At 44.4% G+C, this 72089-nt stretch overlaps 2 protein-coding genes across 2 annotated transcripts; both read left to right on the top strand.

Annotated features, from left to right (window-relative positions):
- The first annotated feature begins 38363 nt into the window (after positions 1-38363).
- LOC129337319 (prostatic acid phosphatase-like) lies at positions 38364-44747 on the top strand. Its single transcript, XM_054990925.1, has 6 exons — positions 38364-38456; positions 38682-38777; positions 40703-40789; positions 41756-41908; positions 44419-44514; positions 44688-44747. The coding sequence occupies exons 1-6, from the start codon at positions 38364-38366 to the stop codon at positions 44745-44747; spliced, it is 585 nt and encodes a 194-aa protein (XP_054846900.1).
- Positions 44748-44936: 189 nt separating this feature from the next.
- Positions 44937-58873, top strand: LOC129337318 (prostatic acid phosphatase-like). The gene is made up of 7 exons (XM_054990923.1): positions 44937-44972; positions 45390-45494; positions 50758-50890; positions 51250-51332; positions 53706-53812; positions 54996-55168; positions 58784-58873. The coding sequence occupies exons 1-6, from the start codon at positions 44937-44939 to the stop codon at positions 55150-55152; spliced, it is 621 nt and encodes a 206-aa protein (XP_054846898.1). The 3' UTR covers positions 55153-55168; positions 58784-58873.
- The last annotated feature ends 13216 nt before the right edge of the window (positions 58874-72089 follow it).

The raw sequence follows: 72089 nt of genomic DNA, 5'->3' as shown, positions 1-72089 counted from the left end.
GTAGAGGCCTGCCTCCGAGTGTGTAAGCGGGGTGCCATTTCTGCTTCGTGCGGTGGGTGGGCCGTCGGGTGTGGACCTGTTGCAGGCGGGGGGCCCCATGGGCAGAGCGCTGGACGAGCAGCCTTCTGGCCATGGGGACTCGTTCGACCCCGGGGGGATGCGCCTCTTTCTGGGGAAGGGGGGGCGTTTGGGCCGGTGGAAGGAAGGTTGGTCAGAGCCGTTTTGTGGGGCGGGGGAGGATTTTCCCCTCAACCATTCCAACAGAGCCGGTCTCGTTCGGGGGATCCAATGGGCGCGCGGCAGGACGAAGGGCTTTGAGTCCATTAACATCCCCGTTCGATCCTTGGCGGCCCCACGAGGCCTTGTTTCCTTTTGTCTCCTCTCAGGGCCCAAAGTTGGTGTGCAGGCAGTTTGATTTGCACATGTTTGCGCGACAGGCATGTACTCGCCGCGCCCCGCGGCACTCTTTTGTCCTTCAGATCTTCCCTTTGTGTGATGCAAGGGTGAAGTCACTTGATGGTAAAATGCGCTCTGCCTCTCCCTCCCTGAATTCCCTCCCTTATTGCAACATGGAGGGGATGGGCCAATTCACGGTGGCCCAAGAGTCCCCCAGGCCCCCGTCCGGCTGTGCGCCCCCGACTGTGTGTGGAAGAATGATTTCTCTTGTAGGATAGATTTGCCTTGTGCCAAGTTTGGTGGAGGCTTTCTGTGCTTCTCTTTCGTGGGGAACATCATGGTTAGTGGCGAGGGCTCTATGGCCCATTGGGCGCGCTGCGGAAGGAAAGGCCTCCACGAGCCTTACCCACAGACCGCGGCTAGCGAAATAGGTGCGGCCAGCCACAGTTCAGGGTGCACCCGAATGTCAGACACTCAAGGAACCAAGGGACCCCTGGGACAAGTATGCACATTCCCGCATCACGTGTGGCCGGATGTTGCTCGATGTGAGAGAGTACAGTCGCAGCCGGAATATGCATGCTATCAGAGGAAGCTTCCGCACAGGAGTCCCGCAGAGCAACAAGCAGGAAGGCTAGCTTAGTGCCCTGGGACTCCTTGTTCGAGCCCCGCATAGCGCCCCCACCCGCCTCACTATTTTTGTTGGCTACGACCAACTGGTGGAAGCTGCGCTGGCGGCCGCTTGTGCCCCCATGAAATTTTTACTGCCGCAAGGGGAGGGGTCCCCAGAGGAGAAAGGAGGCTGCCTTTGAGGGAGGGGATCTCCCTGCAAGTGGCTTCCTGATTTCTCACATGGCATGCAAGTGGTGTGTCCTGTCCCCCGAAATGCAAGCGGTGTGTTCCCGCGCCCAGTCAGGAGCACCCTCCAGTCCGCCCCAGGACCAACTCTGGAAGGCCTGGCTGCATGGAGACACGGCTGGGCCTTGCAGGGCTCTGCCCAGCCAGGCCCTTGAGGAGAAAGGAGCAGCCCTGCCACCTCAGCCTCCCTTCCCCCCAAATCCAAGTTGTGTGTTCCAGCCCCCCGGCAAGAGCACCCTCCAGGCTTCCCCAGCACCTTCTGTTTAAAGATTATCCCAGAAAATGGGTTTCTGTGTTCTCCCCGAACATGGAAGCTGTGCGTGCCATCCCCCCAAAACCAAGTCAGGAGCACCCTCCAGGCCGCCCCAGGACCTCCTCTGGAGGGCCTGGCAGCGTGGAGACACGGCTGGGCCTTGCAGGGCTCCGCCCAGCCAGGCCCCAGAGGAGAAAGGAGCAGCCCTGCCACCTCAGCCTCCCTTCCTCCCAAATCCAAGTTGTGTGTGTGTTCCAGCCCCCCGGCAAGAGCACCCTCCAGGCTTCCCCAGCACCTTCTGTTTAAAGATTATCCCAGAAAATGGGTTCCTGTGTTCTCCCCGAACATGGAAGCTGTGCGTGCCATCCCCCCAAAACCAAGCTCTGTGTTCCTTCCCCCCCCCTCAAAGGCAGCCTCCCATCTTCCCCTGCCCCTGTCTGTGCAAGGATCTCCCTGCAAGCGGCTTCCTGATTTCTCACATGGCATGCAAGTGTTCTCCCCGAACATGGAAGCTGTGCGTGCCATCCCCCCAAAACCAAGTCAGGAGCACCCTCCAGGCCGCCCCAGGACCTCCTCTGGAGGGCCTGGCAGCGTGGAGACACGGCTGGGCCTTGCAGGGCTCCGCCCAGCCAGGCCCCAGAGGAGAAAGGAGCAGCCCTGCCACCTCAGCCTCCCTTCCCCCCAAATCCAAGTTGTGTGTTCCAGCCCCCCGGCAAGAGCACCCTCCAGGCTTCCCCAGCACCTTCTGTTTAAAGATTATCCCAGAAAATGGGTTCCCGTGTTCTCCCCGAACATGGAAGCCGTGCGTGCGATCCCCCCAAAACCAAGCTGTGTGCTCCTGCCGCCAGGCAACAGCACCCTCCGTGGAAGCCCCAGGATCTCCTGTGGAAAAAATAGAACCGACCGCCGGTAAAGCGGACGCCAAGCAGGGCCCTGCACGGCTGTCCCCAGCAAAACATGCAAACATGCTCAAAGCGCAACCCGTTTCCGGATCCAGGGACATGTGTATACAGTGTGCAGAGCCTGTAAAGTTTAAACAAAGCTTTATTTTGCCGACAGACAGGGCTCACCATGGCAGGCGGGAACACCAGGCCAAAAACTTGCTCCTCTTCCTGCTCAACTGTCCATCGAGCCAGACGCCCCCCCCCCTTCGACGGCCAAGCACCTGGGCAAAGCTCGGGACACGCGAGAATGCCCTCACTCTTTTTGGCGAGGGTGGACGCGGGGTCGAAGTCCCAGGCTCTTCGGGGAGTTGCTCAGGTGCGTGCGGTCTTCCACGCTGAGTTGCCTCAAGAAAGGCGGCAGGAGACATCCCACCATCCAGCAGGTCAATCTCCTCCTCCTCCTCCTCTTCCTTCCCCGCAGTGGGGCCTGCTGGAGGGAAACCAATTGGAAAGCAGTAAGCATTCTTTGCCCCGACCAACCATACCACTGAGCATTGTGGAAACACCAACCAAAGCCCCCATCTAGGCGCCCTCTGTCGACCCAACAGTGACCTCGCAGCGCCCACAGGGCCGCCAAGGATGGGGTGGCACAAGAGGACTGGACGGGGCGGTGTCCGGGGGGCCGCGATGCCTCTGGCGAAACACCCATTAGCCACTTACTCCAAAACTGGTCCCGGCGTGCCTGGATTCTCTCATGGGCCAACCCCACAGCCTCCATCCGTCGCTCGGTGTCACTGGCTGAAAGAAAGGCGGTGTAACGATTAAGGAATTTCCATCGTTTGGGGATTCTGTTCCATCCCCAAACCTGCAAGCTGTGTGTCCCTTCTCCCTGGCAATCGCCACCCCCAGCCTTCCCCAGCACCTCTTCTGTCATATTGGGGGATGACCGGGGCCGCTTCTCTACTGACCGTAAAATTGTCCGGACATGCTTCTCGCCCGACCTATGCCGAGTGCAAAAGTGGAACTTGCCCGGGCACGCTGCCGGCTCAGCCCACGCTCCGCTTTAGCCAGCTAGGCCTAGAGAGGAGAAAGGAGCAAGCCTGCAAGCTGTGTGGACCCTCCCCAAACATGAGTGCTATGTGTGTCCCATCTCCCTGCCAGTACCCAGCTCCAGGCTGCACCAGGACACACAGCGTGCATGTCCGCTGGACTCTTGTTTGTCATATTGGGACATGTCCGTGCATGCAGCCGGCCCAGCCCACGCTTCCCTTTAGCCAGCTAGGCCTCAAAGGAGAAGGGAGCAAGCCCACAAGCTGTGTGGCCCCTCCCCAAACAAACAGGTCAAGAGCCAGCACCTTTTGTTTGTCACATTGGGACATGTCCGGGCACGCTTCTCGCCTGACCTATCCCCAGCACCCAGAGTGTAAAAGTGGAACTCGCCCGGGCACGCTGCGAGGCCGCAGGCCAATGTCCCCCTTTGGCCAGCTAGGCCTCAGTGGAGAAAAGAGCAAGCCTGCAAGCTGTGCGTCCCATCCTCAAACATGAGCGCTGTGTGTCCCAGCTCCCTGGCAGCTCGGCCTCCGCCTGGCGCCACACAATCGGCTGTACAGTCGGTTTGTTGATGTAACATTGCCTCTGACAAGCAGAGCTGCAACCTTTTGTTTATGTTCACTTCTGTATTACTATCAATTGCTGACCATAATCATTATAACCATAAGATATCATTATAATATTTCACAGTTTATTCTATCCTGTTAAGAGCAAGCACAAAAAAATCAGCTCTTTAAAAGTTCTCCTTTTGGAGGTTGGGTTTATAAAAAAATTCTAAAACCTGCATTGGTACTGCTGCATAGTCCTTTACCTAACCTCTTTCCCAACTGCAGAATCTTGTGATCTCAATCACATTCTTCAGATGGCAGATGCTAAAATAGCATGCCACACTCCAGAACTTCCTATATAGTAAAATGCACACAGAAGTTTTAACACTGGAAGCTCTCTATCTTGGTACAGGAAGTAGAACCATGCAGGCAATGTACTGTGCACTGAGACCAGCTTCTACTGAAATGAATAGAAATGCTTTTCTAGGTTGTGGGACACTTGGGTGCAGACAGGAGTTCTAGAACTCAGAGGAGAACCTAACTTTGGAGTGCTGCCCAGCCAAATACCAGCTGGTAGAGCTGTGACTGACCCAAGGCCATGCAGCTGGCTTCAAGTGGAGGAGTGGGGATTCAAACCTGGTTCTCCAGATTAGAATCCCGTGGCTCTTAACCACGCTGTGAGGCCGCAGGCCAATGTCCCCCTTTGGCCAGCTAGGCGTCAGAGGAGAACAGAGCCGGCTTGCAAGCCGCTAGGCTAGGCCTCAGAGGAGAATAGAGCAATAGAGCTTGGGCCGCCCAACAGAGAATAGAGCTTGGGCTGCCCAAGCACCTGGAGTTCAAAGGTGGAACATTCCTGGGTCCGCTGTGACGCTGCAGAACACCGCACCCATCGAGGGACAGCTGCCGGGGGCCACCGACGGGTTTCTTGACCAGACTTACTTCATGGTCGCTCGCCCAGAAACTCCTTTTCCACCATGTCGACCTCGATGTCCTCCACAACAGCGGTCAAGTTCCTGCGGACCGTGTGGGCGAGATCGACACGGTCAGGGAACAGCGATTCCAGGCGGAACGGCACCATGGTCTCCTCCGCCGCCTCCCGCTCGTGCTCCGTCAGCCCCTTTTCCTCCATGGCCGCGGCCGCCTGCTCCGCCCACTCCTCACGCCAGTTGCTCGGCACCCACTCCGCCATGCTTTGCGACGATGGCGGAGGCACGTCTGGTCGGCAGGGGAAGCCTCACGAGTTTGCGTGGGTTTGCGCGGGCAAACCAACTGCACAGCCAATTGCGTGGCACCACGCGGAGGCAGAAAGCCGGTTGGTCGTAGCCGAAAAAGCGGGAATCGGAGACACCGACCGGGTCAATGCGGCAGGTCAAGAGCTGATCAAGCCGCCCCTATTTCCTGGGGCCTCTGAACGGAAAACCAGACGCAGCCGTGATGGGGTCCACCTGGAGGCACCAGGGGCAGTGCGCCCCTGGATTTTGGACAAGAAAATTTTTCTGACAGACATGTCTTAGACCTCGCCTGTGCACTCCCCCCAAGCCCTGGGCGGGCACTGGGATTTCGGACAGTCCCATGTGTGTTTTTCACAAACATGTTCCCCCCTCCCCAAGTGAAGACATGTCTTAGACCTCCCCCGTGTACTCCCCCCAAGCCCTGTGCGAGCCCCTGGGATTTCGGACAATCCTATGTGTGTTTGTCAAAGGCATGCCCCCCCCCAGTGGACAAGCACCAACCAACGGACAGGGCCCCCCCGCCCCGCTTCGAAGTCCTCAGGCAGCTGGGCAAGATCCCGGAGCGCGGGGGGAACCTGGGGGGGGCATCTCTGACATGAAGCCAAACAGTCAGCCAATCTTTGGAGGCCCACGTTGGAGGCCCGCGGACCAGTCCATTGCGCGTCACCTGCTCGCTCGCAAGCTGCAGGCAATAGCACCATCTAGCAGTCATCGAGAGGTCCACAGCCCCTGGGATGGTAAAAATAGCCGCTCTGTGCTGGGAACTCGCTGGTCGTCAGGAGGGGCACATGCAGATGCGGACACACAATCACAGATCTGGTGCGGGCAGGACACACGCTGAAATTCTGAAACGGCCACGGGCGGGCCAAAACAGACGGGAGCGCGGACACGTGCGCAACCACGTGTAGTTCTTAACGTGTGTTTTGGCTCTGTGTTAACAACTTAGTTAAATTTTAAGAGGGCTATGCTAATGAAAACCTCTTCCTGTACCTGCGGCATTCCTATGTTCATGACAGTACAGTGGACCTGCCACTATTAGATGTCTCATGCTATCTGATTGCTTTGTTTTACACCATGTAATCCACCTTGAGTCTCAGTGAGAAAGGCTAGCTACAAACAAACAAACAAACAAACAAACAAACAAACAAACAAACAAACAAACAAACAAACAAACAAACAAACAAACAAACAAACAAACAAACAAACAAACAAACAAACAAACAAACAAACAAACAAACAAACAAACAAACAAACAGAGACCTGGTCTGCATATGCAACAGTATGAGGCAGAGGGATTAGCAGCCGCAAGAAATATGTCCCTTCAGATTGCAGGTGGAAAGAGCTACATTTTAATAATATGGGACCCTAGTACTCAGTAGGGTTCCCTGGTACCCGCCAGTGGTGGGCAAACTCCCAGGGGTTTGCCTCCTTGCCCGCCAAACCACCCGTGATCAGTGGGAGTTGGCAAGCTCCCAGAGGTTGCCCACCACTGGCAGGCACCCCAGGAACGTGCGCTGCGCTCGCGCTCCCAGCAGGTGCAATGACATCGCAATGTAAACCTGATCAAAATTGCCCTGGGTTTGCCTTCCATGTTGGTTGTGATGGCTGACTTAACGTGAGATTTGTGATTTTAAGCTATTAAATCCAGTGTGTAGATACAGCTGTTGATTTTTATTGATGGTTTCTGTTATGCATGAACCCTGAATCCATGCCTTGTATAAAGAAAGGCAATTTTGAAATAATAAAAATAAATTTAGCAGATGAAACTTTTATCTCCATTCCAGAAAAAGCTTCGACCTCTAAAGTTACGGTTAGACTGCATTTATTTACTATCTATTCATTGGAAAGGTAGGCTGCTGAAACTGACTCATGTGATGCAACTTTAAATATTCAGCAGCCTTTGGGAAATATTCAAAAGCTTTCTACCTCCTATTCACGTCACCATTTTTTAAAAAAAGTTTTATATTTTGTCCAAGGGAACACAGAGGAACATAAAGACTTGCTACAGTATATAACTGCTAGGCAGTTCTCAACAATTACACAAGAATTCAGAATTCATTTTGGGATATAATCCAAGGATCCTTGTGTGGCCAGGAACACTGGTAGCATCAAACTGCTTTAATACTGCACTTTTAAAAGTATTTTATTTTTCAACAGCTATCCCAAGAATATGCACCTTGGTGAAGGAACAGCATAGGGCACCTCTACGGCATGGAAAAATGCTGTCTCAAAGCAATGCTTTGAGTAGTTTCTTGTAGTTGCAAAATTCATAGACTTTCTCTAAATTTGCTTCTGTTACTGTAAGACATTAGACGTTTCCAGGAGTTGAACATCTTCGCTGAAATGCACTCCCCTTTTCTGTCTCTCTTCTCTCAGTGTTATTGGTTCAATTACTGTTAAAATATTATATCTGCCTCAGGTAGATTGTCACAGGTAAATACTGTTCAGCTCAGTCACTTGCATTAGGAAACCATTGTTGACAGGATAAGAAAATATCAGGGCACGGAAACAGTGGTAACACAGAATGCCCTAGAAAGACTAAATTGCTGCACTACAAGTACAGTTTATTGTAGGAAAATTGATATAATCAGTGAAAATAAACCAGATGGCCTAAAAGCCCCAAGACAGTGCCTCATCATGTTCCTCCTATACCACAGAGAGATGTTTCTTTCCGAGCTCAGCAGGTGATCCTCCTTATACTTTGAAGTATAAACAACTAGCTCACCACTAAAAAAAAATGGACAGAAAACTTACTGCTACATGTGAGAAAGATTCAAGTCACCAAAGTGTTTTAAACAAAGAATGACTGAGGGATTTACTGGGAAAATAGCATATTAAAAAAATGACATTAACTTTGTGATGAAATGGCACTTCACCCAAATAAGTGTGTAAAAAATGTGCAAGTTTGCAAAAAAAAAAGGTTGGATTTGCATTCTGCAAACGCTCAGAGGTTAATCTAAAACTACCTTCCTAATTAAACAAAGGGTTGTAGATCAAGATTTTCTATCTTGCTTTCAAGTTGTCAGACTAGTAGGATGACAGTTCACATGTTGATGTAAGGTCACCCAAGAGATCAAAGGGCCTGAAGAGGATATGGTTATGTTTTCCAGATTGAACATAACTGGACAGCAGCCAGTTATACTATAACAATCCATTTTCAAGTTTCTAAGTTGCCTTTTCACTTAAAAGTAAGAGGTGACAATACTGGAGACACTTCTCAGTCCTCTTACTAAAAAAAGTTGTATATGAACCTATGTTGAATGACAAAGTGATCTGATGAAGTGAGCTTTGACTCGCAAAAGCTTACACCCTAGAAAATTATGTTGGTCTTTAAGGTCCTATGGGACTCAAATTTAGTTCTACTACTACAGATTAACATGGCTACCTACCTGAAACCATATTGAATAAGGATTTTAGGTAGATGCCCAAATCACCACAATAGTTTTAATATTAATTTGTTATTTTTTCTTTTTGTATTTTCAGGTTGTATCCATTTGGTTTGATACATTTTCACTGCTGGTGTTCCACATTCATTTGGGCTGGGGGTACTTCTGTGCTGCTTACACAGTATTCACATGCAATAGGTACAAAAGGTATAAATTTAACAGCAGGGGGAGGGGCACACAAGGAAATAGGAAATTGCACAAAATACTCACAGGTTGGATTTACTCCAAAGGTAAAGCAAAAACAAAATGGGGATTTTGAGTCAAAATATTGAGGGCCAAGAAATTCAGTAGCATCTCTATTTTGATACAGTTGTGTATTCTTCGTATAGTGCATTAGTCGGGGAAGTAATTGATAAGCAGAGTGGCCTAGTCTAAAACTTCATGCTGAGGAACAAATATCTACATGGAGACTGGAGAGTTTCCATCCTCTCAGGAAGAGTTTAAATATCTGTAGCCCTCTGTCTCTCTGTTTCTGTGTGTGTGTTCATTGGAGACCAGATGTAAGGAAGATAGGAAGACAGCTTTCTTCTATTCTCTAACTCTCTAGTGAGATGCTCGACCAATCAAGGAACAGTTTGGATGCTGAAGTAATATCAGTGACTCAAGTTAATTTAATTAGAATGATTGTTTTTCTTTTCTTCATATTAGCTGCTTAAACCTTCATGTTATGATATCTCCTTCCTTGCATATTCTGTGCTCTGCAGTATAAACTGTGAGTCTTTTGCACCAGTTCTGGCTCCATTTGGGGCTTTTGCATGCCATGCAGCTTTAATGTATCCTCCAAGTTCTGCACGCACGGTTTAGGACAATAGAGATATTTCTTTGATTAAGACTCATTTACGTCAAAGATCCCTCCCCATGTGCGTAGCCACTTGTTCATTGCTGGCACTCTGTGCACTCTCAGAGGCTCACCAATTTCCAAACTGCTGGTGAAAGGCAAAGCCCGATAAGTTGGGAGATGGCAACTGAAGTAGGTATAGCTGAGGGAGAGGGAAGTGAGGGTTTGTTCACCCAGATGCAGCAAACACCCCAATATTCTTCCCCTGGCCATAACAAGGTGACAATGTCCTTCACTTCCAACAGCAATTTTATAAAGTAGTCCTGTTAAATACCAGTTGCAAAATACTGGAGTAAGTAACTGCTGAATTCCTGCTGAAAGCCATGAAGTGTATCATTGTGAGAAGATTCCCTGTGCAGTCATTTTATGTCAAGCAACTGAAAACTAGATAATGTTTGTTTGTTTGTTTGTTTGTTTGTTTGTTTGTTTGTTTGTTTGTTTGTTTGTTTGTTTGTTTGTTTGTTTGTTTGTTTGTTTGTTTGTTTGTTTGTTTGCCTTAATTGATCCCGAGGGGCACCAGGATGATACTCTCATCCCTTTAAATATAGAAATATAATGTATGAACCTCATTAAAGCTGATCTGATTAATAATTCGCGTGGCTTACACGAATTTACTCCGGTTATTTACTCCATTATTTCTCAGCTGGTTCTTAACAGGACTACTTTATAAAATTGCTGTTGGAAGTGAAGGACATTGTCACCTTGTTATGGCCAGGGGAAGAATGTGGGGGTGTTTGCTGCGTCTGGTGTGAACAAACCCTCACTCCCCTCTCCCTCAGCTATACGTACTTCAGTTGCCATCTCCCAACTTATCTGGCTTTGCCTCTCACCAGCAGTTTGGAAATTGGTGAGCCTCTGAGAATAAATAACTACTGAATTCCTGCTGAAAGCCATGCAGTGTATTATTGTGAGAAGATTTCCTGAGCAGTCATTTTTATTCCCTAGTGGTCACCTTGCCTTTCAAGTAGACCCTCATGTTCTTTCTTAGTGAGAGTTTCCTGATGAGGGGCCACAGATACGACGCCTTGACACACACGGTAACCTTGTCAGCTCGAGTTCCCCTTTGGTGTTGACTGGCTGGATCTCAAAACAAAGATCCAGCCAGTCAACACCAAGCGGCAGAAAATGACAGTGATGTAACACTTCATTTTGATATTGCCTGTTTTCCTTTGTGATGTCTTCCAGTTGGCTTTTGTTTGCTTTACAAACTGTTTTTAAGAGGATCCCTCATGAGACTTTAAAACAAACAGCTAAATCTAACTGGAGAGAAGAAAAAGAACTATATAATGTATTCGTCATATCTTACAGAGCTGTTGGAGCCTACAAATAAAGGTAGGAGTGGAATTAGCCCACTTCGATCAGCTCTTCTTAAAAAATGCACAAAAGGGACCTTAGGCATGATATTGGCAATGCACGAGAAGAAATAAAACATACTGAGTGCAGTTCTGCTTGTGCAAGCAGTAGCACAGAGGTACTTAAAATACCATTTTTAATAAAAGAATGTGCCTATGGAGAAATGGAATGCACAGCAGATTAAATTAAATCATGTGAGCAGTTTAGTTTTGGAACTGTATCAGAAGAAATACCTTGTGCTCTGTCTTTTTCATGTGTAAAGGGTAGCAGAGATATGATTAGAGATGGGCACAAACAGCAATACGAACTTAAAAAGCCACGAACAGCCCAATCTGCTGTTCACGAACAAGCTGTTCGTGAGGCCCCATTCTAAATGAACAGGTGGTCATTGCAAGCCTTGTTCATTGCTGTTCATCAAGCCAGACAGTCTGGCACCTGTAACCAGAGGCAGGGACTGCCTGAACTCTGTCTGAATGCCTGCTGTTGCCCTGGAAACCCCAATCTAAGCCCAATTTAGCTTGATAGGCAGGTCTTCCTTCAAGTGTGGAGCTCCAAATTTGTTACAAGGAAGCAAAGAGCAGGGGGGAGGGGGGCTCCCAGCTCCGGTTTTGCAGACAGTGAGGGAGAGAGAGTTGCTGTTGGCATTTTGAGAAAGAGACAGGGAGAGTGCATTGGAGCTTGAATTTTCTTTGTGTGTGGTGGGATAGGGATCTACCTCTTCAAGTTCCAGGGCTGCTGTCAGGCTCTGAGCCAAGCTATTATTTATTACTGGTACCTTTCCTGCTGCCTGTTCAGGTAGGGTTTCTGGGAGTGATGTGGTAGGAATCTTGATGGCTGGAGGAGAGCCTGCTGGCCCCCATGAACGACAAACAATGAACATATTCATGAACAGGTCATGTTCATCAATGTTCATTGTTTGTTGTTCATGGATGGCAACGAATAACGAACATCATCATTACAGAACTTCAGATGAAGCTGAGTCATTCAGGTCTTTCGAAAATCAATGTCTGCCCCAAAACACAAATCTATATTGCACATCAGTGAGGACAATTTCCCCTCAACAGCAGCAAAAACCTCCAAGGACCAAACAGGAAAAATATCAACATATGTATTGCTATATAGAATTATTATGACATATGTACTTCCAATCCTACACAACCCAGTGAACAAAGACACAGCTGTTAATTATCACTCATGAGTTAACCTCTGCTGATGAGACTCTAGTTTGTGAACATATTTCAGAGCTTACAAAATCATTCATGGAGATTTCATCACAAAACAATTCCAAACAGCGTATAAATTACTGTTGAAGGCTGTTGAGTGCTGTTCATTTTAAAAATCTATGTGAACAAAAAAGAAAAAGAGGTATTGTTACCTCAGCACTAGACATGGGCACGATCTGAATTACAATGTCAAAAAAAACCCGATTTTGGTGTTTGCGCCATCGTGACTCAGCTAATCGGTTCCATCCATGGCAACCAATCCAGCAGTCGGGGGTTTGCTTGTTCGGGACTTGATCGGATATATCAGTTTCTGTTCGGAATTGCAGACACTCTGGTGCCAGTAATTTATTCCCGGGGCAACGGAGCCAGGGGAATGAGCTGTGTTTGCCCTCCTTCTGTCGCCCTCGAAACACGAATGGAAGCCCAGCTTTCCTTGATTAGCAGGCTTCCTTCCAACCATGGAACAGCAACCCAGGAGAGGAAGGGGGAAGGGGAAGGGGGTGTTCTGAAGCCATGGGCACAAAGGAAAGGCAAAAGGCAGCGCAGGAGGCTGGGAGGCTGCCCGCGCCGTTCGTCTTTCCCCAGGACAAGGGGCGTGTGGGCAAGCCAGCCGGCTCTTGTCCTGGGGAAAGGCAAAAGGCAGCACGGGAGGCTGGGAGGCCACCGGCGCCGTTTGCCTTTCCCCAGGACAAGGGGCACATGGGCAAGCCAGCTGCCCCTTGTCTTGCGGGGCAGGTCAATGGCGCGGGCCGCCGCCGAGCCACTCACGCTGCCGCCAGCTCCGCAGCGCACTGGGACAGCCGGCTTACTGTGTGGGCGGGGGGGGGGGACCCAGGAGCACGCGCGTGCAAGAGCCTGACTACAGTTGCCCTGGGCGCTGGCAACCGTAGATCAGGCCCTGGGAATGTCCCCTCCCTGAGGGGAGGCAGCTCGTTGCCGGGTTAAAAACTTCCCCCCCTCTACTCTAAGTGTGTGTGTGTGTGTGTGTGTGAATGTCCCCTCCCTCCCTGAAGGGAGGCGGTTCATCGTCATCTCCCCCTGCCCGCCGGGCCTGGTGGCTGCTGCCACCAACCATCGTTCCTATATCGCTGGAAACAGCGGGGCACCCTCCCACTTTGGCCTTCCCGATTCCGGATCGGAAATGGGACTTGATCGGTTAGAATTGGTGGCCTGGGTTCAGCAGCGGCCTGGATCCATGAACGGCTTAATTGGGTTTTTTTTTTGGATCCTGCCCATCTCTACTCAGCACTTGCTTCTACTGAATCCAATTCTCGACACCATACAAGGACCAATAATTCACACTTGAATATAGATATAAGCTGCTGAATGAAATAAACTCTGGAACTTAATTAGATCATTTTCCAGAATATAAACTTCATTACCTACTTAATATAACATCATGCCGTTAACTCAGATCCAATGGATCTAATTTTAACATATATGAAAAACAACGTACCAGACCTACATCATGCTGTATGATGCTGTAATTCTACTCTTAACTAGGCCCAAACCAACTACAATCTGAATAGCTATTCAGATTGTTGTTGGTTTGGGCCTAGTTGAGCTATTCAGACCTTGAATGAATAAAGTACCATCAAGTTGCATCCAACTCATGGCAGCACCATACAGGGGATGTTCCAAGCAAGAGACATGCGGAGATGGGGCTGCCAGGTCTCCCTCCCAAATCAAAACTGGGGGGAGCAAGGGTGCCAGGTATGGACCCATGCCCTCATCTACTGGCAATTATGTCATTTCTGATGTGACCCTGAAGCAACGGGTTGCTTGCACCAGGGGCTGATTCCTTAAAAATCAGCCCAGACCATAATTGTCAGCCCTAAGCAGAGATAAGTCTTTGCCTTTCTCTGCATAGCAACCTCAGGGTCTACCTAAAGGATACTTCATACATGAATTTCAACTCACGTTCCAAGTCATGAGGTGAAACTCACTTCTTTCCTTGTGTACGCTCATCCCTGGGTTTTGCACTTCCCTCCTCTGTCCATGTGTTCTCCCTTGCATGTGGCAGTGTTTCAGTCAGAGTACCACAGAGTCTTTTCCCCTCAAGAGTCAATATAACCCAACTTCTGCCTTCTTATTTCTCTTATTCTCTTGTTTTTCTTTGCCAATTCTCCAGATGCCATTATGTTTTTTTAAAAAAAACAAATCATCCTTCTGTTTTGGGGGAGGGGGTGCTGTAGAATTGGTGATTTGACAGCTAAACACGGCCTCAATTGTTACTTGTACTCAGGGCTTTTTTTCTGGGAAAAGAGGTGGTGGAACTCAGTGGGTTGCCCTCAGAGAAAATGGTCACATGGCTGGTGGCCCCGCCCCCTGATCTCCAGACAGAGGGAAGTTTAGATTGCCCTCCAATCTGAACTCCCCTCAGTCTGGAGATCAGGGGGCGGGGCCACCAGCCATGTGACCATTTTCAAGAGGTTCCGGAACTCCGTTCCCCCGCATTCCCCCTGAAAAAAAGCCCTGCTTGTACTTAGATTTAGTGATGCTTTGCTACCCAACTTGATGGTGTGGCATGCTCTCTGTCAGCGTTCCTGCTGGAATAATGTCTGCGTTTGCCTTAAGTTCCTCTTTGAGAGCTACCGATTAACAAATAATGAGTATTACACTATTTACTATTATAGAATACAACATGCACAGTTTCATCTGTGAACCTCGGTGATTTTCTTCTGAATTATATTTGAAAAAGAACCAATATTCATGATGTCATTCCATGGAAAGAGAATAATTATTGCTTGTTTTATTGATTTGTTAACTAACTGATGTTCATCAATTAACAGCGATGTCACCATGCAGGTGTGTTTTCTTTAAAAAGCTTATGCCAGCCCCTGAGGCTTGGAAAGCGAGAGGGGGAAAAGATGCTTTTAAGTTGCAAGAATCCACAGAGCGACCTTTGTCTCCCATCCAAAAAGTAAACTTCATTTACCATGCTAAGCTTTCCAGATGTGACAGGATCTGGCCAGCCTTGGCCAGTATTTTTAAGTGTGGAAAGAAGAGAACCTCCTCTCCATACCACAATGCTGATACACTGTTACTCATAAAATTAGTCAGCCTCCACAATCACAACAGAAAATCACTCTCTTAATTTAAAAAAAGGGGGGGAAATCACACTGTGCCCCTGGGCTGTGTGAGTAGACAACATTGGTATGGTTTTCCAGCAACTTATTTGGAGGAACAGGTATCCCTCCTAAGCAATTTGGATATGGACTTCACCAGAAAAGGGCTGCTTTGAGTTCTGGGATGCAATGTTTGAGTTTGGAGAGGCAAAAGTGGGGGCAGGCAGCCCATGCTCCAACTGCACAGCGATCTTGCAAGTAGCAAGCCATGCATGCCCCCTGGTGTCTATGAAGGAGAAAAGACACATACACACCCCGCAAAAAAAGTAAAGGATATCCAGACATCAGGTGAAACCTGGGATGCATCTCCTGACCTCTGGGGAACAGCCACTCAACTCATGGAGGACAAAACACACAAATCGGGAGGTGTGTGGTACGGTAAGCCAGTGGCGAGAAACAGAAGGACAGGCACATGTAAGCACAGACCTAGGTTTGAACTCATGAACTGAGTACTGTTTAGAGAGGCCCTCAGTCTTCCTTGGTGATCTCTCATCCAGTACTGACTGTGGCCACTCCTGCTGATCTCCCAACTTCCCAAGTTCTGAAAAGCTCAGGCTAAGCTGGGCTAATTTGGTTGCCAGAGCAAGCCCTAACTAGGCCATATGTATATTATTAAGATGCCACAAAGCAGTCTTCCAATACACCATAAGATTTAAAGTGGCAGGATACTTAAAAACACATACATAGTGCACTATATGTGAATGTAAGGCAGTCTATATCTATAGAAGCTCATCAGTATGTGCTAACAATAAGCTAAAAAATACTTAAAATAATTGTTTTATTTGCCAAACCCATGGATTTTCATGTGAGTAAACAGCATACAATATTTCCAGTCTATCATAATACATAAAGAAGCATGCCAGAATCCTAAACTCATGAACATCATACAATGTATCCAATATACCAAACAATATATACACTTGTATATAAACAATATATACACTTATGAAGCGCCATAATCTCTAACTTGCAGAAAAACTAGATAGATCCATTTTATTATTAAGCCCCCTTATGCAAGTATCACTTCCCACTGTGCACATATTAATAAATATTAACCTTTATAATGCAAAAAATCTTGCCTCTTTTGGTATAAACGAAGTTAATTAAAAAGGCGTTTGTGATTTAAACAATGTTCAGTGAGTGGGACTTCTAATACACCAGTGCAATTTTTACTCTTATGTTCTAAACTTTTAATTCTAAAAGCTCTGGTTCTGTATATAATCAATTACAAAATTCATTGATTGATTGATGGACGGATGGATGGATGGATTCATTCATTCATTCATTCAAAATTCATTTTTCTCCTTATCCTGCTGACTGGACATCATAAATGTGAACACTGCACATGTTGTCATCTCTTGACAAATTCAAGAACTTTGTAATCCATTTGATCATGAAATTTACAACTTGAATCAATTTATGAATTATAATTCTGCATGTTATTTATATCATCACATTTCCTTGTGTGCTTCCAAATGTTTCCATAATTGAATGTATTCTATGTTAATAGCTTGTAGAGCACTCTATAGGAGGACCAGTGGGAGGGACTAACATTGAGGAGAGTCAGGAGATAGGACTTGTGGCTTTCATTTAAGGGCCCCCTACCTTTCACCCCTATAACTTGTCCACTGTTACAACTTGAGTCCCTTCAGGTATCTGTAATGCCAATCATGAGCTTGCATATCCTAGAATAAACCCTAGCTTTATTTTCTTTACCTGAAATTATAACACACAACACCCCAGAACTTTCTAGGTTATAAATGCCATTGCTCTAATACACAATACTACAATGGCCAAGTTAAATCTATATTTTCAGTAGTGCCTTAATAAAAGTTCTGAGGCAGATCAAACAAAGCTAAGCCTGCAAGCACGTCATGAAATATTGCTTTCAGGAAATTAAAATTCTATACTACCATCTGTGCCTCCTTGTGTGCAGATACTGTATTCTTCTTCAGGTGATAAGGAAAAGAAAAGGTATTGAAACTAATTACTTTAGGGCTGTTCTTAGTTGAATGATGAAAACAGTACAATGAAACCTGTCTGAAACAGCTGTTCAGGAGACAGGAAAGTTCTTTGCTTAAAGATTACTCAAAGTGACAACTTACAGATCCCATTGTCAGAAGACAATTGGAAAAGAAACCACCAGAAAAATATCTATTATTGTTTCTATATAATTATTGTTTCAATATATAAAAATATATATTATTGTTTCTATATAACCCAGCACATTTACCTCAGGCAGTTTCCACAGCTGCACTATATTCAAAAATTGTTCCTTAGCTCAGAACATAAAATATTTTTAATTTAGATCCATAATTTAATCAAACCTTCCTTTATATACACAACAGTTTTGTATATAGATATATATATATCTCAGTAACATATTTGATGGAAACTGTTAATAAATGTAAAGAATTGACACTTGTGGATACTTTTCTGTGGTAGCTTTTAGGAGTCAGGTTGTACATTTCTGTTTAAAAATACATCCAATCTGGATCAGAAGATGATATTTTGAGGGTGGGGGAGGTATATTTAGCTGTGCTGAAATACTGTATTCCACCTCTAGGTGTCACTATAGTAATGCCTGTGTTGCTAAAATGAATACCACAGTTAGCACACACAGCAACAGAAGGCAAACAGTAGAAAGGAGAGGAACTCAGCTAAGGCTATGTTTCTGTTGCTCCTCCAACCTCATGGAAAGGTTTTAACTACTGCAACAAGAGGCAAGCAAGGATCCCCAGAACCCCAGAGAGCACCAGTACTGTTTCTTTTTGACATTTTAAAAAGGAAAACAGTAACTTATAGAACTAACAGAGACATGTCAGAAGATTCATTCATTTCCTTGGTAAGGGAGATTTTTTTTTCAAAAAATCCTCCTCTCCAGATCTCTGGGACTTCATGAGACTTTTCTTACCCCAAAGAACCAAGGAATCAGGTGGGTGGGGGTGGAACAGACAATCGACTATTTCAAAATGTGACCCAAATCATCTTCAACCAATGTCTTTAAATAGAATACTACCTAGAAGAATCTGACTTATTTATTTATACCCTGCCTGTTCAAAGAACACCCAAGGCGGATAACAAACATAAACATATTAAAATACAAACAATTAATCCACCATTAATACACGAAACAGTACTAGTGTTTATTATACAAGGGGCATCTAGGATTAGAAATGCTCCACCCACCTCCCCAGGCAAAGGCAGCAGCTGGTTGCAGGTCTTTGCAAGGCTTGAGCAGGTACGAGAGACAAGTTCTCTCCAGGTGAGAGGCAGTAGAGGGCTGCTACAGTTAGAGACAAGAAGTCGGACTCCAGGGGCCTTTAGCCTGATCCAACAGGGCCTTTCTTATGTTCTTTATACAAACAACGGCCATATGGAATACAGAGAAGGGGACTTTAACCCAAAGGTCAGAGCCATTTCAACTGTCCAGCAAGGCATTTGGGCATTTTCAAATATGTGCATTTACTCTTATGCATTTCCAGTATTATAACTGAGGTAGCGCACAGTTAGACTAGTGGAAATGCATAAGGTGTAGAAACTTGTTTGAAAATACCCTCTTAAAAAAAATCTCACTGTGGCTTTTTTAAAATGGGATGATGGCAAGGCCAAGCACTCAACCGTGGGACATAGATCCAGAGGAGTTAGCCGTGTTAGTCTGTAGTAGCAAAATCAAAAAGAGTCCAGTAGCACCTTTAAGACTAACCAATTTTATTGTAGCATAAGCTTTCAAGAACACTTAGCACTCTCACAGCATCTTGTTGAAACTGGGTAAAGTAGCTATGTATGTTTGCATGGAAAGCAGCCCAGTGTAAGCAAGACGCAGTGTGATGCATAAAGTCCCACAGGTAAGTTCTTTTGCTTTGCCAGCACCGTGCTTAAATCAAGCCTCCATGCAGGAAGAAAATACATTAGAGAAGAGATTATTCTTAAAATGAGATTCACTTTCAGAAGGCTTGGAGCACTTAAAGGCAAACTCTAGCACAGTTTGTCTGAAATGTGCTGATTCCAAGAAAGTGTTTAATAAATGAATGGCTAATGTTTTCTTTAACGTCATCTCACTGGTATTTCTTTTTCTGAGGAAAGAAAGCGTCAGTTTTTGTTTTTTACACTCTTAGTAGAACACTGCAAAGCAGAAACTTTGGAAAGCTTCAAGAAACACCGCAAAGCAATACTATTTACATGGGATTTTGAAGAAAGTTGACATTTTTAACTTCTTGTTATCTTTGAGAATCTGACCATTATGGGCTGTTTGGTCACTGTTTTATTTTTGTTGTCTTTATTGATCTTGTTCTGTGCCAGTTTAGGCAATGCAATTTTGTTAGCCACTTTGAGCCTCCGTGAAAGGAAGGAACAGGTGAGATATAAATATTTAATTACATTAAAACGATGTCAGTATGATCACCAAGGAACAATCTTTCTGCATAAAGGCTTTATTTCACTACAAAGAGGCAGTGAGGAAAGAAGCCACATTTACTCAATGGCTAGAAATAATTTTGATCTAACAAAAATTAGCATTCAATATTTGCTTTTAATTATTTTATGAACACTTCGGAGGCTGCAGTATGGAGCCCTTGTGATTTTGTCAGAAATAACGTAAAATAAGGCCTACAGGCAAATTTTGCATTAGTTTTCACTATATATACATTTTCCAATGATTGCATTATATACACACACTTCCTATATATCTAAAAAAGGAAACCATACAAGCTCAAAGAGATGAAATGGCAATCGTCTAAATGATCTATTGAATGTATTAATGCGACAAGACCTACTGAGATCAAACGAAGATAAGGCGAGACATCAAAAAGAGTCTATAATAAATTAATCAGATCAGCAGAGCCTCAGGTAGTGTTGGAACTGAGCTGAATACTTTTGAATAATATAGAAAGAGCCCTGCTGGATCAGAACCAAGGTCCATCTTGTCCAGAACCCCCATTTTTGCCAACACATGAAAGAATGAGAAAAATCTTTTTTTTTAAAAAAAAAGAAATGGATTTCCACAGATTAATGATGGGCCAAAAGGCCTTCTATGCTATGCAACCTCCTATAAGGCAGGGCCATCTCAGCCCATTAGCTTCATGCATGTGGATCACCTATGCAATGTGCAGGCCAAAGGATGTGAAAAGAGGGGTGTAAAGTAGAGATGGGCACGAATCGAATTATGACCCCAAAAAACGCATGAACCAGACTAGTTTGTGGTTCGTGAACCAGTGGTTCATGGACGCTCGTTTCCATGAACTTCCACAAACTAGTATACTGCTTCAATTGGATCATAAAGGGGCAGTTTAAATGGCCATTTCCCCAGGGAAATGTCCATATAAACTTTTCCTGTGACTTGCAAGCGGCAAGTTCCTTTAAACTATCAGCTGGCAGGCGGCAGGGGGGGATCCCCCCTTGCTGCCTGCCAGCTGATACTTTAAAGAGACCTGCCACTTGCAAGCTGCAGGGCTCTTTAAACTGCCCAAACCCCAGCCCCCACCTCCACCCCTACCCCCCAGCCCCAGCCCCACACTTACCTTGCCCTGCGGGCCCATGACATCCTCCCCCTCCTCCCACAGGGGACGGGAAAGCCGTTTTTGGCCTCTTCCGCCACTGCACGGGGCTGCAGGGTGGCAGAGGAGGCCAAAAACAGCCTTCCCACCCCTCAAATGGCCATAGCGGCTGCCATTTGAGGGGTGGGAAGGCTGCTTTTGTTCTCTGCTGCCCTGCGTGCCCATGCAGGGGCGGAAGAAGCCAAAAACGGCCTTCCTGCCTCTCATGGGAGGAGGGCGAGGATGCCGTGAGCCCACAAGGCAAGGTAAGTGTGGGGCTGGGGCTGGGGGTTGAGGGTTGGGTAGTTTAAAGGGCCCTGCTGCTTGCAAGTGGCAGGTCCCTTTAAACTGTCAGCTGGCAGGTGGCGAGGGGGGATTCCCCCCCTGCCAGCTGATAGTTTAAAGGGACCTGCCACTTGCAAGGCAGGAAAGGGCCCTTTAAACTGTCAAATGCTCCTTTCCCTGCTGCTGCTAAGCAGCCGGAAAGGAGCATTTAAACCCCACGAACCATGAACTAGTTTGTAAACTTGCCCCAGTTTCTGCCAGTTCATGGTGTGAAAAACCACGAACCACAAACCTCATGGTTCATTTTTTTTGTGCTTCATGCCCATCTCTAGTGTAAAGTCCTCTTCCCGTAAGCCCCAGACAAATTAGCCAGTGGGGTTTGGGGAGGGGTTTGGGGAGGGAAAGGACCTTGGCATGGCATAATTCCATAGAGTCCACCCCTAAAAGTAGCCATTTTCTTCAGGTGAACTGATCTCTGTGGCCTGGAGACCAGTTGTAATTCCGGGAGATCTCCAGCCACTACCTGGAGGCTGGCAACCCTATTTGTATTGCAACTTTTATTTCTAACTACCAAAACAGATTTTGCAGAACAAAATCATAAAATAGAAAATTGCTCATTTTGGCATGTTTGTCAGAGAAGGGTCATTTGCTATGGAAATTACAGTGCAATCCTAAATAGAGTTACATTCATTTTAAGTCCATTCAAGTCAATGGTCATATGTGGGGAGACAGTGCTCTGTGGGCCTAAGGGCATGAGCTGAGGCTCTTCTATTGCTTTGCCACTTAGCAAAAGGGTAGCACCATGTTTGCATCTCCTTCTCCTTTTGCACCTGCTGCCGAAGGGATCAATACACTTAGTTGAGCAGTCCAGGGGAGTAAACTTCATTGCAGTCCCTCCCATTTCTGCTTCTGGTATGCATGGACTGAACAGGGGCTTAACAAAAGTCATAGAGATTAGACTACCCATATAACACCTTCTTCTGTGTGATTTATTATTTGCAGTTCATCCCACCCATTACATAACATCTTCTTCTGTCCTACAGCTGCTGTCTGCAAAACCAAGTATGCTTTGCTCCCATCACATTACACCAGGACCCATTTGTTCATCTGGTTATTTCAACCATCTCTAAATCTTTAACATCCTTTTTTATGCAGCCTGGCAACCTGCAGGAGGGTTGGAGTGGGGTGCATGTGACTGCAGGACAGTTGGAGTGGGGTGGGGATATGGGGTGCATGTGACTTGGACCAGTTGGACCACACAACCCAAAGAGTTTCTCCCTTCTCAGCCTCATCTTTGCTCTCTTTCCCCCAGTATTGCAGAAAAAAACCTGAAGGCTGCAGTTATAGTAACTACAGAGGTGCTTCATCTAATAACTCATTATTTTTGCAGGTCTGTAGGACTTGTGAGTGACCCAGCAAGCCAAACAAAAAATCCGCCATGTAACAGAATAATGTATCTCAACCTAATTAAATTTTTAACTGCCCAGTCAGCAAAATTTATTTCCCTAAATGGACAGCATCAAAGAGCTTCAAAATAGGTCTGATATAACAAGGATCTCTTTAGACAACCTGCTTCTCAGTACAAAATATTTATGTGGGTCTTTGTTCAACTTTTTCCAGCAACATACACAAAAATGTTGATTAGGGTCTTTACTCTCTATTGAAATAAACTCTGATCCTTTTATTCAAGCAAGATATTAAAATATAATTCATGTTAAGCTTAATCCAATTAGTAATAAACATAGGCATGCAATGAAAATTAAGTCCTCCTGGTGTAGCCCCCCCCCCTAAGCCCCATCCCCTGATTTCAAAGCCCATGGGACCTGGCAACCCTAACTTTCCTCCTGAAGAAAAGAGAAGATGCTTTGGAGATACATGAATGCATTTCCTAAAAGAATATTAACTGCTTTGAACAGATATGATGACTGAGAGCCATTTTATATACTAATAGCCAAGCGGCCTTGACCTGAGGATACTTAAATCCAGAGATTGGAGCCATGAACAAACAAAACAGATCTTTCTACACACTCAAAAAATGCTCCAGGTTTGCAGAAAAATCTGAAATCTAAAAAATATACATTGGAGGGGTTTTTTTAACCCAAAATGATGAAAGGAGAGCCTGTAGCTTTAACCAGATGCTTCAGTGCCTGTTGCTAGGCAATCATAGGTGCTTAGCCAGAATTTCAGGCTTGCTTTCTTTCAGGGAAAGGCAGAGGGAGGGTCTTTTCCAGTAATGTTTTGACCTTTGAGGGAGGACTCATTGAGACCAGGCCAGAAGCAACCGATGGGCAACTTGATACTTGTTGCTGTTCAACAGCAGCCCCCGCCCCATGTAGCTTAGTGATTAGAGTTTCAGTGATTTGAACCTGTGGGAGACCCAGGTTCAAATCACTGAAACTCTAACCCTAAGAGGTAAGTGAGACTGCGAATGTGTGACTGGATCAAAGTCACCCTGTGAGTTTTCACAGCAGAATGGTGATTTGAACCTGGGTCTCCCACAGGTTCAAATCACCATTCTGCTGTGAAAACTCACAGGGTGACTTTGATCCAGTCACACATTCGCAGTCTAACTTACCTCTTAGGGTTGTGAGGATAATGAGGAGGCAAGGAGAATTGTGCAAGCTGTAATTTGGCCCATTTGTGGACCCAAATTAGCCTGGCATGATTTGGGAGCACTCCTGGAGCCCACATGATGACATCACTCCCAGAAGTGAAGTCATTATGCCATGCTAGGAGCATGTGTGTATTTTGTGCACTCACGAAAACATCCAGGAGGCAAGCGCTGGGTCTGTTCCGCCACCCCGCGCTGGGAGGGTAAGGGGAACTGGCAACCCTAAGGGGAGGGGAAAGTAGGAAAGGTGAAGACTGAGATGCAGATAAAGATGGATGAGAATGAGAGAAGAAAGCAGGAAAATGGGGAGAGGCTAAGGGGGCAGGGCAAAGAAAGAGGGTATGGTGGGTGAGGGGGAAATGAGATGCCCCCCACAAGTCCTTGGGGGCCCCCACTTGTTTAAACTTATTGTACAAGTAAACAATATACAGCAGAGAAACACAAGACATACTTGTCTCTGGAATGCAATTCATTTTGAGAATGTGCCAGTCTCCCATCAGATAATATCTACCTTTTGTGCTGAATTGCAATTCTGAGTCCTTTTGAGTAAGCAGCAGACATTTTTTAGCCATTTTGCCACAGCAGTCCTTCAATCTAATTGTAAAGTCAAACGTGATCTATGAAGTCAAAATTCTTTGCTTCGTGCATAATAGAGCTTCATGGAAATCCTGAATCACAGTACCAATTAGATAGAGTAGACTTATTCATTAAAAGTTTCACATCTTAACTGTAGACATTTGTTACAATGTGCACAATGGTATCCTCCTACACGCACAGGACATCTCTAGTGCAATAGAAATGTAAATGAAAAAATGACAATATATCCATAATGTGACTAGGGTCTGATGTAACTGCAAAATATGTTCAATGTTCAGTGCAAGTGAAGCAATTTCACCAAGTGACACATCACATAGAATACACAAACAAATGGCACACCAGAGTCCATAACCCACAGAAATGGTGATTTAGAGAGATTCAGCAAATATGCCTCTGGGAATCATTGAAATAAATGGATGTCTTAAAAGATTATATCATTGAACTAAGTCTGCATACCATTTTATAGATTTTCTGACATGGAGACTGGACTCCAACAGAGTTAATCCCAAGGAAGACACTGGCCACAGGGATATGGACAACTTACCAAGGTTTGTGAAAACACAAGCACTGGGCAAATAAAATTGATGGAAGTATCTGATGAATGGCTGTCTCATGTCAATAGATGTAATGTATAAATCTAATTATTAGGAAATTATCTTTGGCTTGTTGAAATCAGCAGTGATTCCTTCTATTTTATTGATATGAAGGATCAAGCCCTTGCTGTGCAAGCTATCACTGGCTTTTTTTTACCTGTTAAAACCATTACATTTTGTTGTATTGAAGGGCAGCTAAATAAGTCTAAGCTTGCTAAACAGTCCATGTTGTCAGCTCTTGTGGCCTTGCTGATTCTTTTTTCCCTATTCTTTTGTTTTATTTACATTTGGAAATGTTTAGAAAGTGCGTTTCTTGATCTATACAATCTTATCATGGGGCTAGGGCTGGCCTGGATCGGGGCCCCTGTGGAGCGCAGGAGCATTCCTGCGCTCCGCAGGGGCCCACAACTGGCTCCCATGCTCCACAGGGGCCCACAGCGCAGGGGCTCCCACGCTCCACAGAGGTCCAAAATGGGCCCAATCCGCATCAAAACAGACCCGATCCATGCCAAAACGGGCGTGGATTGGGCCCGTTTTGGCGTGGATTGGGCCCGTTGTGGGCCCCTGTGGGGCATGGGAGCGTCCTGCGCTCTGCAGGGACCCACAACGGGCCTGATCAGCGCCCAAACGGGGGCTGCATGATGATGTCACTCCCAGAAGTGACATCATCACGCTTGCAGGAGCGCGAGCACGCGCACTTTGTGTGCACGCGCAGGAGCTCCTCCAAGGTAAGAGCCAGGCCCCAGTCTCCCACTGGGAGACCAAGGGGGTCTGGCAACCCTACATGGGGCTCCAGATGGCTGCTTCTCCTTGTCTTCTGTCAGGGGAGAGAACACCTGCAGGTCCTCTGGCTGAGGCCTAGAGAGACAACTCTGGCCATATGACAACTCTTGTGGGACCTGTGCAGGCCATTGGTGACAATTCCTGGAGAGATTCCCCTGCCACAGAGGTGTCCTTTAAGAACCCACCAGGTGGAAATTATATTGCTGGGGGGAGGGGGGCGCTCAGGAGGGAGATCATTTAGAAAGGCTTAAGGAGCATATGTGGAGGTGAGAGCACAATAAGGAGGGAGCTGATATAGTTGGTGAGATGCCCGGCACAACAGAATGGAAGTAACAAGGGCAGAGAACTTCCTGGCCCCATAGTGATAAAACTCATGGGATCTTCAAGTGCATGTTTGTAACAGACTAAACCTCTTCTTGTTTGTTTGGACTTGGAGCCCCAGAAGTATGTTGTACCCCTACCCCCAGGAGATCAAAAGGACAAATGGTCCTTTAAAGTCCCTTGAAAGGATGCGATTAGGACTCCAAAGCCCACTTCCAGTTCATTCTTATCAATGTTATTACCAACATAGCTTGGAATACAGCAGCAGTATGAGCTTGGACGATACCTGCGGGAGAGATCTGCAGACTTCCTGAACATCGAATCCAAAAGAGAGGAGGCAAGGATTTGAACCTAGATCAACCTATCTCCCAGATTCTAGTCTGATACTCTAACCATTACACCCAGGGGTCATTTCGTAGAAAAAGAACTGGAGGAACTCATTAGCATAACTCATTAGCATAACTCATTAGCATATGCCATGCCTCTTGCCATCACCGGAAGTGTGTCATTAGTATTTGCATATGCCACACCCCCTGACATCACCTATTCTGGCTGTTTTGGACCCAATCCTGGCCATTCAGGGCCGAAATTGGGCCCAAAATGTTAAAAAGGGGCTGAAAATGGCTGAAAAGGGGCACAAAATGGTCAGGATCGGGCTGCTGATGAGTGGAAGAGTGATCCACCACCTGTCAGAGGCCCGATCCAGGCCGTTTCGGCCCCAATCCAGGCCGAAATGGGCCCAAAATGGCTGAGAGTCAGGTAGGCGGAGCCACCTGACATGTGACCTCTTTGGGGAACTGCCAGAACTGCATTCCTGTGCGTTCTCCCTCAAAATGGGCCCTGATTACACCACATTGGCTCTCCTCTTACTCTACCCCTTCACTGTAGTCACCCCTCTCTCCAACACCTTCACGCAACACCTCCCCTTTCCCCTAGAAACATCCTTTGAATGAGTGCTGGCCTCTAGGTGGCAGGACAGCACTCATGGGAACTAGTGACCTTGGCATATTACTACAGGCATGACCGTACAGACACTTACATGCACAACACTAGTGGTAAAGTGTCAGGCAAGATACATTGCTTAGAGTGTGCCTTCATCCTGCAATACGGATACAACCCACATTGCCTTGATAGTTCCCATCAGTGCTGTCCAGTCATGCAGAGTAAGCAAATGGCATACCTGTATCTCAGCCCAACTGATAAAGGCCGTGGCAGGTCTATTTAAGCAACATGGGCTGAATTATTCCCAGTTAACAGACACTCTTCTAGACAATCAATCTTATCTTTTTAAGGCATCCTGGTGAGTGGCACTCAGCTGTCAAATCTACCTCTTGCCATGAGTTAGAAGGGGGTTTGTACCTGGAGGAGGGAGGCTATTATATGTAGGGTTGCCATCTTCAGCTTGGGAAATTCCAGGAGATTTGGGGGCAGAGCCTGGAGAGAACAGAATTTGGGGACAGCAGGGATGTGATGCCACAGAGCCCTCTCTCTGAAGCTGCCATTTTCTCTTGTATGCCTATGGTCAAGGTAGGACAAGGGCAGAGGCAATGAGAACACCAACAGAAGCCAGCACTCTTCCACAAATGACAGAAGTGGAAGATCTGCCTCATACACACAAAAAAGTTTTTCTTTGTACATAAAAACATTTGAACATTCAAATGGGATTAGTCAAGCCCAGAGACAAAAGCACATCCAGACTTCAGGCAACGAGTATCACAGGGTTGGTAATGCAAACAACCTGCTACTCTAATCAGCAAAACTGCAAACAATTTGATCCCCTACTGGCACCCATAGGCTTATATAGGAAATTTCCCTACAGGTGATGCCGGGTCCAGCTTTAAGCTCAGTTTAAAAGCTGAGCCAGTTCTTCTACTCATGAGGAGTAACATGGACCAGGTCCTGCACTGATTCATTGATCTCTCCTGGTGTTTCCTGAGTGGAGGGGAGTCTTCGGGGCTGTGAAGCATGCACTCCTGCACCTGGTCCAGACCTAAGCCCTCAGGCTTCACCTGCTCTCTTTCTGGGGACCCAGGAGATAATGTGGTGGGATGGGGAGTGGGTAGGTCCATGCTGGGCATCTGGCTAGAGGGCTGTGCTGGCTCAGGAGGCAGCATCATTGCCAGACAGGCACAAAGGAATCTGCCTTGCAGGGAGCATCTGTGAAGGTGGGGTGCAAGGGCAAGTTCCCCCCACCTGAGATCACCCCATGGAAATCCAGGGTGGTCCATGACATTTAGTTTCAATGAACTAATGAAGGGTGTAACTCAGTTTGGGGGTTTATTGTGACACTTACTGAGTTTGTACAATGAGGTACTATCAATATTTTTACTAGTGTGGTTCAAGTTGGTTTAGAGGACAAAGTCAAAGGCATTGCAATAATATGGAATATATGCTAGTATGCACTGATGTTGCATCAGGTGATAATTAAATTTTTCTTTTCACTCTTTTCTTTCAGAATTTTTGAAACACCGTAGCAAGGAATACACATTATGATGTAGCTGCTTTGAAAAACCTAACCAACTGGATAACATGGAGTATACATGATAACTTAATGATTGAGGTATTATAAACACTGTAACACTTCCTAATATGATCACAAGCAACAGTCCCCACCTGAAACAACTGCACCAATGTATCTGCCCTGTTAATTGAGGTCCTTATCACCCCCACAACTGCAATCGAGTATGTCCATAGAGAATGCACACTTGCAGAAACATTATTATTATTATTATTATTATTTATTACATTTCTAACCTGCCCTTCCCACAAGTGGGCTCAGGGCGAAGTACAACAGTTATAAAATACAATACAAATATTAAACAACAGTTCATAAAAACAACAGTTCATATCATAAAATCCACAGATAATAACTGTCCCAAGATGGGGTCAATTCCAGGTTCCTGCCCATCAACATACAGGGGGAGGGAAGCGGACAGATAGCATACTGCAACTCATACATGGGTCAGCTAACGAAGGGCACTACACGGCCCCATGCTGTACCCATACATTGGGCAGTGGGCCAGTGGACACTGTATAAGCCCACACTTGGTGGGAGACCGGTGGGAGGCTCAGTAAGGATCTCATGCTGGCCTCAGCCATATACCTGGTGGAACATCTCTGTCTTACAGACCCGCAAAAATGATACAAGATCCTGACGGGCCTGGGTGTTCTCAGACAGAGAGTTCCACCAAGTTGGGGCCAGGACCGAAAAGGCCCTGGCCCTGGTCGAGGTCAACCGAGTCTCCCTGGAGCCAGGGACCACCAGCAGATGTTTTCCAGCTGATTGGAGCATTCTCCGGAAAACGTACAGGGAGAGATATCTGGGATGCCCTGTCCTGAATACTCATCCACTGGCAGTACTAGATTGGGCCACATAGAACTGTGTGGTTTGTGTTCTGAATTCACTTTCTTTTGACTACCTGGTTTAATCACAAGCAAAATTTACCTTCCATCAACACAAGTCAGGCCCAGCACAGTTCCATAAGGGGTGGAGGAGCAAATGACCGAGAGATTTGGGCAGTAGAGATATCTGGTGTCATACTTGACAAGCACATGAGATTCCTCACAATCTATTTAGACAAATCGCATCAGCCTAAACTGGCCCTTTGCACAAATACACAGATAATGACCCTGTCCCCACCAATGCTAGAAAGATAACACAAGATGCCCTGGGATATGCTGCAGCCCCGCCACACATCTATGGTATTTTGACTCATAAAGACATTGTGCAGGAATCTTCTATTGCATTTATTTATTTAGACATTTATACTCTGCTTTTTTTCCTCTCTGGGAAGTCAAAGCAATTTGCATTGTTCTGCCCTCCTCCTTTTACCCTCACAAGAACTCTGTGAAGTGGATTAGGCTGAGTGACAGTGACAAGGTCTCCCGGTGGGCTTGCATGGCAGAGTGGGGGGACCGAAACCGGGAGCTCCCACAGCCTAGCCCAGCACTGGAACCACCTCACCACAGGGGCATCCCATTAGCAAAAAAAGAAGCCCAGGGTGCTAAAATAGATGGAAAACACTACATTTTAACATAAAATAAATATTTTAACAGGAAAGGATGTGTTAAACTACACTTATAAAATATTTCTATACTGGCATATGCTGGTCTGCACTTCCCCAAGCAGAGATGGGAAACAGACGACAATCTGGTAGTTGATGGCTTGATCATTGTTTTATTTTACTTTATAAATAAAGAGGAACAGAGTCAAGTAATCAGTTAACTTGAAGTCTAGAGAGGAAAATCCCTAACTGGAAAAAAGAACACCACAGGACAACAAGCAAGTCTAACTTATGTTTTCATTTTTACCACAGATTACGCATCATTATCCCATACCAAGCTGGGCCACACCAGATGAACTGGCCAAGACAGAAAAGCTGTCAGACTTAACTATAATGTCACTATTTAGGATTTACAAGAAAAAAGAGAAATCTCTGCTACAAGGAGGCAAGTTCCACAACACCCAGCTTTCTCTGCCAATTCCCAATGTCCTTTACCTAAACCAGGTCTCCACTAAATTGGCACAACAAGTTGTTTTTCACACTAATATATGAAGCAAAACCACAGTTCACTTTGCAAGTAAATGTCATTGCAGAATCTGACTTTTCGACTGGGCATTGTGACTGTTAAGGACAAATACGTTGTTTTTTAAATTATGTGTTAATTTTTGTATCAATCCAGTCTGCAGGTGAATGTGGGACAGGAATCCTTCAGTAATACAAAAAGCGACCACATGCTGTGAAACATTCCTTCCTTTTTGAAACTATTTTCAAGCATCGATATTAAGTGGCATGCCTTTTAAATATTTTCATGCAGGTCTTATTGTGAAAGCTGTCCTGAAAGACATCACAGAAGCTACTAAACATGAAAAGAAGAGAAAGTTAACCATCTATTCTGCAGTGAGTGCTTTGCTTTTTTTGAACATTTTTCTGATGTGGTAAGAATATAACAGATCTACGTTAGAGGCCTCAGTAGTGACATGTTAGGTGCAGGCCACACCTCAAAAGCTAGCAATGCCAAATTAATAGGAACCTCTCTTCAAACCCCACCCTACCAATCATTTGTCAGCACCGAGCTTCGAAATAAAATCCCTAAGGGGAGACAAAACACTATGTAGCTTCAACTAGAAAGTATATGTGGCTGCATATCCTAGGAAATTTCAAGGCAGTTTTAAGTGAAAATGGAAACGCTGAAATAGCAAGATTGAAAAAAAAATCAATCAAAGTAAAAACAAACTTGCAGCAGTCTCTAATATAGCGTCCTAAACCGATGAAAGATTTTGACAGAGGACGTTTTATCCCCCCAGCGCACCTGCTAGGCACTATGGAATGTCAGGAGGTGTAGCACCTGTCCATCATGACCCTGGCAGTCCTCTTTGACACCCACGGTGAAGCCTAAAATGGCCATTCCAGATGTGATCCTTTGGCTTCCTCCAGATCCCTTAAGGGGACCCTGATAAAAAAGAGGGGGTGTTGAACCACCCAGCCATCATAAACCATCCCAGTGGATCTTGCAGTTACAGAAAGCATCTGGATTTTGATGGCTGTTTCTCCTTACCATTTCATATCCATTAGGTGCAAAACTCCTGGATAACAGCGTCTTCCTGGCGTGATTTCACATGAGAGGACGATGTCTTCCAGGTCTTTTGCGTGATCTTCCGTAGGCAGGTAAGACGTGCGGAAACAGCCTGTTTATCCACCACTGTTTTTATTCTCTGATTTTGCCAGCTATTCCCTATCTAGGCCAGTTTTCTTGTTTGTAGCCCTGCTGTGGCTGTGGCTGGCTGCATTTCCCATCACTTCCTCCTGAACCACATTCCCAGCTTTGGCGATGCTAAAGAAATTCTACATGACTAAGGTTTTTGGTCCTATGCTGAGCCCACTATAGTCCTTTGCTGTGACTTGAGAGCTTCCTTCTAGTTTCTGCATCAGGCTTCTCTTCCACTGCCACCTGCCACCCCAGGTCTATAACAACTTATTGGTGCCTTATGTCTGACCCTTAAGAAGCTCCTGCTTTGCTCTCTGGGCAGAAAATGCTACAGCCTAAGTATTCATCTTCTTTTTCTCTCCTGGGCTCCTAAATAAGGCAGTACACCATTGAGATGTACTACCGAAATGATACTTATGGAAGACTTCAGCAGCTTGCTCTTCCTGGATGCAGTCATCGTGATGACTCAAGGTTGGCCTGGCCTCTGGATTTTGAATATTAGTTCACATTATTCCTACCTACCACCTCCAGTTCTAGGTTTTTTTCTCTTTTGCAATTGGATGGCTGTTCATTCTCATCACAGGCTCTCATATGCCAGCAGAGAAGTAGACAACACAGAGAAGAGTACAACCACTTGTAAAAAGAAAGAAATATAATGGATATGAAATGGTAAGGAGAAACAGCCATCAAAATTCAGATGCTCTCTGTAACTGCACTGTTAAAAACGTTTACAAATTTTTAAAAATTCTGAAATGATGTTAAACTAAACAAAGTAACAACATTAGCAACTAGATAAGGTTAAAAGGAGTTCATTGCTTTCTTCATATGATCTTTCAACCTCTTCTTAACTTACTAGTTTTAAGCAGACTTCTAAAATATAAAAACTAGACCATATTTAAACAGTGGCAAAAATCAATCACAAGCGCATGAAGTTTTGCAACTCAAATATTGGTGGGTCTATTATCTTCTAATAAATGAGGTAATGTGTCCATACGATCTATATTTTGGAGTAAAGGAATGATTAAAAGATTCCTAGCTTCAGAAAAATAGCTGCATTCAAAAGTCAGGTGATACCCAGTGTCCACACTGCCTATACCACAGTCGCATAGTCTGTCAGGGTATGGTACCCTATGATAACTCTCTTGAAAATCTCTAGATGGTAAGGCATTCAGGTGTGCCAACATAAAGGGATGCCTATTTTGAGGAACAGTCAGATATGAACAAAAGTTAAGAAGCTGACCAGATGGAAGAATGCCAACAAACTGAGTAGAACAAACACACCGTGCTCTACAAATTGTGCTGTTATAATCATACCTAAATAAACAGTGCTTAAGCATGCTCATAGCTTCCTGACTGGTGACTGAATGGAGGGAGTCCAAGGAAAGATTAAGGAGATGGAGTTGTTGCTCTACAAGTATATCCTAATGGGAAACAAAAGAGTCCTCTCTAATCAAGCCAAGGTAGCCCTCTTAGATGTTGGAGTGCATAAATTTAACTTTTAGGGGGAAAGCCTTCAACCATAAATAAGAGAAGATTGTCCCCATTTGGCTTGGACGGCCACCTCTGCTACAGAATTTGGAATTCCAGAGACGTATTGTAGGAATTTAATAAGACTTGAGTCAAAGGACTCACCTATTTTATTGATCCAAATTCCCACCCCATATAAACTTGGCACAGCCACTGTGTCAATGAAGAGTTTAATTGTGGCTGGAATATATTGAGCCCCAGAATAAAAGAAGCGACAGATAGTTTTTGATAGTTGACTATTAGGATTTCTTCTAGACCTTGGATTCTTGATAGTTGACTGTCAGGATTTCTTCTAGACAATAAGAGACAAAACAGCATCATACATCCAGTCATGATGACTAGAGATGGGCACGAACAGAAAAAAACCCTGAACATGATGTTCGTTGCCATCCACAAACAGGGACTGACGAACAACCACAAACATGGCCCTGTTCATGAACATGTTCATGGTTGGCTGTTCGTGGGGGCCAGCAGACTCTCCTCCAGCCATCATCCAAGTTTGGTCAAGATCCCTACTGCACCACTCCCAGAAACCTGACCTGAGCAGGCACCAGGAAAGGTACTAATAATAAATAGCTTGGCCCCAGAGCCTGGCAGCAGCCCTGGAACTTGAAGAGGCAGGTCCCTACTGCACCACTTCCAGAAACCTCACCTGAGCAGGCAGCAGGAAAGGTACCAATAATAAATAATAGCTTGGCCCAGAGCCTGGCAGCAGCCCTGGAACTTGAAGGGGTAGATCCACACACACTTGAAGGGGTAAATCCACACACACCACACACAAAATTCAAGCTCCAATGCACTCTCTTTATCAAAATGCCAACAGCAACTGTCTCTCCCTCTCCACTGTCTGCAAACTAAGCCAGAGCTGGAAGCCCCCCTCCCCCTGCTCTTTGCTCCCTTGTAACAAATTTGGAGCTCCACACTTTAAAGGAAGACCTGCTTATCAAGCTAAATTGGACTTAGATTGGGGTTTCCAGGGCAACAGCAGGAGTTCAGACAGAGTTCAGACAATCCCTGCCTAAGTTACCAAGGGAATTGATTGCAGGTGCCAGACTGTCTGGCTTGACGAACAGCAACGAACAAGGCTTGCAACGACCACCTGTTTGTTTAGAATGGGGCCTCATGAACATCTTGTTCACGAACAGCTGATTGGGCTGTTCCTGGCTTTTTTTTTGTTCGTGTTGCTGTTCGTGCCCATCTCTAGTCATGATTCATTCATGAAGCATATGTGAATCACTGTGGTCATTTCACAGAGCACCCCACAAGAAGAACTAATTAATACAAAGTGCCTGACGATGCACTGAACGGACACATAGATGTTAAACAATCGTGGAGTAAATGCATTCAAATCTTCCATCTAAAAAACTTTTAAAAAGTCCAACATGGGCAAGTCTTTGCTGTGGCTTTGTACTTCTTCTGTTATTTGAATGTTCTTGACCTGTGCAAAGGAGATCCATGTGTAAATGAAAAGAACTTGCATCTTGATGAGGTGTTATACTTATGAAAAGTTTTGTATGAGGTACGTAGGGAGCAGATCTACTCAGATGCAAGTCCAATTTTAGTCAAAGTAGGCTGAAACCTTAATGATTCATCAAAACTGTCTTTACCTACAAATGTATGGCTGAGCAATGTCAAGTATTCTAGTGATGGTTTGCAACAGCAAATTGTTATTTCAAGTGGAACTTTCATCAATGGACACACCAGCCTTCTATTGCCCTTCAGGCATCCTGTTCTTCTTATATTAAACTTAAAATAGCTTGGAAAAGCCTCTGCACTGAGGGTCTCTCTACATGCTACTTGCTACTTCTTTCATGAGTTCTCCATGGAGCCAACCAGTGCTCTGTGCAGTCACATGTCAGCTCTGGGGAATGGCTTCTATTTAAAAAAAGAGAGTGCAAGTGGACTTGGAAAGCTGCAAAAACAGTATGTGTGTGTGGGGGGGTCCACTTTCTGCTGCCACACATTCACATAATACCTCCACATGGAGCAACAGAGAAATGTCTCCCCTTCACACTGTTTTTGCACAGGGAAAAAAGCATAGGAGAAAGGCAGGGGCTCTCCCTTCCTGGCGCCAGGTTTCTGAGTGTATTTGCACTCTCCTTTTTTTATAGAAACTATTTCACAGAGCTGATGTGTGACTGCACAGAACGCAGGTTGACTCCATGGAGCTCATAAAAGAAGTAATGTGTAGCCTGACCCTGAGTCTTTTTGTTGCCAAAGATTTCTTTCTAGTCCTGTGCCTCTCCCATGAGAAAAGTGGATTCTTGGCTGAGGATGTAATATTTCTACTGCTATTCAAAACAGTATGCAAGTTATCAGACTTTCAAATGTGACTCCACCTCTCAGATCTCATTTTAAAAAAAGAAAAAGAACAAGGAGGCACATCTCCCTTTATACAATTAGTTAACTGGCTATTCTTTGCTTCACAAAAGAGTCTTTTTAAAACAGCAATCGGAACTATTTTTGTACACTTAATATGCAAACGTGTGCCTTCAAGGTAACACTTCTATTGTATCTTTCTAACACTCAAACTGTAGTAGTTCCTTGTTAGGAAAATGTAGTGTCCCCTCTCCCCCATCTATCGATTCCATAGCTCAGTCGTCCTCTTACAATTTGCATATTGAACAATGATGTGGGTGCCTGTTGGATTGTGCCTGTACAATCTTCAATGCACCTTTTGGAAGTTTTCAATAATAATTGGCCATGACCCAACCCAGATTGCATCCATTTTTAATATGCCTTGGAGACTCTATTTACGTGGAAAGGCAGCATAAAAATGATTTAAATAAACAATTATTTTATATAAACTAAAGACAATTAATCTGACTGCAATAATTTACAACATTCAGTATCTAACATCATTGGAAACAGTCAATAATTGGAACATTCAACATGGAAGTAACTTAAACTCAGCTGAAGTGCAAGTGCATCTCCCCGTTCTGCTTGGGGACTGTTCAGAATCTAATCAATGGCAATTGTGTCAAATGTCCAATTGTTCTATCAATCTATTCCAGAAAGTAATAAGGATTTTAATCGAACAGACAGTTGAATCAACTGAGAAACCCCTAAAAACATTTCAGAAACCTGAAAACTGTTTCTATCCTCTGCCAGAATGCACAAATCTTTGCAAAGGCTATATAACGTACAATATCAGAAGACGGCCCTTTAATATTTTGTTCTGCCTAAGGGCTACCCACATTTTCTCAGAAATAAGACCAACAAATTTCAGGGAAACTTACTTCCAAGTTGGCTTAGGACAGCAGGTTTAATAACAAAAGTATATGTATTTATTGATTATTTCCTTTTTAAAAATACAGTCAACAACACCATGTGCAATTTGAGCTTAAAACAATAAAAAATTATCTTCTAACAGGAAAACATACTAACTTAGCTAACAGATTACATGTTCTCAGTCAAAAGGCAGAAAAACAACTGACCCCCTCTTTTTTTCCAAATGGAAAAGAATGTTCAGAAAAATGCTAATGACCAACATTTAAAACAGCCAATAAACAGGTGAAATTCTCCCTCCTTATATTAACTCAACCCACAGCTTTTTCCAGCAACCTTGGCTGTTCCCACACTACTTACCTTCATCCAGAAAGCCACGGAACATCGTGAAAAAAAACACGGAAGATAACGTTTTCTTGCGCGAGTTTTGCATGACACAGCGCGAGAAGACACTATCTTCCGAGGTTTTTTCACGACGTTCCACAGCATTCCAGATGAAGGTAAGTAGTGTGGAAACGGCCCTTATGTCTATTTCTACTTAGTTACAACTTAATTAGATTAACTTCCTTTTTCTTAACAACAATGGGTATAACTGGGGTGTTGTTAACTTGCAACCTCCAACAGTATTTCATGAGCTTTGACGTTCTAATTATCCACTCATTGTTCATGCTACAGCTGAGCAATGTATTAAAAAGAACTTGCAATGTGTTTGGAAAATACTTAAGAATAGGTAAGTTACGTAGTTACTTGGAATGCCAGCGTATCCGCCCACTTTTTTCCCTTTTAAAATGGCAAGCTGTGTCTAGAATGATTAAAACCGGAGAAGCTGCTAAAACACAAATTTCTTGGTACTTCTGTGAAGACGGAGATGATGCATCTACCATGCAACCCATTCAACACATTCTGCCTTCTCAGCCTCTTCTTTGCTCTCTTTCCCCAAAGTATTGCAGAAAAAAACTTGAAGGCTGCAGTTATAGTAAGTACAGAGTGCTTCATCTAATAACTGGTTATTTTTACAGGTCTGCAAATTCACAATCTAGCAAACCCAACACAGAATATTAAGCATGTATAGTGGCCTACTGGAGGCTGCTCAGCCCTTCCCTTTTGCTTTCTGCCTATGGATGAAAAGAAAGGAGAGTAACTGAGCTGCTAGACAGGCTGGTGCATGCAGTGTAAGGTAACAACTTGCACAGGCCTGGGTTATTGCTTAATGCTGATCAGTAATTGGGCAAAGAGCTTTAATGTGTCATTAACCAACACCTGGAGAGTCACCTTTGAGGGTTGGGCTATCTGCTGGAAGGTGTAGATAAACCAGTCTGGAAGAACACACATCTAATCTGGAAAAAATGGATTAGTAGAAAATGAAAAATGGCCATGTACAGCCTATCTGTGATGTTATCTCCTGTCTGTTAAAGGGAAAATCCTTTAATATGGCATAGAATTTCAGCACCTCTCATCATAGCATAATTTTGGGGGTATTTGTATGCTGCCTCCTGAGAAGCAGCTAATAGTAAAATAATAAAACAATTGCAGCACAATTCTAAGCAGAGTTATACCCTTCCAAGTCCACTGACGTCATGGTTTAGACCTACGCTGTTAAACAATTAAAATACATTTTTTAAAAAATGCAATGAAGTCTTATTACCTTTCACATCTAAATCAATGCTTCTGATTTGTCCTAATTTTGCTTTGTGGGGGGAGACTTTGGGGAGGCCACTCTGACTATTTTCCAGTATGCCCTCATGTACAGTTGAACACAGTGTTTCTTATGGAAGCAGGGCTGATTTTGGATCTGCGGAATATTATACTGGCAAAACTGTTTGCTTTTTGCTTCCTTTCCCCTTTTGTATGTTATTTCTCATTTTATTTGAAACTATAATTAATACTTACATTTTAGTACAGTTGAAAGGTACCAATTAGATACCATAGACTTATTTGTTACATCTTAACTGTAGACATTTTTAGTAACATGCACAATGGAGTCATCTTACATGCACAGGAGGTCTCAAGGGCACAGGACGTCAAGGAAATGCAAATGAAAAATGACAATCATATCCGCAATGTAACTACTATCTGATGAAATTGCAAAAGATATTCAATGCAAGTGAAGCAGTTTTAGCAAGTGACACATCATATGCACTATACAAAAGACACATGAATGTCCATAACCCGCAGAGATGGTGATTTAGAGAGATTCAGCAAATATGCCTCTGGGAATCATTGAAATAAATAGCTGTCTTAAAAGATTCTATAATTGAACTAAAACAGTCTGCATACCATTTTATAGATTTTCCGACATGGAGACCGGACCCCATTTGAAAGCTATCCAACAAACTTATATCAAGAAAGTGACTGGCCACAAGGATACGGACAGCTTACCACGGTTTGTGAAAACACAAGCACTAGGCAGATAACATCTATGCAAGTATCTGATGAACGGCGGTTTCTTGTCGATAGATGTATGGTATAATTGTTTTTTTTAATTTGTCATTTATAGTCAGGGACTCAAGGCTAGAGATGAGCACGAACAGCAATACGAACAAAAAAAGCCACGAACAGCCCCATCTGCAGTTCGCAAACAAGCTGTTTGTGAGGCCCCATTCTAAACGAACAGGTGATCGTTGCAAGTCTTGTTTGTTGCTGTCCGTTGCTGTTCATCAAGCCAGACAGTCTGGCACCTGCAATCAATTCCCTTGACAACTTAGGCAGGGACTGCCTGAACTCTGTCTGAACTGCCGCTGTTGCCCTGGAGACCCCAATCTAAGCCCAACTTAGCTTGATAGGCAGGTCTTCCTTTCAAGTGTGGACCTCCAAATTTGTTACAACAAGGGAACAAAGACCCGGGCGGGGGGGGGGGCTCCCAGCTCTGACTTTGCAGACAGTGGAGAGACAGTTGCTGTTGTCATTTAAATAGAGAGAGTGCATTGGAGCTTGAATTTTCTTTGTGTGTGGTGGGATAGGGATCTACCCCTTCAAGTTCCAGGGCTGCTGTCAGGCTCTGGGCCAAGCTATTATTTATTATTGGTACCTTTCCTGCTGCCTGCTCTGGTAAGGTTTCTGGGAGTAGTGTGGTAGGGATCTACCCCTTCAAGTTCCAGGGCTGCTGCCAGGCTCTGGGCCAAGCTATTATTTATTATTAGTATCTTTCCTGGTGCCTGCTCAGGTCAGGTTTCTGGGAGTGGTGCAGTAGGGATCTTGACTTGGATGATGGCTGGAGAAGAGTCTGCTGGCCCCCACGAACAGCCAACCATGAACATGTTCATGAACAGGGCCATGTTCGTGGTTGTTCGTGAGTCCCTGTTCCTGGATGGCAAAGAACAACAAGCATCATGTTTGGGTTTTTTTCCTGTTTTTGCCCATCTCTACTCAAGGCGGATTAAATAGTCTGAGATTAGTGCAATCAGTATTAAGGAATTTCTATAATTCCCATTATTAGGACATTATCTTGGGCTTATTGAAATCAGCAGTGATTCCTTCTGTCTTATTGATACAGAAGGATCAAGCCCTTCTTGTGAAAGCCATTATAGGCTTTTATACCTGTTAAAGCCATCACATCATGTTGTATTGAAGGACTTGCTAAACAGTCCACATTGTCAACTCTTGTGGCCTTGCTAATTCTTATTTTTCCTTCAATTGCTTGAGGAGGACAAGTCTATTCTTTTATTTATACTTGGAAAGGTTTAGAAAGTAAGTTTCTTGATTTATACAAGCTTATTATTACAATGGCTGGGGCTCCAGACAGCTGCTTCTCCTAGTCTTCTGTCAGAGGGAGAACATCTGCTGGCCTTCTGGCTGAGGTAATATGACAATTGTTGTGGGACCGGTGGAGGCCACTGGTGATAGTCCCTTGAGAGATTCCCCTGTCACAGAGGTGTCCTTTAAGAACCCACCCAGGAGGAAATTACATTGTTCTACATTTAGAAAGACTGAAGGCGCATGTGTGACGGTGAAAGCACAATAAGGAGTGAGTTAATACAGTTGGCGAGATGCATGGCACAACAAGATGAAACTAGCAAAAGCAGAAAGCTTTCTGGCCCGTAGCTGATTGAAACAGGCAAGCAGAGAGACCCCAGAGCTATTTAACTCCTGGGATCCTCGAGTATATATTTGTCTCAGACTAAACTGAGAAAACAGAAACAACCTGAAACCTGTTCTCATTTGTTGGGACATGGAACCTCACAGGTAAAATGTGCCCTTGCCCCCAGGGAATCAAAAATGACAAACAGTTCTTTAAACACTCTTGAAAGAGAATACTATTAAGACTCTAGACCCACTTTCTGGTAATTTATATCGTTATTACCAACATAGCTTGGAATACAGCAGCAGTATGAGCTTGGCCAATACCTGCGGGAGAGATGTGGCTACTTCCTGAGCATTGACTACAAGAGAGAAGAGGCAAGTATTAAATAAATCATACATTATTTTATTTAAATATTTTATCTCAACCTTCAACCCCCAAACTAACATCTCTTTAAAAAATCACAGAGGAAAAAAATCATTTTCTCAGAAAAGTCTTGAAAATATCAAGAGTTTGTTGTTATTGTTCTTTAGTTGCTTGCATTGTATGGGAGGTACAGTATAATTGCCTTGCTAAATGGTCACCTTTGCTTATCTAGCTTATCTAGCTTATCTAGCTCTAAATAGGGATGCTCCTGTACAGTTTCAGATATAATTCCCTCCTCTGAAGTTGCTCATTAGCCAGTACATATTATGCCTGGTTTTTGTTCATTTAGATGGAGTTGGGCATGCAGACTCAGAAAAAAAATAATTCCTTGACAGCCATCTTGTGGTTGAATGCGCTCCCCCCTCCACACTCAGGGCAGCCATTTTGTGGTGGCAGTACCCATGAATTGTTTTTAAAATTCCGAAAATGCCCACATCTGATTGGGTCTGGAGAGACCTTGATTCAGATCCCCACTCAGCCACAAAGCTTACTGTGAGATCTGGTCAGTCTCCTTACACTTAACTTATCCCATATGATTGTTGTGAGGATACAGAGAAGAAATTGCTTTGATGCCTTGGGGAGAAGGATGGGATAAAAATGTGACAGATAAAGACTACACCGATTAAATTTAGCAGTGTTCTCCTCTAGCTGAATATTATCAACAAACATCAGTTTGATATAGTGGTTAAGAGTGGCAGAACTCTAATCTGGAGAGCCAGGTTTGATTCCCCACTCCTCCACTTGTTGCCAGCTGGGTGATCTTGGGTCAGTCACAGCTCTTTCAAAGCTCTCCCAGCCCCACCCACCTCACAGGGTGATTGTCATGAGGATATTAATAACATCCTTTGTAAACTGTTCTGTGTGGGTGTTAAGTTGTCCTGCTATTAAATTATTATTCTTTATTATTTTACTTTTAGATTTTTGTCCTAAGCACAGACTATGACCGAACTATCATGAGTGCCCAAGCAACCCTTGCAGGTCTCTATCCCCCCACTGGTGGCCAGATCTGGAATCCCCAAATCCTTTGGCAGCCCATCCCAGTGCACACAGTGCCACAGTCTCCAGACTATGTAAGTAACTTTGGAAGTCCATAATGTCAAAGAATGGTGGTAGGGGGGCATTGATTAGCAGGGGAAAGTATCATTTTTTCTGGACCCAGTACAAACATGTGACGCAGGATTCTGCCTACCCACAGACACAGATCAAAATCCCATCCTATTGAAAAGTTGAGTTGTAGAAGAAAATGAAAAGATATCACGTAATTTTATTTGAAACTGTATTAGCTGTTGAGACCTATATCATGGTAATGGGTATATAATCCAAACTGGGACAAGTGGAATCATCTGTTTGGGTCAAGCCAGGCAGACACACACACATCCAAGCGCAATTGTACTTGAAGGCTACAGAAGGACAGTAATGTGGTAAGGTATACTCAGCTGCAAGAAAGAGAGAGACCAGCAGAGGCCCAAGAGTGTGCACACATCCACTGGCAGACAACCAGTGTGGCTCTCAAATGGATGCCTAGCCACTTCTGTTGAGGAGATATAAAGGGAAAGGCATATCTCCACAATGGCAAGGGTTAGAAACTTACTTTTTAAAAATGAAAGCTTGGAATTTAGAGAAAACAGGCCCCCCTGGAATTTTGCCCCCCTCCCCAGAGGCCCATGGCACAGGTTAGACTGGAACTGATTTCCTGCCAATATGGTTTGAGTCCAGTGGAGCTCATGCTACCACTTAGAGTTAAAGACAGTCCTGGATTCACAAGCTGAAGACCAGTGCTGTAGATAAGGAAAAGAACAGAGGTGTATAGAAGGAAGGAAGGAAGGCCACACTGCACTGCTGTTTCGAAGGCTCAAATACTCGTTACCTTCATCACAGAAATGCATATTACATTAGACTTAAATTGTTGCACACCAATAAGGATGATAATTCAGCAAAATGTCAGAAGTGGGGGTCTGGAAAACGCATCATTTATGTGGGAATTAAACATTTCCTAGATTTCCAGAGTATAAATTGTAGAATATGTGGCTCTCTTAAGAGCCCCATGATGCAGAGTGGTAAGCAGCAATACCGCAGCCCAAGCTCTGCGAATCACGACCAATCCGGGCGGAAGTGGGGTTCAAGTAGCCAGCTCAAGGTTGACTCAGCCTTCCATCCTTCTGAGGTCAGTAAAATGAGTATCCAGTTTCCTGGGAGTAAAGTGTAGATGACTGGGGAAGGCAATGGCAAACCACCTCATAAAAAGTCTGCCAAGAAAACATTGTGATGCGATATCCCCCATGGGTCAGTAATGACTCGGTGCTTACACAGGGGACTACCATTACCTTTTATGTGGTTCTAGAGTTCATGCATTTGTGGAATCCTTTTTCTGACTCAGACACATCCCATCACAGATGGTATAGAAATGATTCAATGATAAGGAGGAAGCATTCTACACATGTTTTGGGGAAGTTTTTAGTCAAATTTTCCAGAAACATTCCAGGAGAAATCCTGGTGAGCTCTAGCATGTATGGAAGGCTGTACATTTGCAGGCCTTTGTGTACTCAGAAGGAGGCATATTTCTGCTTAGATGTGTCCAGTGATGATGACACACAGAAAAAGAAGCTGGGATTTTAGTTTAGGATTGTGGATTTTCCGGGCTGTATAGTCGTGGTCTTGGCATTGTAGTTCCTGACATTTCGCCAGCAGCTGTGACTGGCATCTTCAGAGGCTATGATCAGCAAAAGTCAGTAGAGACCCCCTCACCTCTGCAGGAGTATACCGCATACCTTGCAACTGTGGACAAGTTACATCGGGACCACACAGTGTAGCATCCAGACAAGAATAAAATAACATGAAAGACACTGCAGACTTGGCCATCTGGAAAAATCAGCAGTGGCTGAACATAGCCTAACTCAAACAGGACACAGTATCCTATTCCAGGACACTAAAATACTGGACAACACTTCCAACTACTTTGTCAGATTGCACAGGGAAGCCATTGAAATTCATAAGCATAAGCACAATTTCAACAGGAAAGAAGAGACTTTAAGAATGAATAGAGCATGGTTTCCAGTCCTGAAAAAAACCAGGCTAACAAAATACTCTACATCCTACAATAGCCCTGCAGAGAAGATTAGCATATCAAGCACCAATCCATATGCAAAAGAACCTCCTCAGGATACAGTGATGCCACTCTCCATTAGCATTCCACACCCTGGGAAACTCTTACAGGATGACTCAGCCCAAACCCACCTTCCTGAGTAGATATACATTACCTGCCAACATCTTCTCCACTCTGTGACACTGAGAGATCTCTGTCTTTTGGTGCTACACCTCTGAAGATGCCAGTCACAGCTGCTGGCAAAACGTCAGGAACTACAATGCCAAGACCATGGCAATACAGCCCGGAAAATCCACAGCAACCGTGATTCTCCGGCCGTGAAAGCTTTCAACAACATATTAGTTTAGGATTAGTTCTCAGGTTTGTCCATTTCATTATTGTTGCATAATTTCTCCTGTTGGAAAGAGACACAAATAAAATCATTATGGGCCTGCCATAACACAGAGATTTGATTATCATTTTATTTTTCCCTTACAGCTACACTCTCCTATTCCTGGCTGTCCACGATATGACAGAATTCAGAATGAAACCATAAAATCAAAGATATTTCAGGAAGTCCTACAACCCTACATGGTAAAACGAATAACATTATATACATGCATTGGTTAAAATACTTCTGTTATAATACTGTTATTGAAAACATGCTATGCTTATTATTAGTTTATTTTTAAGTCTGATGTTATGTATGTGTTACTTTCCTCCACTGGAAAAACCGGCTCTCCTCTTACTCTATGCCTTCCCTTTAGCCACCCATCTCTCCAACACCTTTGCTCTTCACCTCTCCTTCCCCTAGAAATAGCCTGTGAATGGGTGCTGGCCTCTATGTGACTGGATAGCATTTGTGGGAACTAGTGACATTGGCCTATTACTACAGGCATGACTGCACAGACACACAGATGCACAACACTGGTGTGTGTGTGGGGGAGAAATGCCATGAAAGATACATTGCTTAGAGTGTGCCCTCAGCCTGTAATATTGATACAACCCACATTGCCATGATAGTTCCCATCAGTGCTGTCCAGTCCCACAGAGTAAGCAATAGCATAGGAAGACCCATACCTGTATCTCAGCCCAACTGAAAAGGCAGTAGCTGGTCTATTTATGTAAGCTATTGGACTGGCTTGCTTCTTATGGAAACAAGTGGTAAAGTCTAAATAATAAATAAATAACCAACAGAAGCCAGCACTCTTCCACAAATGACAGAAGTGGAAGATCTGCCTCATACACACAAAAAAGTTTTTCTTTTTACATAAAAGCATTTGAACATCCAAATGGGATTACGCTACTCTAAATTATCTCCAGAGTACCTCAAGTACCAACTGGCAATGGGACACTGAGGTAAAATAATAATATGAAATAGTAGAGTATATGCTAGTATGACATACTAAGTATGTACTGATGTGGCATCAGGTGATCATTTGATTTTTCCTTTCACTCTTGTCTTTCAGAATTTTATAAATACCCTGGCAAGGTATACAGGCTATGATGTGGCTACTCTCAAAAACCTAACCAACTGGAAAACATCGAATATACATGATAACTTAATGGTTGAGGTATTATAAACACTGTAATGTTTTCTAATCTGATCACAGGTAACAGGCACCACATCTGAAAACTGCAGCAATGTATCTGCCCTGTTAAGTTGGGTCCTTATCACCCCCACAACTGCAATCGAGCATGTCCATAGAGACTGCACACTTGTAGAAACATCTGGGATGCCCCATCTTGAATGCTCATCCGCTGGCAGCACTAGATTGGGCCACATAGAACTCTGTGGTTTGTGTTCTGAATTCACTTTCTTTTGACTACCTCATTTAATCACACAGCACAATTTACTTTCCATCAGCACAAGACAGGCTCAGCACAGTTCCATAAGGGGTGGAGGAAAAGATGACTGAGAGATTTGGGCAGTAGAGATGTCAAGTGTCATACTTGACAAGCACATGAGATTCCTCACAATCTGTTTAGACAAATTGAATCAGTCTAAACTGGCCTTTTGCACAAATACACAGATAATGACTCTGTCCCCACCAATACTAGAAAGATAACACAAGATGCCCTGGGATATGCTGCAGCCCCACCACACATCTGTGGTGTTTTGACTTATACAGACATTGTGCAGGAATCTTCTATTGCATTTATTTATTTAGACGTTTAAGTAAAGGTAAAGGTAGTCCCCTGTGCAAGCACCGAGTCAAGTTCAAGTTCAAGTTAGCCTTTATTGGCATATATCAACAATTCAAGTTATCCGTTTACAAAAGGAAACCAAAAATTAAAAGGATACTACATTACAAATACATAAATACAATTGTAACTTATTTCTTTAATATTCTTTGACGCAACTTCATAGCAGAATGGAGAAACTTAGCCACCTTCTCGGTGACATCAGGAAAGGAATCATTCAACAGTCTATAGACTTTGAGTGAGTCAGAGCAATCCATCATATTGGCTAGATCAGATTTTAAATATGTTTGACGTATACCAGCGTACAAATGACAATGCAAAAGAACATGTGTAATTGACTCAACACATTTTTGTTCACATAAACAGCATCTAGCTGCCTAGGCTAAGTAAGCATCGATTCATTATTACTGACCTATAGAGGGACGTCGCATCACAACATTTTCTTGGCAGACTTTTGTTACAGGTTTGCCGTTGCCTTCCCCATCATCTACACTTTACCCCCAGGAAACTGGGCACTAGGGATGTGCATTTCGGCTTTCTGAAAGCCGAAAGAAAGCCGAAACAAAAGTGTTTCGGCTTCTTTCAGGTTAGCCGAAACGTTTCGGGCTAAGCCGAAACGTTTCGGCTAGCCGAAAGAAAAAAAGCCGAAACGTTTCGGCTTTAGGCTTTTTCAATGGGAAAATGCCTCCGGCGTCTTCCCGGACGTCTGGGGAAGGCATTTTCCCACCGAATCAGCCCAAAATTGGTGGGGACCTTCCTCTAACCCCTCTCTACAAACCCCCCACGTTTCAGACCGATTGGACTTTGGGGGGCCATGTTATGGCCCCCCAAAGCAGGTCACCCTATCCTCCCATAAGAAAGCGAAGGAGCAGCATATTGTTAGCATGCTGCTGCTCATCTTCTTCATTATTTCCTATGGGGAAAAATGAAGAAGCAGGCTTCCTTTGCCAGGGGTGGCATTTTGCATGCAAAATGCCCCCTCACCCTCAGGGGCCCTTCTCCCACCCCTCCTCCCACCCCCCACCAAGGCTCAGCCTGCTCCCACTTGGGGGGGGGCATTTCATGGCCTCCCCAAGTAGGTGCTCTAATCTCATTCTCTACCACTGACAGCTGGGGGAGGCTTGTCTTGCCAGGGGTGGCATTTTGCATGCAAAATGCCCCCCAACCCTCTGGGGCCCTTCTCCCACCCCCCACCAAGGCTCAGACTGCTCCCACTTGGGGGGGCCATTTCATGGCCTCCCCAAGTAGGTGCTCTCATCTCTACCACTGACAGCTGGGGGAGGCTTGTCTTGCCAGGGGTGGCATTTTGCATGCAAAATGCCCCCCAGCCCTCTGGGGCCCTTCTCCCACCCTTCCTCCCACCCCCACCAAGGCTCAGACTGCTCCCACTTGGGGGGGCATTTCATGGCCTCCCCAAGTAGGTCCTCTCAGCCCCCAAAGTCCACCCCCTACAGCCCCACACAAACCCAATTCCCCCCCAGCTGCCACACACAGACCCAAATCCCCACATTAGCCCCTCACAGACCCAAATCCACCCCCAGCAGCCCCACACCCATAACCCCAGGAACAGGCTGGCAAAGGCCAGCCCTCTCCCTTTGTTCCCTATGCTGGGAACTTCTAAACTCTCTTTCCCTGGGCAATTCTGCACAGCCCAGGGGTGCCACAATGGTGGGCACACTTCTGAGTGCCAGCTGGTCCCTGTGAAAGAACACCTGAACCACAGACACCCTCCCTCAAATTCCCCCACCACCTACAGAGATGGCTGGCCAGCCAGCCCCATTGTTCCCTACGATGGGAACCAACTGCACAACAAAGAATAAAACAAGAACAACACAAAATAAAGTTTTTAAAAAATTATTTTCTCCCTTCCAAAGTACAAGTAGGCAAAGCATTATGACACATTACACCAGCAGTTCCCCACACAGAAAAATAACACAACTCACTTAACATCAGAGAATCACAAAGCACGATTCCTGTCAAAAACACTTTATTTCTTGAACAGCTTTAGGTTACACAGCAGGGGGGAACACCAAAGGGCATGGCAGCACTATCTTACACAAAAATAACACAACTCACTTAACATCAGAGAATCACAAAAACACAATTCCTGGCAAAAACACTTTATTTCTTGAACAGCTTTAGGTTACACAGCAGGGGGGGGGGACACCAAAGGGCATGGAAGCAGTATCTTACACAAAAATAATACAACTCACTTCACATTAAAGAATCACCCCAAAAAATGCTGTCAAAAGCACTTTATTTCTGTAACTGCTTTAGGTTACACAGTAGGAAGGCACAACAGAGCAGGAAAGCAGTGTACTACACAAAAATAACACAACTCACTTCACATCAGAGAATCACACAAACACAATTGCTGTCAAAAACGGTGAAGTGGGTTGTATTATTTTTGTGTAAGATACTGCTTCCATGCCCTTTGGTGTCCCCCCCCCCCCTGCTGTGTAACCTAAAGCTGTTCAAGAAATAAAGTGTTTTTGCCAGGAATTGTGTTTTTGTGATTCTCTGATGTTAAGTGAGTTGTGTTATTTTTGTGTAAGATAGTGCTGCCATGCCCTTTGGTGTTCCCCCCTGCTGTGTAACCTAAAGCTGTTCAAGAAATAAAGTATTTTTGACAGGAATCGTGCTTTGTGATTCTCTGATGTTAAGTGAGTTGTGTTATTTTTCTGTGTGGGGGACTGCTGGTGTAATGTGTCATAATGCTTTGCCTACTTGTACTTTGGAAGGGAGAAAATAATTTTTTAAAAACTTTATTTTGTGTTGTTCTTGTTTTATTCTTTGTTGTGCAGTTGGTTCCCATCGTAGGGAACAATGGGGCTGGCTGGCCAGCCATCTCTGTAGGTGGTGGGGGAATTTGAGGGAGGGTGTCTGTGGTTCAGGTGCTCTTTCACAGGGACCAGCTGGCACTCAGAAGTGTGCCCACCATTGTGGCACCCCTGGGCTGTGCAGAATTGCCCAGGGAAAGAGAGTTTAGAAGTTCCCAGCATAGGGAACAAAGGGAGAGGGCTGGCCTTTGCCAGCCTGTTCCTGGGGTTATGGGTGTGGGGCTGCTGGGGGTGGATTTGGGTCTGTGAGGGGCTAATGTGGGGATTTGGGTCTGTGTGTGGCAGCTGGGGGGGAATTGGGTTTGTGTGGGGCTGCAAGGGGTGGACTTTAGGGGCTGAGAGGACCTACTTGGGGAGGCCATGAAATGCCCCCCCAAGTGGGAGCAGGCTGAGCCTTGGTGGGGGTGGGAGGAGGGGTGGGAGAAGGGCCCCTGAGGGCTGGGGGGCATTTTGCATGCAAAATGCCACCCCTGGCAAGACAAGCCTCCCCCAGCTGTCAGTGGTAGAGATGAGAGCAGAGCACCTACTTGGGGAGGCCATGAAATGGCCCCCCCAAGTGGGAGCAGGCTGAGCCTTGGTGGGGGGTGGGAGGAAGGGTGGGAGAAGGGCCCCTGAGGGTAAGGGGGCATTTTGCATGCAAAATGCCACCCCTGGCAAAGGAAGCCTGCTTCTTCATTTTTTCCCCATAGGAAATAATGAAGAAGATGAGCAGCAGCATGCTAACAATATGCTGCTCCTTCGCTTTCTTATGGGAGGATAGGGGGACCTGCTTTGGGGGGCCATAACATGGCCCCCCAAAGTCCAATCGGTCTGAAACTTGGGGGTTTTTTAGAGAGGGTTAGAGGAAGGTTCCCACCAATTTTGGGCTGATTCGGTGGGAAAATGCCTCCCCCAGACGTCCGGGAAGACGCCGGAGGCATTTTCCCATTGAAAAAGCCGAAAGCCGAAAGCCGAAAGTAAGCCGAAAGCCAAAAGCCGAAATGGCTGGCCGTTTCGGCTTTCGGCTTATATGAAAGAGAATCCTCTTTCGGCTTTCTGCTTTCGGCTTTAGCCAAAAATTTTTGGCTTGCACACCCCTACTGGGCACTCATTTTACTGACCTTGGAAGGATGGAAGGCTGAGTCAACCTTGAGCTGGCTATCTGAACCCGGCTTCCGCCAGGATCGAACTCAGGTTGTAAGCAGAGCTTGGGCTGCAGTACTGCCGCTTACCACTCTGTGCCACGGGGCTCTTTCATTTAGACATTTACACTCAGCTTTTTTCCCCTCTGGGAAGTCAAAGCAATTTGCATTGTTCTGCCCTCCTCCATTTTACCCTCACAAGAACTCTGTGAAGTGGATTAGGCTGAGTGACAGTGACAAGGTCTCCCGGTGGGCTTGCATGGCAGAGTAGGGACCGAAACCGGGAGCTCCCACAGCCTAGCCCAGCACTGGAACCACCTCACCACAGGGGCATCCCGTTAGCAAAAAAGAAGCCCAGGGTGCTAAAATAGATGGAAAACGCTACTTTTTAACATAACACATCCTTTTGTGTTAAAATGTTTATTTTAAACTACGCTTATAAAATATTTCTGTATTGGCATATGCTCGTCTGCACTTCCTCAAGCAGAGATGGGAAACAGACAACAGTATGGTGGTTCATTGCTTGATCATTGTTTTATTTTACTTTTTAAATAAAGAAGAAGAGAGTCAAGTAATCAGTTGACTTGAAGCCCAGAGAGGAAAATCCCTAACTGGAAAAAAGAACACCACGGGACAAGCAAGTCTAACTTATGTTTTCATTTTTACCACAGATCACACATCATTATCCCATACCAAGCTGGGCCACACCAGATGTACTGGCCAAGACAGAAAAGCTGTCAGACTTGACTATATTGTCACTGTTTGGGATTTACAAGAAAAAAGAGAAATCTCTGCTACAAGGAGGCAAGTACCACAACACCCAGCTTTCTCTGCCAATTCCCAATGTCCTTTACCTATACCAGATCTCCACTGAAATGGCACTACCAGCTGTTTTTCACACTAATATATGATATTAAGCAAAACCACAGTTCACATTGCAAGTAAACATCACTGCAGAATCTTAGTTTTCGACTGGGTATTGTGATTGTTAAGGAGAAAAACATTGTTATTTTAAATTATATGTCAGTTTTTGCAGGTGAGTATGGAACAGGAATCCTTCAGTAAAACAAAAAGTCACCCAAACTGTGGAACATTCCTTCCATTTTGAAACCATTTTCAAGCATGGATATTAAGTGACATACCTTTTAAATATTTTCATGCAGGTCTTGTTGTGAAAGCTGTCCTGAAAGACATCACAGAAGCTACTAAACATGAAAACAAGAGAAAGTTAACTGTCTATTCTGCAGTGAGTGCTTTGCTTTTCTTGAACACTTTTCTGATGTGGCAAGAATATAACAGATCTATGTTAAGTTCCTCAGTAGTGTCATGTTGAGTGCAGGCCAACCTCACAATCTAGGAATGCCAAATTAGCAGGAATCTCTCTTCAACACCAACAACAACAATAACAACAATCCCCCCCTGCCCTGCCAATCACCTGTCAGCACCTAGCTTTGAATTAAAATCCTCAAGGGAAGGCAAAACACCATGTAGCTTCAACTAGGAACTCTGTGTGGCTACACATCCTAGGGAATTTCAGGCCAGGTTTAGTTGAAAATGAAGGTGCTGTTGAAAAGCAAGTATGAAAAAACAATCAAAATAAAAGCAAACTTGCAGCAGTCTCTAATATAGCTGCCTAAACTGATGAAACACTTTGCCAGAGGACATTTTATATATATGGGGGTGAGAGAAAGAGATAGAGAAAGAGACAGAGAGAGATTTTAATGTGAGAGTTATGCAGATGCTTTGGAGAGATGTTCAATGAAACTAATTTCAGTGGCCTTAGAAGGGTAAAATGCTCTTCCCCATAGAGAAATTCATCCCTGCTAAAGGTAACATCTTCTTGCGCTGAAAGAAACCTTCCTGCATCCAGAAAGATTCTTGACTTTGCACCCATATCAGCTTTGGGTGCAGCTAGTGCCCCTGGGCAAGGAATACACAATACACCTTCCTTGGATGGAAATTGGACACAACATTGTTGATTTCAGCCATTGGAGCATTGGCATAGCATAAGGGCACGGATCCAGTGCATCAAATGGCCCACCACCATTCATTGGCATGTATTTCCCAGCCCACCTGCTGGGTAGCACTTTGGAATGTCAGAACGTGTAGCACCCATCCAGTCATTACCCTAGCAGTCCTCGCCACCCAGGGTGAGGCCTGCAACGGCCATTCCAGACACGTATCCTTTGGCTTCCTCCAGATCCCATAAGGGCACCCTGGGTCACCCAGCCAGCACAACCCACCCCAGTGGATCTGACCCTGTGCCCCAAATCTGTCCCTCCAAGTTGTAACTAGGAGCCCCAGCAGCAGCTGGCACCTAGGGAGGGAGGGAAGGAAAAAATCTGTCATCCTCCAATGCCGTCCAGGAATGGCAGCGACAACCACAAAGGGCAGATGGTGCAATGCCAATCCCCGACTGCACTGCTCCCCTTTTGGTCCCCTGGGGCAATCTGTGCTTCAGCAACAAGAGCTGGGAGGGAGAGAGCGAGTGAACACCAGATGGGCTGCAGTTCTGGTACTGCCATGGTACTTTAAATGTCCCTTTGAATTTCCACTATTGTCAAAGTTGGCCCAGCCTCTAAATTGAAAATAATGAGGGTAGAACTGGCCTCTGAGTCTGGATATCAGGTCTGCCTCCATTTATTCTGAATACCTGATCTACCAATGTCTAGCGCCTAGAAATTTCTAGCTGTGTCTGAAGAAGTGAGCCGAGAGACTCACAAAAGCTCATACCCTACCACAAATTTTGTTAGTCTTATAGGTGCTACTGAACTCTTGCTCCGATCTACTACTACAGACAGACTAACATGGCTGCCCATCTTGTTCTATCTGCTTAGAAATTGCATCCTCTCGATGGTTCTGCTGCTATCCCTTTGTTACTTCCATTGCTCATCTTAGGGACCTCCTTCATTGCAGCTGTCCCTCCTCATGCTTTTTATCCTCCAAGAGGGCAACATGACCTCTCTGCGTGTTCTGTAATATAATAATTCCTATCTTGCCTTTCCTGTCCCAGTTTAATAATAAAGTATACCCTTTCATTGTTTACAGCAATATGCCTCATGTGACCTTTAGCCTAAAGTGGACTCCCTCTCTATTTGTGCACAGCCAACTGCAACTAGCAGGCTCAAGGGTTGGAGCAATGCTGCTGCCTAGGGGGCATGGGCAGTAGCCGCAACAACAGGTGGATGGCTGCCATACTTCTGGGTCAGCCAAGGCTGTGGCTGAGTCCAAGGGGTTAGCCATGCCTCTCTTGGGCCTCTTATGAGGTAAAGGTGCCCATTGGAGCCTAGGAGGTAGAGGCAGTCCCAGCATAGCCTTCATAAGGGGCCTTGATACTGCCTGAAGAGGACTAGCTCCAGTTCTCCATAGCCTCACACAGTCACAAGCGGGAGAGCAGGGAGGAGGGGAGGAGGACCTGTGCGTGCTCAAGCCCTCCCCTCTTTCGGACTGAGGGCTGCTAAGAGGCCTTGAGGAAAGAGCACGGAGGGTGCATCAGCCACTGACCTTAGTACAGCCAAAGCCTCTGCTTCGTAGTGTATCGAATAAGTGAATACATACAAAATAATTAACCAAGTTCCGTTATTATAGAGAGAACTCTATATTATTTTTTTCTCTATAGCATGCAACCACAATTGCAGCCTTCCAGATGGCACTCAATATTTATAATGGGAAAGTGCCACCTTTATCTTCTTGCCAATTTATAGAACTGTACGAAGATATCAATGGGTAAGTGTGAGCATAACTGCATTCAATCAAATAAAAATTGCTTTGGCGTGCCAAACTACAAGTGCATTAAGTGTCACCCCCTCAAAAATATTTATTTGAAGGATTCTTTCACAAAACTGACCATATGTACGTGCATATATTTGGCAGAAAATTCAGTAGAGCAATCGATGAGGCACAGAACTAGTTCACACATCAACCACTTTTAGGTGTTTTAACATTAGGCTGCATAATGCAGGTCTGTTCCACTAGTGCTGGTGCTTCCTCTGGCAGAAGAAACCTTCCCTGGTGCAGGAAATCTCCCTCCATTGTAGAAAAGGGCCTCTGCTAGCAAAAGAGATCCTCCAGACCCAGCCTTTTGTGTTTGCAAAGTGCAGCGCAGACATCTTCAATTTACCAATACATCAGTGGATTTAGAACTGTGTAGCTTTGTTGAGGATCTCACCGAATATAAAATCAAATAATAATGCTGGCTGGCTAGCTGGCTTGCAGTCAATGACCTTTAAGAACTATCAGCAAAAGTGTATAAGATATGAAACTTTAAATTTATATTTAAAATCATTAATATTGTTAATATCCTACTGAAAAGTGAACATTAAAGGCAGCAGACACATTTCAAATCCTTTAAAAAAAGCTCAGAAATTAGCACATTAGTAAAATCAACATATCCAAGCAGCATTCCTGTTAGATCAAACTGAAGTAGAGGTACGAGAAAGACAAAATCTCCAAACCACTCCCTAGGGAAAAAACAAAGACATTTCGTGGTACAGCATGTTTCTGTGTACATTATCACTCTGTTTATCACCGCTGTTTGCATTCCCTCATTTTGCCAGCTATTCCCTGTCTAGACCAAGATTCTTGGTTTTAGCCCCACTGTGGCTGGCTGCATTTCCCATGACTTCCTCTTGAACCACATTCCCAGCTTTGGCGATGCTAAAGAATTTCCACATAATTAAAGTTTTTGGCCCTATGCTGAGCCCACCACGGTCCTTTGCTGTGACTTGAGAGCTTCCTTCTAGTTTCTGCATAAGGCTTCTCTTCCACGGCCACCTGCCACCCCAGGTCTATAACAACTTATTGGTGCCTTATGTTCTGACCCTTAAGAAGCTCCTGCTTCGCAATCTGGGCAGAAAATGCTACAACCTAAGTGTTCATCTTCTTTTTCGTTCCTGGGCTCCTGAATAAGGCAATACACCGTTGAGATGTACTACCGAAATGATACTTATGGAAGACTTCAGCAGCTCGCTCTTCCTGGATGCACGTTCTCTTGTCCACTAGCAAGGTTTACTCGACTGGTTTCTGCTGTCATCGTGAAAGACTGGGCAAAGGAGTGTGAGAAGTGAGCTCAGAGTCACAAGGGTAACTCATTTATTATTGGGATATATCAAGTATAGGGGTGTGCACTTGTTAGGGTGTTTTTTAAATTCTGTATTAAAGAGCTGCAAAGGACATCATTATCATTGTTATATATCAGATGCCTCGCCATTGTTCCAGAAAGTTTTTGGAAATATTGCAACAATAATCCTGAAGTTACCCTTTCCAAATTTCTCATAAAACATCACGAGTTTCACCTTCCCCAAGAGGCAACAAGAGTGAGGAGGGTGGGAGAGATGGAGGGGCTGGCCCTCATCTAAAGGGCCATTATTTTCAAAGGGGTGGCCTGGCCTCTGGATTTGGATTCAATGGGGTGACCTGGCACTCTAAATAATGAGCTGTAGGCCTAAATACACTCTGAAGGCCAGATCTACTACCCATTAGTTTCAGTGGCCTAGAGGTATGGGCTCCCTCCTCCCTTATTGTTCCTCCTGCATGCCAGGGAGGGGAGGCACAGCCAGGCTGGCTGCCCCCGCAGCCATTGAAAATAATGGGTGTTAGGCTTGGCCTCCAGATTCAGAGATTAGGTCTTCCCTTTGAAAACAATAGTCATTTGAAGTTTAAGAGGCCATTGCACTGCAGATAGGAATGCCATTCCTTCGATAGGGGCAAGACATCCCCTGTTCCCACCTTTTGCTCACTGCCACCATTTATCTGACCAGAAAGGCAGGGAATGGGCCTCCTGAGTGCTGACATTATTGCCCCCTGCATCGTAGCAGGCTGATTTGGGCCCCAATCAGGCTGAATTGGGCTCGTTTGGGGCCCAAATCTGTCCACTGCGACACACACTCTTGCTCCCCAGTCTTGCACGATGACGTCACTTCCCAGAGCTAATGTGAGGAACTTCCCAGCAGCAACAGTACGGTAAACACTGAGTCCCCTCCCCTGTTGGGAGGATATGGGGACTTGGCAACCCTAACTGCACACCAGCTGTGAACAATGAAAGGTTTCCTCACCCCCCAGTTCCAAATATTTCCAAAATTAACAAGACAACAATAGCAGAATTGGGAAATATTGGGAAAGCCTTTCATGGTATCAGATATTGCTGATCCAATCCAGGAAATGTTTGATGTATTATCAATATCTGATTTCACACTTCTACTATGCATGCATAATTAATCCCAATAAGACAGAGATGCTAGTGGTGAGGGGAAGTCCTAGCCAAGAAAATAGGTTTATCTTCTGTTCTAGATGGTGTTGCACTCATCCTAAACAAGCAGGTTTATAGTTTGGGGGTGTTGCTAGGCTTGGGGCTCTTGTTGGATAAAGAGATGGAAGCAGTTGCCGGAGGCACCTTTTGCCAGCTTCAGCTGATGAGCCAGCTGGAGCTCTTTCTGGGCAGGAAAGATCTTGCCACTGTAATACATGCCCTGGTAACATTTAAATTAGATTACTGTAATGTGCTGGAGAGGAGGCTGCCCTTGAAGATTGTCCAGAAGGTACAGTTGGTACAGAATGCAGTGGCCAGAGCACAGACTGGACTGGGTCATAGAAACAATATCACGCCAGTCTTGTTCTATCTGCACAGGCTACCCATTTACTTACAAGCTGAATTCAAGGTACTGGTATCGACCTTTAAATTCGTATATGGCTTGGGGTCAGCGTACCGCACGGACAGCCTTCTTCTATATGAACCTACCTACCCATTCACGCCATTCACATTCAGAGGTTCTGCTTCTATTGCCCTCACCATCTGAGGCTAGACAGGTGACAACCTGAGAAAGGTCCTTCTCAGTCTTGGCACCAAAACTTTGAGAGTCTGTCTCTGGAGAGATTTGTCTGTTCCTCACTATTGGTGTCTTCCACTACTGGGTGAAGAATTTTGTTTTGTTTGGCATACCCTCAGTAACTGTTACTTGCCATCCTCCCTGTTCTTTTCTTGTGGGTTTGTGTGTGTGTGTGTGTTGGGTTTTTAAATACTTTTAAAATGTTAAATATTTTAATGTTCACCGCCTTAGGGATCCTATTAGGGTAGAAAGGTAGTGTAGAAATAGATTTTTTTTAAAAGATTGATTGATTGGTTGGTTGGTTGGTTGGTTGGTTGGTTGGTTGGTTGGTTGGTTGGTTGGTTGGTTGATTGATTGATTGATTGATTGATTGATTGATTGATTGATTGATTGATTGATTGATTGATTGATTGATTGATTGATTGATTGATTGATAGTCCGCCTTTCACACTGAGACTCAAGGCAGGTTACATAGTATCAGATTAGTACAGTCAGTATCAAGGGCATTTCAATAAACAATGCCATAGGGTAAACAAATGCAAATTTACAAAGCTATAACATTAGCAAAAAAAACTGATACAGAGTTGAAGAAATGTTGAAACAGAGCATAAGAAATGCTAGGACTGACATTAAACAACATAGAACTACCCAGTAGGGTCATACTTAAAGAAGCATTACATAAGGCAACATAGTGGTGAAGTCTATGGTCCCTAACTTGTTGGTGAAGCATCTCTTTGAGACCACAAATTATGCAGTCGAGATTCCCGCATTTGGGGAAATCATAGGGGTCAGCCCTCCTATCTGAGTAAAAAGCCCTTTTGAATAATTCAGTTTTGCATCATTTGCAGAAAGCCTGGAGAGTGGCGGCTCTCCTGACTTCCTCAGGCAGGCCATTCCATAGGGCAGGGGCCACCACAGAGAACGCATGTGTACAGGCAGCTGTTGATTTCACCCATGTGCAGGGTGGCACCTGCAGGAGATGCTGTTCAGATGACCGAAGCTGCCATGGAGAAACATAGGGAGAGTGGTGGTCCCGTAGATATGCCAGACCAAGGTCATGAAGAGCCTTCTATGTAATAGCCAATACCTTGAACTGAGCATGGTAACTCATAGGTAGCCATTGGAGTGACTGCAGGATGGGAGTGATATTCATGCTCCTGATAACAGCCAAGCCACAGTGTTTTGCACCAACTGGAGTCTTCTAGTTAACTCAGATTGGAGACCTGTGTATAGTGCATTACAATAGTCAAGTCTTGATGTCACCATAACATGGATCCAAATGGCCAAGAGTTGGTCAGCTACTGTTCTCTCAATCACTTTGCCCAGAAAGGGCAGATTAGACACTGGGCAATTAATGGCCATGTCATTTTTGTCTAGGGATGGTTTTTTAATTAGCTCTGTGCAGGATAAGCACAACTGGAAACTCTTGGCCCAAGGAAAAAGACTGGATTGTTCCTCAGACATGACTGAGGAGAAATAAACTGTATGTTATGGAGCCAAGAAGGCGTCCCATCTCCCAGTCACCCAAGAATCTTTTCGCTTGGCCATGTATGGTGGTAATTTGGACATATATCAAAATCCACTGTATTGTAGTTATTCTCATGTGCCTTAGACAGCTGAAGCGCCACCGCCTCAAAACACCTGCACACATCTCTTCCCATGACCATTTCCCATCCGCACTAGAGATTGTCCTGTGACATTTGTAACAGAATCTTCTCCACAATGATTCTCATGAGGCCATCAAATGTGTTTTGTGAATGGCTTGAGACAAAAGAGAAGAGGAGTGCATTAATCTTTCTCATTCCTACCTCACCACCTCCAGTTCAAGGCATTTTCTCTCGGGCTAATGGATAGCTGTTCATTCTCCTCACAGGCTCTTGTATGCCAGCAGAGAAGTAGACAACATGGACAAGAATACGACCATTTGTAAAAAGAACAAAATATAACAGATGCACAATGGTAAAAAAAGAAGCAACCATCAAAATCCAGAAGCTTTCTGTAACTGCACTGTTAAAAACCTTTACAGATTTTTTTAAAATTCTGAAATGATGTTAAGCTAAATAAAGTAAGAACATTAGTGACTAGATAAGGTTTAAAAGGAGTGCATTGCTTTCTTCATAATATCTCTCTCTCTCTACCTCATACTGCTTCTTAACTTACTAGCTTTAAACAGACTACTAAAATATAAAAACTAGACCACATTTAAAAGGTTGTGAAAATCATCCTTTACTATTCTAATAAAAGAGGAACTGTCTCCATATGATCTATATTTTGGAGAAAAGAAAAGGTTAAAAGATTCCTAGCCTCAGAAAAATAGCTGCATTCAAAAGTCAGGTGATACAGAGTGTCTACATGGCCTTCAACACTTTTACATAGTCTGTCAGAGTGTGGTACCCTACAATACCTCCCTTGCAAAACTCTAGATAGTAAGGCATTTAGGCATGCCAACAAAAAAGCACACCTATACTGAGGAACAGTCAAATATGAACAAAGGTCAGGAAGCTGACCAGATGGAAGAATGCCAACAAACTGAATTATTTGAATTGAGACTATAAAGTGTAAACAGTCAGATAGTTACGGTGGTGTTTTTCTTTTTTCACTGAGAGTTTTGGCCATAACTCTCCCACTTTGTTGTGTATAACAAACTGAGTAAAGTAAATGTGTCATGCTTTACAAATTGTGTTATTATAATCATCCAGGGCTTTTTTCTGGGGAAAGAGGTAAGGGAACTCTCACCCAGGGCAACTCCCAGCAAGAGGTAGTGCTCTTGTCACTACATGTGCATGCGTGCTCCTGGGACCGCGCAATGATGTCACTTCCAGTAAGTGATGTTATCGCGCATAGCGCCCCCCCCCCGGAGGGAAAGAAAGAAAGAAAGAAAGAAAGAAAAAGAAAGAAAGAAAGAAAGAAAGAAAGAAAGAAAGAAAGAAAGAAAGAAAGAAAGAAAGAAAGAAGCGATTGAGGGAGGGAGGGAGGCTTCAGCTGGGGGGGAATCCCCCTCCTCTCAGCTGAAATTTAAAGCCTGTTTGGGGCTTCCGCTGACCAGCTAAAGAGCAGGGTTTACAGAGCTCCTTTCCCACAGCTTGCCAAGCAAAAAGGAGCTCTTTTAACCTCCGCTCTTCAGCTGGTGGGGGGGACTTCTCATGACCAGCTGAAGAGTGGGGGTTAAAGAGCTCCTTTCCCTTGCAAGCTGGTCAGGTGGTCAGGGCCACCTGAACACGTGACTACTTTGCAGAGCTGCTGGAACACCGTTCCAGCACGTTCCGGCAGAAAAAAAGGCTTGATCGTACCTAAATAAACCGTGCTAAAGCATGCTCTTAGCTTCCTGTCTGGTGAGTGAATGGAGAGAGTCCAAGGAAAGTTTAAGGAGTTGAAGTCATTGCTCTACAGGTTTATCCCAATGGGAAACAAAAGAGTCCTCTCTAATCAAGTCAAGGTAGCCCTCATGGATGTCGGAGTACATGGTTTTAACTTTTAGGGGGAAAGCTTTTATCCAAGCCTGAGCTTCAAGAGAGGATTGTCCCAATTTGGCTTGGAGGGCCATCCCTGCTACACAATTCACAATTCCAGAGATGGATTGTAGGAATTTAGGAAGAACTGCATCAAAAGACTCGCCTATTTTATTAATCCAATACCCTCCCCCATTTAAACTTGGTGCAGCCACCATGACATTGAAGAGTTTAATTGAAGCTGGAATATACTGAGACCCAGATGAATAAAAGAAGCGACAGATGATATTTGTTGCTGCTGTAGCCAGTCTTTTAACATGAGCAGCTTCCACTAACCGAGTTAATCTTTGATCAAACTAAACCCCTAAAAATTTAAAATAGGGGACCTCCTTGATGTTGTTGCCATGAATTTGCCACTTATGGTGAGCATTAGATTTTTTAACTGAAAATAATTACCTTGGATTTTTAATAGTTGACTATCAGGCTTTCTTCTCAACAATAAGAGACAAAAGCCTTTATCAGAGAGGACCATCCAGAAGTTGTTCTTGATAGGAGAACTGCATCATCAGCAAAGAGTAAAAAAGGAACTTCCACATTAGCAATGGATGGAGAATAGCAATCCTGGATGGAAACAGCAGAACTCATATTATTAATATACATATTAAACATTAAGGGGCTAGCACACACTCCTGAGATGTACTCTTTGCTGTGGGGAAAATTACATATATCTCAGCATCATGTGTCATATTCTGCAATCAGTTACGTCATCTTCCTCATACTTGTGAAAGTGCTAGGGGTGGAATTAATGTACAGATTATGGAATATAAAGAGCAAAAACCATTGAAACTGAAGCCCTAAGTTCCTTTAGCTTCAGTGGGAGAGTTAGGGAAGGACTTAACTGTTTCCCACTGAGTTCCTGGACAGAAAAATGCTTAATATTGGCTGGATCATACCCACTGTGTGCTACGGCCAAAACTTGTTTTAATACTTTAGACCAATAGAACAATCTTATGCGGAGTATTCCATTCTAACCTTATTGATTTAAAAAGGTTTAGGCTCAAATGATTCTGCATAAGGTTACACTGTACTTAACTTACATTCACCGTGACATTTAATTGCTTATTGCAAGGAGACCAGCTTGCCTTCTGCTTAGGCCCACTGTATTCTACTCTCCAAAGAGTGGTCCAGCAGCCAGGAATAACTGTCTACCCCCTAATAAAGGCAGCCATTTAGCATTCTTACTATTCATTCCATTATTGATCAGGGCATTATAAATGGCCTTTCCCTCCCTTGTAACTTTGCATCAACCCTGGCCCAATGACACCCAGCAAATATATCCCTGGCCTGGGATTTGAATCAGGAGCTCACCCCTCTAAGCCCAGCTTTCCAGCCACAGAAGCACAGAGCCTTCCCTGTGCCAGGTGTGGATTTGAACACCCCCACATCATCACACACATGAACACCTGAAGCTGCCACATACTGAATCAGACCACTGGTGCATCAGGGTCAGTCCTGCCTACTCAGACTGGCAGCAGCTCTCCGGGGCCTCAGGAAGGGCTCCTCCATGTCTCCTCCTACTTGATTCTTTTAACAGGAGATGCCAGAGGCTGAACCTGGGACCTTCTGCCTTGGGTTTGCGGAGCCACACTTGGCTTCCTCTCTCTTGCAGAACTCTATTCCCTCCTTCCTATCCCCATCTTCAAATCCCACCCTCCTGCTAGGAACGCAGAGAGAGCCTCACTCACTCTTTAAATGGGGAAATGGCCATTTAAAGAGTGGGTGAGGCTTGGCTGGCTGGCTGGACGGGCTGGACGGGAACTCCCGGCCAGCCAGACAAGCCTCACTCGCTCTTTAAATGGGGAAATGGCCATTTAAACTGTGGGCGAGGCTTGGCTGGCCGGCCGGGAGTTCCCAGCCAGCCAGCCAGGCCCCACCAGCAGTTTAAATGGATGTTCCCCCACTGCTCCAAGCGGTGGGGAAATGGCCATTTAAACAGTGGGGCTTGGTTGGCTGGCTGGCTGGCTGGCCGGGAACTCCCAGCCAGCCAGACAAGCTTCACTCGCTCTTTAAATGGGGAAATGGCCATTTAAAGAGTGGGTGAGGCTTGACTGACCGGCTGGGAGTTCCCGGCTGGCCAGCCAAGCCCCACCCACATTTAAACTGCAGGTGAGGCTTGGCTAGCCGGCAAGGAACTCCTGGCTGGGCAGCCAAGCCCCGCTGTTTAAATGATCAGCTGCTTGTCGGGGATCTCCCCAACAAGCAGTTGATCCATGGGTTTAAATGCCCCTTTCCCTGTCGCTTTGCAGCAGCAGGGAAAGGGGCACTGCTGTTTAAAATGAACCAAACAAACCAATAGAACAGTTCATGGAAGTTCGTGGAAACGAGCTTCTACAAACCACTGGTTTGTGAACCACTATCCAGGCTGGTTCGTGGGTTTTTTTGGTTCATATTCCGGTTCGTGCCCCTCTCTAGTCCCCACCCAGCCTATTTAGCTGCAGCTTGAGATGGCTTGAGATAGCTGGGCTTGGGATAGCTGCATTGCTGGATCAGCTGGTCCACTAGGTGCAGTTCCAGCTGCTCTTGACTCAGAGGCCAGCTGGCCAGGCAGAGGTCAAGACCCTAATGTGATTCTGAAAATGCTGGGCTAAATTTCTTCCTTGAGCTAGCAGTAAAGGGCATTTTATTAGCTTCATTTAGCTTGGAAGAAGGCCTCCTCCCTCGATTCTTCTGATTTAGACACAGATTCGTGTTGCAGTTAACTCAGTGTTACACATTTTATCTCACCTGTTGGGGAAACTTTCCTTTCAAAATAGACACGTGGAAACAAAGAGTATCTTTATTTATGTCAAAGCAATGCTCTAACCACCAAACCACAGGGCTGTATTGAAATGGCTGTTCCCTCTCACAGCTTCTCTCTTACAGGCTAACAGCCTTCTGACTGAAGAGGTCAGAAATGTATTTATCCCAGGTGTCAAGTGAAAATCTTGTCTCCCAGCCAATAATCACTCAACATTGTATTTTAAGACTTTTATTTAAAATCAATCTAATCATTCTTGAAATTATATGAAAAAATCACAAGAATACAAAAAAAACCCTACTTGCATATGTTAATGCAACCAAACAGATTAACAGATACCATCATCCCCTATCCTAGCTATCAAATCTAAAAGATTAAATGCAGTTTCTATGATTCTCACCAAGGCTCTTTAAGAAAGTTTAGATAATCTCATGCATCCCAAGTCTGAGAGATTTGATGAGTGGGTGGGGTGCAGTCATCTTATATAGGCTTAACTATGTGAAACCCACACGACCGCACCAAATCCTTCCTATTTGTCACTTTTGATGTTATGAGATGAGCACTTCTCTAAGCTTAGAAGAAATATCCTATAGGAATATTTGTATCAAAACTGTGTACTGTTAGCTCAATTTGTTCAGAGATTTTTCTGGGCATATGTCCATCTATTCAAAGTATTCTCCAAGGCTGGAACCGTAAGAACATTTGCTGAGACAATAACACTTGTACATGTTTTGCAAATTTGGAAACTAAAGCAAATTGCCAGCTTTCTTTTGTTCAATCAATATTTATAACAGACAAGGGTCTGCATCAATGAGACTAGACTATCGCAATGCACTCTACATGGGTGCATTGGTGGTGCATGGGTGCATTCTATATGGAAGCTCCAGTTGGTGTAGAATGCTCCAGCCAAGATACTACTGGGCATCGGATGGTACATGCTTGTCACATACATTCTGCAAACACTCCATTGGTTACTGATCAGTTAATAACCTCAATTCAAGGGTCTGGTTATCACTTACAAAGCCCTTAATGGCTTTGGACCTGCATGCTGGGTAAGCTCTCCCATTATGTTCTGCTGCAACAGCTTCTCTATCTGAACAAAGCCTTCCAAAGGTGCCTGCCTGCCAAGTTGCCTGTTTGTGTACATTTGCAGTGGTTCCACCTTGTGAAATGGCCTGCAAGATTCCCACACCTCTATCATTCTGCAGAATGTGCAAAACGGAAAGCTTTTTAAAAAGAGAAATTAGAACTGTAGTGGAATGGAACAGTCCAGGAGGGCAACTTTACCATGGAACAGGATTGTAGTCTGTGGCAACGTAGGTGTCACCTTGCTTTTTTTTTTACTGCATTGTTTTAACCTTGTGAGGTGTTGCCTGTATTGTTTATAATATACATTGCCTTTGATAGCTCGTTTTTGCATTGTTCTCTTATTCTGTATTTCCAAGTCCTGTTGCATGGTTCACTGGTTATAACTGCCTCGAGTCTCCATGAGAAAAGGGGACTATAAATAAATAAAATAAACAATACAGAAATAAAATAGTTCCATATCCAGGGTGAGGCTGTATTTTCTGGTGTAGCTCATGCAGGGGAAGCAAAAAAAGCCCTGGAAATGGCCTCGCCCCCAGAGTGGTCCCATCCAACCCGATGGAGGGAGGAAAGTAGGAACAGCAGGCTCCTAGCTCACAGTCACAGCACCATGCTGGCAGACTGCGCCTACCTGCCCCTCTGCTCTGTGGCTATGCCCACCTACCTGTACCTGGGCTCATGGCAGCAGCCTTGTTAAAGCCCTTTCAATGGGAGTAGTGAGAGTGATAAATATTCCCTCTCCTCAAACAATGCTATCTAGTGGGTGTTTGGGGCATGATAAGGGGATTTTGCAACCTGCCTCCAAAGACAAGGTGAAGGAACTGCTATGTATGATGCAGACAAATTGACTTTTATCTGTTTTAATTTGGATGCTGCATTGGAAGAGAAATATGAAAATTGGAATTATACTTCTCTTCCAACCAAAATAGCTAGGATGAGTTTCTGACAAAATACTAAGAGGATTTTAACCTACAACATGCATAGTTATCCTATACATTTCCTAGGTAATTAATACCACTACAGAAGGTAGTAAAGCAAGGTTGCCTCTTGGCTCCCACCCTGTTTAATCTTTATATTAATGACATAGTTTATAGTTGTGAGGGCATGGAATTTATGCCCCCGGCAATAGGTCAAACTAAGGTACCAATAATGTTATATGCAGATGACATAGTTTTATTGTCACTGACCAAAAGTAGCCTGAGAAGGCTATTGGATAGGGTGGGTCAGTATTGTAAAGAAGAAGGCCTCCGTATAAAGTATGCCAAGTCCAAGATAATGGTTTTTAGGAAGCGTCCTAGGAAGTCAGTTTGGAGAATTTTAGGTGTACCGATCGAACAGTATAGTACATATAAATACTTACAAATAACGTTTTCAGAAACTCTTTCATGGCGGCCCCATTTAACACTGTTAAAGTCTTCTTCTATGAAGACTGTGGAGGCGATAGTGAAATTTTTCTTCTCCACGGGAGGTGGTATGGTTGATTCTGTTATCAAGCTGTTTGGGAGTAAGGTGATCCCCAGTTGGTTTTATGGGATTGAAATATGGGGCTGGGAAGAGAAGATTCTGGATCAATTGGAAATGATTCAAAATTACTTTATGAGACGGATCCTAGTGTTGCCAAAGGGTTCTCCAGTTGCACAAATGAGGGCTGAGCTTGGTATTCCATCTCTGAAATTTTAGAGCAAATTTTAGAGTTCTATCTTATTGGAAGAAAAATCTAGAGTGCCATCAGGATTCATTGGGAGGCCAAAGTTTCGGTTCTCTTTTTAATCATGTTAAAACCTATAAGGAATATTTGGGATTTATACAGTCCAAGTACGTAATACCAAATGACCTGATCAGAACTAATAGATCAAGTCATGAGCTGAGGGATTGGGTCTTTAAAATGGACAGGAATATAGATAGATATGCAATTGTTCAATCTAAAGTGGCCCCTTTTTTCAATTTTTTTAGAAAAGATCATATTAGGTCACCGTATCTTAGGACCTTAACAACAATGAAATTAAGGATGGCCTTTACCATCTTAAGATTTCAAGCTATGCCTTCCACAGTAAGTATGGGCTGTTTCTTAAGTGTTCCCACCCCTCTATGACTTTGTTTGTGTTGTATTGGAGAAGTAGATGATTTGATTCATTATATCCTGAGATGCCCTCTCCTTTTGGACCCCAAAAACAAATTTATTTCTAATATTTTGTCCTTGTGGAAAGGGGTTTCAGACATGGAAAAAGTAGTATTTTTGTTAGCTGATGAGGACCTTTTTGTTTCTAATAGAGTTGCTTTGTATGCATTAGTGGCAGGAAAGATTAGATTGAAATGTATGGAATAATAGAACAACTGTGTTTTGAACATGTGTTAATCTGGTTCTGACCCTGTGTGGCTGCGTTTTGTATTATGTTGTATAATATTGATATGACCTATGGTCGATACAATAAATTACTGCTACTACTACTACTAAAAACCAAAATAGCTGGGATGAGTTTCTGACAAAATGCTATGAGGATTTTAACCTACAACATGCATAGTTATCCTGTACATTTCCTAGGTAATTAATAGTGTAATCCTAAGAACATTTTCCTGAGAGTAAGTCCCAGGATTGCTCTCTGGCTAGTCAAATATTACTAGTCAGTTATAGACCTCTCAACTTCTCCCTTCTTCAAAAGGGAGCATTTCCTGCCCTTTGAAGGAGGTTATGCTTAAATTATTATCAAAGATGTCAACATGCAATCCACATGACCTTACAAAGGATAGCTTAGTGACTAATTTCCCTCTTAGGGATAAGAAAGATGAACATGCATGGCCACTTCTAGGAGTTATCTCATCCAACTGGTTTCTGGACTGTAAATATCTTGATTGTCCTGCTAGATTATTTGCATTGAGATAATGATAAGGAAGTGGAAGTTCTGTGCTATGGGACTCTTATTACACAAGGTACAGTTCATTCTCTCTCTTTCTCTCCTTCCTTCTCGTGATGTTCAGCAAGACACTGGATGCAGTAGCCTTGAGATTGTGATGTCCATATGCTGATAACAACCAACTTACTTACTATTGTTTCGTGTAACCCAGATCTATCAACAGATTCCTTGAATAAGAGCTTGAGAACAATGATTACTAAATTGAAGTCAATGAGTTAGAAGTGCATAACTCAGTTAAGATGGAAATAGTGAAAGTGGACAATCAATCAGGATTAGAGGTGGGCTTGGACTGGGAAAAAGCCATGGACCATCAGCCCATGGTCTGTTGCATTCCAGGACACTCTGGTTGATCCAGAACATGGGAGGCACCATTGTTAAGTAGTGCTAGTTGCTGGGATCTTATTGTGCCATTTAAGAGAGTTTCATTTGGTATCAGTTTGCTTCTGGCCAGAATTAAAGATGCTGATTTTAACCTCTGAAGCCCTAAACAGTTTGAGTCCAGAGAGTGCCGTCTCCTGAAGGAATGTCCAAAGACAATTGAGTCATGCAGATTCATGGTTGTCCCAGGTGCTTTCGTTGTCTGCAGTGAAGTTGACATCTTGGAAGAGATTGTACCTGGGCAATATCTAATGCACCTTTGGGAACATTTTGAATACTTTTTAAAGGCTGAATGCACCCTTGCAGATACTGTTTTAACAATCCTGAGGCTGGAGAGGAGGAAGCATGATTTCAGGGAAACTTACTTCCAAGTTGGTTTAGGACTCTAGCTTTAATAACAAAGAACGTGTATTTCATGTACTTTGGCATTCTAATTATCCACTCATTGTTCATGCTACAGCAGAACAATGTATCAAAAAGAACTTGCAACTTATTTGGAAAATACTTTAGAATAGCTTAGTTATGTAGTTACATTTCTCACATATTTGGAATGTCCACAATATCCACCCACTTTTTCCCCCTTTTAAAATAGCAGGCTATGATTTAATACCTGAGAAGCTGCTAAAACACAGACTTCTTGGTACTTCTGTGAAGATTGGGAGGATGCATCTACTATGCAACCCATTCAACACATTCTGCCTTCTCAGCCTCTTCTTTGCTCTCTTTCCCCAAAGTATTGCAGAAAAAAACTTGAATGCTGTAGTTATAGTAAGTACAGAGGTGCTTCATCTAATAAATGGTTATTTTTACAGGCCTGTAAATTCATGATCTAGCAAACCAGACACAAGCCATCAAGCACATGTAGGGGCCTATTGGAGGCTGCTCAGCCCTTCCCTTTTCTTTTCATCCATAGGCAGAAAGCAAAGGAGAGTAACTGAGCTGCTAGACAGGCTGGTGCATGCAGTGTAAGATAACAACTTGCACAGGCCTGGGTTATTGCTTAATGCTGATCAGTAATTGGGCAAAGAACTTTAATGTGTCATTGACTAACACCTAGAATGTCAGCACCTCTCATCATAGCATAATTTGGGGGGTATTTGGATGCTGCCTTCTGAGAAGTAGCTAACAGTAAAATGATAAAACAATTGCAGTGCAATTCTAAGCAGAGTTACACCCTTCCAAGTCCACTGATGTCATGGTTTTGCCGTACACTTTTAAATGATTAAATCACAAATTTAAAACAATTCAATGAAGTCTTTTATTACCTTACACTGCTAAATTATTGCTTCAATTTGTCCTGGTTTTGCTTGGGGGAGGGCAGGCTTTGGGGTAGACTCTCTGACCACTTTTCAAAGTGTGTTCACATGTTCTGTAGGACTCATTGGCTTCCTCCCTCGCCTCTCTCTTATAGCTTCTTATCTAGCAGTGAACAGGCTACAAAGAGTGAATGAATATTGTATGTAGAAGAAGAGCCTTCAACTACATATAACACCCAGGCAGTGCTCTTTGCTGTGAGGACAGGAGATGCAACATACAAAAAAGAAAGAATTTTAATCTGTGCAATGCTGATACATATAGAACAATTTTTTAGTGTTTCCCCATGGGAAAAAATAGTTGGGAGAAAGCCTGGAGCTTTCCTTCCCCCAGCAGCATCTTTCTGAGTCCATTTGGCTCTCCTTTTTTATGTAAGCCATTCCCCAGAGCTGCTGTGTAGCTGTGCAAGCCCACATTGGCTCTGTGGCACACATGTGAAGGAAGTAATGTTTTGCGTGACCCTGTGAGACAACATAGCTGGAATGATAGAATATGCTTTGGAGACACATGAACGCATTTGCTTTGCTTTGCTTTGCTATGCTGAGTTGCAGTGCTGAGACCATTAGTTCCTTTGATGGAGCAGGAGACATTTTTCACCCATTTTGCCACAGCAATCCTTCTTACTTCCTTTGAAGGAGCTTCAGTCTAGAAGTCAAATATGATCTATGAAGTCAAAACTCTTTGGGCTTGTGCATAACTGAGATTCATGGAAGCCCTGTCTTCTTCGGTCATCGTTTTAAAGGAAACCTCAAAAGCTCACCATCAGAAAGTCTATCAAGCCTCAAGAAGGAAACAAGCCAAGTAGCCCACAAGTATAAATAAAACAAATGAGATCTGTAGGAAGGAGAAAGAATTTGGGCTTCCTGGGATCATTAATGAATGTGGCATGCCTGAAAAGGTTAAAAAAGTAGAAGACCAAAGCACTGACATCATATTTAAGTGTCTGCTTCTCTCTCACCACCACTATCACCAGCAACCTTTCCATCAATGGTTACATTTCTTTGCTTTCTGTAGAATCTTGAATATTTTGTAAAAGTGTAGGATGACGACCAGGTGGTTGCCTTGCAGACGGCCTGTACAGACAGGCCATGGCAGATTGCAGCAGAAGCTGTGAGTGATCAGGTGGAATGAACATCGAGTTGTAAAGGGCAGACAACTTGTCCATCTTGGTAGCATAGACAAATGCAGAAGACTATCCATCTAGAGAACAGGGGGAAACTGATTTAGTGGACTGCATAAAATAGTTTGGACTCTCGGATTCGGTTTCGTTTTCACGGCCATGTCGGACGCTCTTCTTGGCAGGTCCAGGAAGAAGCGGCCGAGCCGCCTGGCTGGGCGGCTGATCTGCAAAGGTTAGCCCCCAGACTCTCAGGCAGGGAGTCTGAGTCCGGGGCGCGGCGGGAAGAGCCCTCTGACAGATCGAGGCAGGGGGTAAATTGCCCGTTTGTCCCTATGGAGGCCGGCAGACTAGCGCGGCACCTAGTGTGCTGCCGGGCCATGGAAAATGGCAAGGAACAGGATTAGGCGAAAGCCTGCAAGTAAGCGAATCCCTTCTGTTACTACAAGCGTATGTGAGGAGTGGTGGGGTCTGAAGGTCAGAAGACTCGGATTTTTCCCCCCTCGTAGAGTCTCGGAAGACTGGCGGTTCCCCCCCCCCTAAAATGGCAGCGAAAAAGCAGAGCCCTGCTCTTGGCAAGTCAGTTACGGCGGCCTTGCAGAGGGGCAAGACGCTTGAGGAACTGGTTAAAAGAGAGGTTATGGACGCCATAAAACCCTTTGTTGACAAGCTGAATGAAACAGATCAAAGGGTGGGCTTAATTGAAAGCGATGTGAAAGCCATTAAAGAAGCAGGGGGGGGCAGAGAAGTCTGCCCGGGAAAGTGCGTCACTTATGAGAGCAACGAACAGGGAGCTGAAGCTGGTGGAAAACCAGCTGATCGGACTGCAAGTGGAGTGAACACAGACCATTTTGCGTCTCCAGAACGTTAAAGAGGAGGAAAACGAGGATTTGTGGGATCTTGCCTCGGAACTCTTAGCGACACCTGCGAGGGAAACTAAAGAAGAAGTGAAAAGCGCCATTTTGGGAGTCCGTCGGGCATCTTCAAAATATGCAATGAAGCGGCAGCTGCCTCGTGAGATTGTTATTGAGTTTTCATCTAGGAGGGTCCGGGACAGTATCCTATATAACTCTTACAATGTGGAGTTGGACTTTCTGGGAAATAAAGTCAAGATATTGAAGGACGTTCCATTTTTAGTTCGGAAGAGAAGATTTAAGTACAAGAAGTTGGCAGCTCTTTTGAGGGAATGTGACATAAAGTACAAATGGCTACTCCCGGAAGGAATCGGGTTTACTTATAAAGATCAAGCTTACAAGATTAATTCGGAAGATCAGCTAAGGGATTTTGTGGAAAAAAATTCAGAATTTGGACCAGACACCAACCAAAAAGAAGAGGATCCGAAGCCTGAAGGGAGGGGGGAGGCAATGAGCGCCGCGGTGGCAGCTGCTCAGAGAGGACTGCGTCCGAGGCCCAGGAGAGGGAAAAAGATTTAACTTGAACTGTAATTTGTAATTTGTATGATCAACCACTCCGTCACTACTTTATTAAGCTATTTTCTTATTATGGTAGTATGAAGGGAAAGCATTGAAGTGTAGCGTTTAGTGTTTGTAGGCTACCTTCCCTTTTCTCCCACCCCCCCTTCCCCTTCTCTTTTTTCTCCCTTCTTTTCCTTCCCTTGTGCTATTGTAGTCTTTTGTAGTTACTGTTATTGTAGTTTTGTATGTTAGATATTGAAAAATAAAAAACTTTAAAAAAATAGTTTGGACTCTCTTTGTGAAAATATTTATTTAATATTATTTATAGCCCTGAGATTTAAGGCAGATTAAATGGATTTCCCATTTATACAGGCATTGAAGCAGGCTGCTAAGCGAATCCTAATGAAAATAGAGGAAAGCCCTCCATGTACTAGGCCTTCAAAACTTTTCCCATGGAGCATGAGACTGGGTCAATGCTCTGCTATTTTGGCAGAGAAATGCTTTCATTTAGATGAATAGGAATGCCAAGTTTCTGGCAAATTGAATGAGCCATGCTGTCCAATGAAGGCTGGCAATGTTTAAAGGCAGAAAAAATCCCTGGAAAAAAGATTGTCCTCCTGAGGCAAGGTGTGAAATCGACCCCAAGGCTGGACAGTGGGGAACCATGGTTGTCTTGCCCTAAGGGAGCTACCATTATTGGTGATGTGTGCT

The sequence above is a fragment of the Eublepharis macularius genome, chromosome 11, assembly GCF_028583425.1.
Source record: "Eublepharis macularius isolate TG4126 chromosome 11, MPM_Emac_v1.0, whole genome shotgun sequence".
Taxonomy (NCBI): domain Eukaryota; kingdom Metazoa; phylum Chordata; class Lepidosauria; order Squamata; family Eublepharidae; genus Eublepharis; species Eublepharis macularius.
This window is presented reverse-complemented; position numbering and strand designations above follow the sequence as displayed.

Coding starts and splice junctions, on each gene's coding strand:
- LOC129337319 (XM_054990925.1), top strand. CDS start 38,364: ATGCACAATGGAGTCATCTTACATGCACAGGAGGTCTCAAGGGCACAG. Junction 40,790..41,755: donor TTGACTACAAGAGAGAAGAG/GCAAGTATTAAA, acceptor TTTTACTTTTAG/ATTTTTGTCCTAAGCACAGA. Junction 44,515..44,687: donor AAGTCCTACAACCCTACATG/GTAAAACGAATA, acceptor CCTTCCCTTTAG/CCACCCATCTCTCCAACACC.
- LOC129337318 (XM_054990923.1), top strand. CDS start 44,937: ATGATAGTTCCCATCAGTGCTGTCCAGTCCCACAGA. Junction 45,495..50,757: donor ATGATAACTTAATGGTTGAG/GTATTATAAACA, acceptor TTTTTACCACAG/ATCACACATCATTATCCCAT. Junction 50,891..51,249: donor GAAATCTCTGCTACAAGGAG/GCAAGTACCACA, acceptor ATTTTCATGCAG/GTCTTGTTGTGAAAGCTGTC.